We start from the raw sequence: 51,124 nt of genomic DNA, 5'->3' as shown, positions 1-51,124 counted from the left end.
ACACACACCAGAGCTTGCTTTTTTTTTAATTTTTTTTTTATTTATTTTTTAATCTCTGGCTTGTTGAAATCCTAGCCAACTTTCTATTCTATTAAATATTCAAAGGTAGGAAGGATAATAAGGATAATATTTTTAAATTTAAGACAATTCATTTGCTTAATGAAGCTGGAAGTATTTTGTGCAGAGCACTATGCCCATCTCCTAAGGGCATGCATACTCTTTTCACTGGCAGCAATGCATGCCCAAGCTAGGAAGGACGACTTCCCTTCACTGCTCTGTGAGTTGCCCCTTCCCTTCCTAGGAGCCCAGGTGTGCTGCACAGGAAATGTGTGTTAGGAGTGAAAGAGAAGAAGTTTGCTGAATAAAAGCCCATTTTGTCTTTCTCTGTTTATAAAGGAAATTGTGGATTTCTGTGACAGCATCTTAGACAGGAGCTGCCAGGATGTGACTGTGATGAACAGCACTAGCCATCGGTGCAGCATAAACAAACATGACCACTCTGGGAGCTCAGGGTACTTCCCTTGCATGTCAGAATGTGTTTAGACAGCTATGCAACTAGAGAGCTGGGGATAACAGAAAACAATGCCCAGGAGAAAGGAATGCATCGGATTTGGTTCCCTGGGGCCTTGACTTTGTTATTTCTTTGTTAGAACCCAAGGTTATTCCACATGTTGATCATACTTGTCCCTGTGTCCAGACAGGTTTTGCTTATGTGCATTGCTGAGAATTACCAGTGCATCCTGCTTTCCTATTGTGTGCATAATATGGTGTGTGCAATGCCTCTGTGGGGGTCTATTTTGCATGCTTATTCCAAGAATCCAGGAAGACCCATTTGCCTAAGACGTTTTCTCCAGAGAGACCCAAGAGAAAGGATTAGCATGGATGCCTTTCATTCTTTCCTCGAGTCCTTGTCATTCCACAGAGATTGATGAGGCACTAAATCTCAACATCTAGAGAGCAGGTTTTAGGGAACAAGAGTTCCCTAAAGCCTTTGCTGTGCATACATGAGTACTAGAGTTTGGACTAACAGAACCCAGGTAAAAGTCAGGAAGGTATAGCTGCCCACCTATAACTCAAGCACTCAGAAGGCCAAGGAAAAGATTCCCAGAAGGAGACTCCTAGCTAGAGTAGCCTATATAGTGAGCTCCGGGTTCAACTAAGAGACATTGCCTCAATGCATAAGGTACAGAGTAGCTGAGGAATACTTGGGCTTTCACATGTACAAAAACACACACGTACTCACACATATGCAAGCTTGCATACACACGCACGCACGCACAACACACACACACACACACACACCACACACACACACACACACACACACACACACACTAAATTATTCCTCTGAGTTAGGTGATGGTACATGCATAGGAGACAACATTGAGGAGACAGAGATAGAAGAACCACTGTGAGTTGGAGGCCAGTTCAGTTATACTCTGAGATTTGTCTCAGGAAACAGAAACAAAGGGATGAAGATCAGAATATTTCAGCAGAGGCAGGGCCCAGGAACCCTGGCAAATTCTGTCACACAATGCATGTTTTCTAGTGCACATTAACCTCTCCATATTTCTCTAACTCCATTGAAGAATAGAGGCAGATCATTAAAAAGGCAAAAATATTTCCTGATGGAGAAATAGGTACAATATCTGGAAGAGAGAATAGACTTTGTGGGTAAGAACTACAGGGACAGATGTTGCTGTTACAGGTGACAGTCATGGCTTAGGATTGCAGTGTCTATCAGTGAGTCTCTCTACAAGAGAGTGCGAAGGTGAACAGAGTGGTAATCAGTTGGCATCCATGGCAGAACAATTCTTATATCGGGAGCCACATTGAGATTGGGTATCTATGTCACTTCTATAGAGTCATGATGGCCAGAGTAGAGAGGGCTGGTACCTACCTAGCCAGTATGGATGTGGAACCAGGAGCATTTGAAGCTATGGGCAGGATCCACAGGGGAAACAGTGGCCAGGTTTTGCAGAGAGCAGGATAGAGTGCTGATGACAGTGGGGAAGGGACAGATTTAGTGCCTCCCCATAGAAGATGGCTTGGCAAGAGTGCAGGTGGCAGACAAGGCAGAGCCATTTGTGTCAAAGGCAGCATAATGAGCAGCATAGCAAGCAGTGGACCAGCTATCCAGCCTGGGGTGAGGGGAACACTGAAGACTGGTAGAGTAGACTCCAAGCAGTGTAGTAAAGGAGATGCTATGGTCTCAGGACCTCAATTATAGTCAGTCTAACTCCTGTGACCTACACGAAGGAACTGATCAGTCTTTCTCTTAACTCTATTTGTAATCTCATGATAGAAGAGAGTATAATTTAAGAATTCATTGATTTATTTGAGCCCCAGGAGTTTTTGGTTTTTTGTTAGAGATTCATCAAAAGAGACTGCAGCGTCTGATGGCCCTGGATACAAGCTGACATTTCAAGAATATGCTTATTCACAACAAGAAGTAGCCTATACTCATAAAAGCAGCAACAGTGTTCCTTAAAGGCATCATTAAGCCTAACTACATGATGCAAACACCACAGGATATTAGAGTTGAATTATATGTTACCTAATCTATTCACTCATTTTACAGATAAGTCAAGTCCCAGAGAGTATGACAGTTTTACTAAGATTACAGAAGGTTAAGACTTTATGTCTCCCTCAGCATCCTGTCTGCTGTGCATAAAATGAACAGTTATTATAGTGGAATAATTTGAAAAACATGGACATTTGGTTTGTGCTATAGCTAATAGACTTCTCTCCTCACCCTCACATGCACATAAGAAAGCAGCCAGAAGCCCTGGCTTCAAGTGACAGAAAGCTCATAACACCATTACAGAGAACAGACTCAAGGAATACTGAGGGATGGGTTTGGAAGTTAGTGCATGTGGACAGTCTGAGTTTGCTTTATTTCATGATCCATTGGGTGAGAAGAAATCATGTGTGTTCAGGGAGGTAGACTGTGTTGTCATGCTTTGAATGTAAAATGTCCCCCATAGGTTCATGCATTTGAAGTTGATCCTTAGCTGTTTTGTATCTGAGTCTTGAAGTTTGATGACCCGGGGTACTTTGTGCTCATTCTCTGCTTCCTACCTGCAGATACAGTGTGATCAGATGCCTCATGTTCCTGTCACTGTGATTTCTCTGACAATATGGCCTGTATCCCTTCAAACCACACACTCTTCTTGTCAAGAATCTGGTATCAGAGATGAGAAATGTAATGCATATATATGAGTATATATATACTAACTTTGCATGCTTCCCAGTTTCCCTAGGAAGAAGGTGATGAGGATGCATCCTAGCAGCTCCCATTGGGCAGGTCTCAGCTTGCTAATATTCTATAGCAAAGATTTCTGCCTTACAGTCTTCAGATTTAATACTCAAATCAAACTTCTTTCCCTAATGAGATCAGTCCTTACATTGCACCAATGCTCTTCTCCACAGCAATCACTCTTCTAGCTTTCCCTGCATGCATCTTTGGTTTTGCCTCCTCTAGGCTATAGTCTGTGGCATAGTGCTTGAATATGTTTAGTAATCACATTGCTTTCCCCAATATAGGATATCTTTCTCTGAAGTCCTATAGTTGGGGATAAAGAATTATCTACAAAAAAATGGTTTGTGGTTTTTCCTTACACCTGAAGTCCTTATTTGTACTTTTGGAGTCATCGGGCATCTTCTTTTTGATTTCCACCCTCCTGGCAAATGCATTATACAATCAGCTTCTATGCTACCAATAATTCTTTTCCATGTGCATTATCTTATCAAGAATCTACCTTTCAATCCATGAAAAAAGCAGGCAAAGGGCCCAAAGTCCATTACTTCATGAGCACTCAGTAAATATTAGGTCTCCTCCAAATGCATATCAACTCTCTTTCAGGAACATTCTCTGAGTAACCAACTCCCATCCATGAATTTATCCTGCACAGTCGGCGTTTAGTTCAGGTTATTCTGTGTCCTTGTTATCTTTTAACCTTCAGCTGCATTTCAGCCTTTAAGCACATGGTCTCCCAGCTCCATATTTTCTGTTTCTCTATCCAGTGGCCTGGAAGATAAGAGCTTAATAGCTTCCATCAACACTGTTGCTATAGCATGGCTAGAATGTTCTTAGCTCCAAGAACCACTGTATCACTGTCTCACCTTTTAAATCCCACAGTGGAATAGTAAGAATGTAAGCATGTGAGTCAAAGAAAGAAGAGGAAGAAGTTAAATAAGCATGTGCCATCTCCGCTCTTCTCTAGAAATCCTCTCACACTAAAGAAAAAGATAAATAAGGAGGGACAGTAACAAGTGTCGGGCAGTGATATGTGTTAGCATCATCTTTGAGTCTGGTGCCTGTAAACTTCTGACTCTACTGAAAAACAAAGTCAACTTGAATTTATGGACCTTAGTTCTCTTAGCTTGATAATGGTAAAAGGCTTTGGGAATTGAATTGTAACTTTAATGAACACGCAAAGGAGATTTCCCTCTCTTTCATGCATGTAAGCTTCGGGATACTCTAGCTGACTACAGGTTGAGAAATGCAGTATCTTGACACCTCCACACCCAAAGCCAAGATTGGTGTTTCTTTCAGACAGGCCCCCAAAAAGCATTTGACAAAATTTGACTAAATGCTTTATAGACCATCCCTTTTGACTAAGAAAAAACCATTGGTGATTGGTTCTATTCCACAGATGGGAAACCAAGAAACGGAATTATACTTCATGCATCACAGTATAACATTATATCCTTAGTTAGTAGGAGAGTCTCTTGTTCATCCTGAGGTGGTAGGCTGTTCATGGCTAACCCAGTGTATCTGCAGTACAACTAAGATGATTAGATAGTACAAGTGGAAGCTGAGGGAATTTTCCCTAAACTGACATTCAACCCATAAACCACACCACTGTTCATATAGAGCAACTGCCCATGAAGACCAAGATAACACCCAGATCCCACTACTTAAGGGTTAGTTTTTGAAATTTGTTTTTACAGTTTTCTTTTGTGTGTTTGTTGGGGGGCAGAATGGAGGGGTTGGCATACACACATGCTGCAGCATGCAAGTTGAGGTCAGAGGATAACTTGCAAGAATTGATTCTCTCTACCAAGGGGTCTTGGAGACTGAACTCAGTTATCCTGGTTTGGAGACAGTTGTCTTTACCTGTTAAGCCATCTCACTGGCTCTGACCACTATAACCCTATAGCCATAGGGCTAATGAGAGCCTTCCACAGCAGCCCTTGGTGCCTGTGTCATTGATTAGGAAATATAATTGGCTACTTATCTCTGCTCCCTAAGTGTTACATCAGGTGTCATGTGACTTCAAAGAAGAACAAAAAGTAGTGTCAGCTATTGCCATGGAGACTTAAGAACCATCTGAATTGCTATGGCATCATAGAAGCAAGACTCCAATCATAGGTTTATAGGCTGTTGAAATCTATCTCATATTTTTAGAATGTGTGACATTTAACACACTGATGAATATTCCCAGCTTCAGTATATAGACCTTGCTTTCACATTTAGACTGGGTTTTTCAGCTCAACTGTCTGGATTTCCCCCCTTCCTGGTAAATGTTGGGTCTCCTTATGAGTAAGGATAATTTTTCCTCTGCTTTCCTTATTCTCTTAATGATGTTTACCCTTGCTTCCTACTTCCTCTTTACTCCACAGCTACGATCAATTTCTCACTAGGCTGTCTGTGTCTACTTTTACTAGCGTCCTGTCCCGTCTGATAGCCCTGGATACAAGCACACCCAGACCACTGTCTCCACCGCTCTCCACTGGTCTCACGTCATGTGCATTAGCTGGGGACTCACACACAGCTCTGTATCTCTGCTGAAAGTACACAGCTGCTTCCCTCACGCTTTTGTCTCTCAAGTTACCATCCGTTGTCATCCAAGATGATCCCATTCACTGATGTTTCCAAGCTTTGCCTAAAACCACTCCTCTAGATCGGGAAAGAGAGGGTTCTTGTTCTCCATCTTTATGAAAACTGCTATCAGGATTTTCTTTACCTCTGTATAGCACACACATGCACACACACACACACATACACACACACCCAGAGAGACAGACAGAGAGACAGAGAGAGACAAAGAGAAAGAAAAAGAGAGTTTTTACATTTCTTTTTTCTGTGCTAGTGTTAGAACCAAAGTCCTCATATATCCAAGTCAAGCCCTTTACCATATCACTAGCTGCAACTTTTGCAAACAGTGACTTCAACTCTTTTTTTTATTAATTATTTTATTAATTTACCCTCTGTATTAGTCAGGGTTCTCTAGAGTCACAGAACTTATGGTAGTCTCTATGTAGTAAAGGAATTTATTGATGACTTACAGTCTGTAGTCCAACTTCCAACAATCAACTCCCAACAATGGTCGGCAGCAGCTGTGAATGTAAGTCCGAGGATCCAGCAGTTGCTCAGTCCCACAAGGCAAGCAGGTGAAGCAGAGTGAGCTTTCCTTCTTCCAATGTCCTTATATAGGTCTCCAGCAAAAGGTATGGCCCAGGTAAAAGGTGTGTGTCACATCTTTAACCCCAGATGACCCTGCTTGAACTCGTAGATCTTCCAGTCTTAATCTTCTAGGATTCATAGCCACTATGCCACCACACTTTTAATCCCAGATGATCTTGAACTCATAGATCTTTCTATCTTAATCCTCTGGGATTCATAGCCACTATACCTCAAGATCTCCATGCCAAGATTCAGGTCGGAAACTTGTATCTCTCAGCCTCCAGATTAGGGCCAGATGAGCCTTCTAATTCTGGATTGTAGTTCATTTCAGATATAGTCAGTTGACAACCAGGAATAGCCACTATACCCTCCATATTTTATTCCCTGCCTGGTCCACCCTCTGACTTATCCACATCCCATACATCCTCCCCACCCCCATGTCTCTACGTGGATGGCCCCATGCCCCCTACTCCCTGACCTCTAAACTCCCTAGGGCCTCCAGTCTTTTGAGGGTTAGGTGCATCATCTCTGAATGAACACAGACCTGGCAGTGCTCTACTGCATGTGTGTTGGGGGCCTCCTATCAGCTGGTGTATGCTGCCTGGTTGGTGGTCCAGTGTTTGAAAGATCTCAGGTGTTCAGAATAATTGAAACCACTGGTCCTCCTACAGAGTTGCCCTTCTCCTCAGCCTTCTCTAATTCAACAACAGGGGTCAGCTGCTTCTGTCCACTGGTTGGGTGCAAATATCTGCATCTGACTCTTTCAGGTGTTTTCTGGGTCTTCTGTAGTGTGGTCATGATAGGTCCTTTTTTGTGAGTGTTCCATAGCCTCAATAATAGTGTCAGGTCTTGGGGCCTCCCCTTGAGCTGGATCCCACTTTGGGCCTGTTGCTAGACCTTCTTTTCCTCTGGCTCCTCTCTATTTCCATGCCTGTAGTTCTTTCAGACAGGAACAATTATGGGTCAGAGTTGTGACTGTGGGATGGTAACCCCCTCCCTCACTTGATGTCCTGTCTTCCTGCTGGAGGTGGGCTCTATAAGTTCCCTCCCCCTACTCTCTGGCATTTCATCTAAGGTCCTGAGACTCTCTCACCTCCTTTGAGTCCAGAGGGTCTCTCACCTCCCAGGTCTCTAGTGCATTTTGGAGGGTCTCCCCAACCTCCTATCTCCTGTTTCCATTCTTTCTGCTGGCTCTCAGGGCTTCAGTCCTTTTCCCTCACCCAATATCAGATCAAGTTCCCCCACTCCCATCCCTAACCCCATTCCACTTTCCCACTTTCTCTCTCAGATCCCTCCCTCCCCACTTGTGATTGTGTTCTTCTCTCTCCCAAGTGGGACTGAGGTGTCCTACAGATTTCAGCTCTACAGAAAAATCTTCACTAATCCCACATCCAATAGAGGGCTAATATGCAAAACATATAAAGAACTCAAGAAGTTAATCCCTAAAAAACCAAACAACCCAGTCAAAAAATGGGGTATAGAACTGAACTAAGAATTTACAACTGAGGATTCTCCAATGGCTGAGAAGCACCTAAAGATATGTTCAAAGTCCTTAGTGATCAGAGAAATGCAAATCAAAATGACCCTGAGATTCCACCTTACACCAATCAGAATGGCTAAGATCAAAATCTCAGGTAACAACACATGTTGGAGAGGTTGTGGAGAAAGAGGAACACTCCTCCATTGCTGGTAAGATTGCAAACTGGTACAACCACTCTGGAAATTAGTCTGGAGGTTCCTCAGAAAATTGGAAATAGATCTACCTGAAGACCCAGCTATACCACTCTTGGGAATATACCCAAAATATGCCCCACTATGCATAAGGGCACGTGTTCTACTATGTTCATAGCAGCCTTGTTTGTAATAGCTAGAAGCTGGAAATACCTAGATATCCCACAACAGAAGATGGATACAGAAAATGTGGTTCTTTTATACAATAGAATGCTACTCAGCTATTACGAATGAGGACATCCTGAGTTTTGCAGGCAAATGTATGAAACTAGAAAATATCATCCTGAGAAAGGTAACTCAGACCCAAAAGGACGTGCAGGGTATGTACTCACTAATAAGTGGATATTAGCCAAAAAAAAAAAAAAAAAAAAAAGTACAGAATACCCAAGGTACAGTCCACAGAACTCAAACAGGACTTCAACTCTAAACTTTGAATTGTTTTTCTCAGTACTGGCAGTAGAACTCATGGCCTTGTCCATGCTGTTCAAGTAAAGGCTCTGCCACTGACTTCTGTTTCAATCTCCCACATTACCAACTGCATATGACCTGGCCTGGTTAATGCCTTCCTCACAAGTTTCTAGCATGTTGTCTAAACTTACTCAAAAGATATTGATTAGCTGGTTAAAACAGAATTGTGTATAACCTATTTAGTATTGAAGAAAATGAAAGGAAAATTATAAACGCCTTCTAAGGAAATAAAATTCATATAAGAAAGCATTGCTAACAGAAACCCATTATGTTGCTCTGCTGCCATGTGGTAGTCTCCCTTACACTGTTTTCATTCATCCAGTCTCAACCTGGTTCAGAAAGACCCTCTTTTGAACCTCTCTCCTTGAGAGAGTTCTTGAATCCCTCAGACTTTTTCTCTTCTCTTATAACGCTCTCTACAGAAGAGCCTTCATGCTCTTTCCACTGTATTAGGGAAAAGTTCAAGTGCATCCATGAGTGTGATACTACCGATGTGTGACTCTTACTGTGTTTTCAGGAAACTCTGTGTGTCTCTCCTCCAGGTTACTAAGTGTGAAAACATAACAGGTTCCTTGAAAGATGGCAAGTAGTTTTGCATACATTTTTCTTACAGGGGTCAGCAAAGGATGATTTATTCCTATTGCATTTATAATCACCTCAATAGACTGCAGCTGTCAGCACCAGGTACACAGTAATGTGAATTAAATATATTTGCACAGACAGCAATGCCACAAAGAAACAAAGAAAAACAACCTGTATTTGCTGACTCTACATCAAGCACTCCGCTGTTATCCTTGTCAATGCTAGGTCAAGTTAAATACTGTTTTTGGAAATTTCACTCTGGACTAACCATGGCTAATTTTGTTTTCTGTTTGAATAAGATGCCTGGCACTTATGATCTGGGGAAGAATATGAAGAGGATGCTCCTACTGCAGATGACTTTGAAACACATACAGACTGTCTGTAAGTCAATGAAACAGTATGCTGCCTCTCCTCTGATAGGCTGCTTCTTAATTAATCTACCCATCAATCAAGAGTAATGTACCAAGTGATGGGCCTCACTTTGCAACTCTGTCATGGACGCTCCAAATCCTTGTATTGTGTGGTTTTATGTCTGGAGACCTCATTATATCAAACAAAACCCAAACTACAGGAGCCAGCAATGGACTGTGCTACTTTGAAACACTTCTGCTGTCTTCTCATACAGCAAGTGTACAGTAAAAGCTTGTGGAGGAAAAAAGAGTTAGCAGAATGGATGTAGATCATGGGCACAAACCAAGCTTCTGGGAGCTTAAGACTTAGGTGGAGAAGAGACAAAGTCCAGTCGGAGCCTGTGAAAGGCAGTCTGTGGAGCAGGGTGAGGTGATGGCGGAGTGGAAGACCACACAAGCTGTAGTCAGTCGATGGCTGGGTAGAGAGCGAACCATTGAGGAAGGCTTCATGAGTTCTAACATGTGCTGTGAATTTGTGGAAATGGGCATAATCTGTAGCTGTGAGGTCAAGGCAGATTGACGAGAACAGGTATAATTAGCACTGAAGGCTAGATGGTACACAGCAAAGGGAATGCTAGCTAGAATCAGACTCCAATCAGAGGCTTGTCCCATAGCCTCTTTAAAAAAAAAAAAAAAACGCTTCTGCCTTTCTCTTCCATCATAACTAATGGGATTCTTAATATCCAAGACTTTATACAGGCTGGGGGATTCATAAGAAAGAAACAGAATGCCATTTGAATGAACAATGTTAATCTTCTTAATAGGTTATGGTAAACAGGCACATTAGCAAGAAATGGACCAAGACATGTGTACACCTCTATAGTCACAGACTGATATACTCCATCTGCAGTTTGTTGTTGTTGTTGTTTTAAAAGCACATGCTTAGACATACCACTGTGACATTTTAGGGTCAGCACCAGGTCCCCTTATCAGGTTACCGGCTTACTCCTTAGCCTGGTGACACAGAGGGCAATACAGTTTCCTTTCCAATGCTCCAGACTTCTTTTTCTTAATTAGTTCTGTTCTGAGCGGCGACTCCCTCCCTGCCACCTGTGTCTCATCCCTATTGCAAGTCTTCCCATTTTAAAGCTGATATAACTGAGGGAAACTTCCACCGTGTAGTTCTCTGAAGATGGGGTTTTAAGGAACTGAAAGTCTAGGGCTTAGGAGTGTGCAGTTAACTGCAACCCTGAGGCATTTCCCACCTGCTCTGATTCTGACTGCTCTGGAAAGTCACCTACTGGAGGTGTTGCCATGGATACTCAGGATTGACTCTGATCATTATTGCTATGCAGTGTGTGTGTGTGTAAAGGGAGGCCTTGAAAACACTCTGAAAACTGCCAGAGAATGAATGGAAAGTACAGGCCTTCACATAACACCCAGCTCCATTGTTCATGGGGTACTGATAGTTCTTATATCCACTTGATTTTTTCTCAGTCACCAGTGTTTCACCTCCATGCCTCCCCAGTTCCTCTACACCTATGCTGTGTCCCCATGACAATGCCTTGGGTATGTACCCTATGCCATTGGGTACCTCATTTTTTATGATGGTTCCATACCACATGGGTGCCTAAGCTCTCATGTTGATATACTGATGCCATGAGTGTATGCTATATACCCACAAGGTACCTTAGCTCCTACAGGATGAGTCTGAGTTTCACATGAACATCTGGATTTCCTTCCCTTTTAACCAAAGTGAAATCTGTGCCACTTATATTAGCAGTTTCACACATTAACAGTGCACAACTAAGACTTTTATCTAGGTCTAAAATATTTCCATCATCCCAATGGAACCCCGGGACCATTTAGCAGCTCTGAGAGTTATCATATCTTTGTATTGGAAACATTCAAAATTCATGAGCTATTTTAATGGATCACTCATACCTGTTAACTAGTGTCAACCATACTCGCCCTAATGGGCTACAGAATACAAGAATCTATTCCTCTTAGCCAGTCAAACCCCTGAAGCCATTACCAACCTCTCCACCTCCCTTGCTTTTCCCATTGTCCCTGGCTCTAGAAATCACTGTTCTTGACTTCTGGGATAAACTGTCAGTTTCTTCTTTGAAGAGAATGCACAGCCTTTGTCTTTCATGCCTGATATTTCACCGAGCACATCCTTGAATTACATTCATGTTGCAGCAAATGACAGATTTTATTATTTGTATGTCAAATAAGGTTCCATTTCCTTTATCTGCGCATCCACTGATAGAGTTCTAGCTTGGTTTTACATGTTAGCTAGGGCAAAGAGTGCTGCATTAACATGCAAGCATAGATATTTCTAGGACATGTTGGTTTTCTCTCCTTTGGAGAGAAACACCCAGGAATGGGATTGCCAGATCATATGGCAGCTCTATTTTCAATGTTTTGAGGAACCTCCATACTGTTTTCCATAATGGTTGCACTAATTTGCATTTCTATTACCAGCATAGGAGAGTTCCCCTTTCTTCATATCCTTGCTAGTACACACACACACACACACACACACACACACACACACACACAGTATGTATAGGGACTGGGAAAATGGCTCATTTGGCAAAGTGCTTACTATGCAAGCACAAAGACCTAAATTCAATCCTTATAACCCAAATAAAAAGGTGAGCATGGTGATGTGCATTTATTATCATTTATTCGTTCAATGTATACAGTAATGAGAAAGCAATATACTTTAATCCCAGAACTGGGGAGAGAGAAGAGTCAGATTCCTGGGTTTCCTGACCAGCCAGACTGCTTACTCAACAAACCTCAGGCCAGATAGAACCTTTCTGAAGAGTCACACTTAATGTTGAACTCTAGCCTGTATGTGGACACATGTGCAACCATACACATGCACCCAAACAAACATGTACACACACACATAGAGCGGGATGTCTTGTCTCTTCGTGGTTTTAATTTGTACCTCCCTGATGATTAATGATGCTAACAACATCCTCACACTCTTATTGGCTATCTGCATGTGTCTTTTGAGAACTGCCCATTTCTGGTTACTATTCTGATCATGGGTAAGTAGTTTGCAAATATTGTCCCATTCTGTAAGTCGTCTTTTTAACTCTTGATTATTGTACTTGTACAGCTTTTAGACTGTGGCCAGTCTTATTAGTCCATTTCTACTTTTGTAGGCAGCGCTCTCGGTGGACGTGGCTGAAGGAAAACTCTTCACCTAGACAATGTCTCATAGGGTTTCCCATATATGTGCGTCTAGAAAACACAAGAGAAAAAGCTTTTCAATTCTTCTGCATGTCAATAGCCACCCTTGCTTGCATCCTTTATTAAGGAGACTTGTTTTCCTAATGTGTATTTTTGCTAGTTTGTTGTTGTTGCTGGGCACAGATTGGTCATAATTATGTGGATGTTATTCCCCATTCACCTTCCCACTGCACTGCTCTGTGTGCGTCCTTTGCAGTGTGTTTGGGCTGCAATGTTATTCTGCCTCCAGCTTTCTTTGCTTTGCTCAGGAATGTTCTGGCTATTTAGAGTCATGAGTGGTTTTATCTAAGTTTTAGGAGCTTTTTCCTTTTTACCTGTTCCTATTTCAGTGAAAAATGTCATTAGCATTTGATAGTAATTGCATTGCTTCTGTAGATCACGCTGTATAGTGTGGGCATGTTAACAATATTAATTAGTCTGTAAAATGGAATGCATTTCCATTTGGTACGTTATCTTTAGTTTCCTTCATTGGTGTTCTGTAATTTCCATTGTGGAGATAATTCACTTCCTCCGTTAAATTTATTTATACAGGTTATTTGCTGTAACAGCTAGCATTAAGACTGTTTTTTTCCAGCAGTTTTGCTATTGATGTATATAAATACTATCGATTCTTGAAATTGATTTCATATCATGCAAACTTACTAAATTGGCTGGTCAGTTTTAACATTCTTGGTGCAGTCTAGTGTTATTGCTATACAGAATCATGATGTTTGCAAATAGGGATAATTTCTCCTCCTGCCCTCCTATTCAGAAACCCTTGGCTTTCTTCTCTTAACTCGCTGTGCTGGCTCAGACTTGAAATACTGTGTTGATTAATAATATGAGTGAATCAACCTTTACCTTGTTTCTGATCCTAGAATAAATGATAGCAGTGTGTCCTTATTCAGTGTGGTTCTGGCTGTGGGTTGTCATATGTAGACCACCCCACCACACACTGCTGCCTTACACTGGGGATTGAACACAAGACCTTTCTCACACTAGGCAAATGCTCTACTGTGACTTATATCTGAAGATTTTTTCTACTAACAAAAAATTAAACAGACTCTCACCACATTGCCTATACTGGCCTTAGCCTTACTCCATAGCCCAAGATGTCTGGACATGGCAATCTTTCTGACCTTAGCCTCCCACACAATGGTTGTGCCATGAGATCTGGCTGGCACAATGATGGTGATAACGACGATGACAACACGATGACAATGCTATTGATGATCATGCTGCTGCTACTGCTATAGTTAACCTTTATTTTTATTGAATGATTGTGTTGTTTTGCAACTGTCTATATGATTGCATGGTTTCTGCTTTTCTCTCTCCTGGTCTGAGTCATTACATTTGTTGACTTACTCGTCCATATAGCCCTGGGATGATACCCATTTGTATAGTCCCTTTGTGTGTGCAGTCAGAATTGATTAGTGACCTCTTTGTTGAAAACTTCTGCTGCTTTGTTCATCAGGGATGCTGCTCTGTGTCTTCTTTTTACCATGGCTGTGTGTGTAGCCACATCTGTTTTTGGTAAAAGGCCAATACTGTTCTCCTAATGTGAAGTTGCTTTTCTTTATTATATTTTGGTAATAGTTTGAGAATACTTCCTATTTGATTTCTAAAGGTAAACTTCATCAGTGAAGCTATCTTATCCTGGGAGTCTCTTTGTTGAGAGACATTGTGTTCCTGATTCTCTTTATAACTCTCTGTCTGAAAACTTCTGCTGCCTTTCTGATGACCAGGAGATAGAACTGGTTGCTTCTGCATCCTCATTGGACAGGCAAACTTACCCACAGAGAAGCAAACACTCACAGACAAGGGGCACACACAGCGAAAGAAAAAAATGTGAGAAATGAATGAGCATGTGGTGAAAGGAGTCAAGAACTTGAGGACAGTCCTTCCTTATGGGAAATCCGCTTAGAGTTTAAACTCTACCGAGCAGGTATGCCTAGTCTTTTGCCATTGTACACCACACTGTCATCTACAAAGTCTACACTCAAGAAGTGTGTGAGTTATCAAAAAAATAATTGTTAGAAAAAAGAAATCTTATAATGTTTTAGGTAAGCTTATAGTTGTATGTTGGGCTCTACTCATAGCTGTCTTTGACCTCATGCATCTGAATGCAGCCCACAGGCTATAGGCTGGACATACTTGGATATAGGGAAATCATCATAGTCATTTTTTAAAATTAAGATTCAAGCGTCCAAACTCTACAGGAAAATGTTATTATGTCACCACACACCCAGCCTTTGGCATTCTCTACCTGAGAAAATATTCACAGTAGATTATTAATTTTAAAATAGTTAATCATAACTATTTTATGTGACAAAACATTTGTTCTTGATGTATGTACAAACCCTTCACATACATGTGGGCATGCATGTATTTCCATGTCTACACACACAGAAATAAGTCAGTCACAATGTTTACAGTGAGAAGTAATTTTTCTATTTCATAGTCATTATTATTTTATAAATTTACCATGAACTGTTATTGACAATAACAAGCAAAATCCAAACAGGTGGCACCAGACTATTTACTTCTTAACTCACCCACAGTTATATGACATCCTTATTCATCAACCGTATATTGAAACACTCTTCTAGTGGACTATAGAAAGCATAATGGGAAGAATGTAGGACTAAATAATAATTCTTATTTGAGGGGCTTTTACCATCTGGGAAGTCAAAAGATAGAGTTTCTGAAATCTCAGGTTTCAGAAATCTTTTGGTCTAACAGACCTTCTACTTGTCCTTCAAATGTCCTTACTGAAATACTGCCTGATTGTTCAGATACCAGGGGCTGAGAACTGCAAACCCCATGAAGGCTGTGGGGAAGGCCCCTCCCTTTTAGTTGACTGAAGCCTTAAATCATGTCTTCCCCAGCCATGGTTTTCCTCTTTCTTTAAAAGTGAAGGGTGAGTCTATTCTCTAGGCAGGTTTAAAGAAAATAATGAAAACTATTACTACTAGAATACATGTTGTTTCTTTCTTCCATAACATCAAAAATGTCTACCCTGTTCTCTTAACATCCCCTTTTATATAGTCTAGATGCCCTGGTTTTTATTTTTTGCTTTTGTGGAAACAGGTCCATAAGGGGTTAAAACATAACCTATTATAATCCAGTAAATTAGAAATGGAGGGGGAAAAACCAGAAATCATTTTTCAAGAATGTGGCCCAGGATGTCAGTGAAATTTAACAAGGAAACCATACCTGTGAGAGGATCATTTTGACATTAGATAGTAAATCTTTCTGGAAAAAAAAAGATCTCCCTGTCTTCCTTTGCATAAAAAAAAAAAAAAATCAGCTGCTATGAAGAAATAGCAGAGAGACACCACAGCCACTTGAAGCTGAATGTAAAAATTATTTCCCCAAGGCTCCCCATTTATCTAACTCTCTCTTCAGATAATAAATAAACTTGCTCAATTTTGAACATCCAGTCTGACTCTTCATGCAGTGAGATCTCCAGGTGTGCACTGTAGTAGAAGGAGCCATGCTGGGTCCAATCAATTCCTACATGATTGTCAGTGGGAAGGGGTGATATTCATGACCATATCGCCCAGAGTGGCGCCAGCTCTTTTTTGGAGGATGTATTCTATGATAAAAATTAATAGTAGTAACTACATGGATTAGGTGAACCAGAGCCCCCTTCCTTCATGGAGATAGCCCGGGGAAGGTCATTGACAAGGTAGCCAGTCATTGTATCAATTGTCACTGTTTCCTGTGCCTACATGGAGCACATACAAACTAAAAATATGAATGATTCCATTCTTTAGTACTTCTTTGTGAGTACATTTATGTATACATTTGTGTGTGTGCACAAGTGTGTGAGAGCAAGTATGTGCATGAAAGTAGATATCATTGTATGTGTTCCATAATTACTTTCTACATTATTTTTTTGAGATAGGCAGGGTCTCTCACCGAACCTGGAGTTTGCTGATTTGTCTGAACCAGCTGTCCAGCAAGCTGTAGATATTTTCCTGGCTCTACTCCCTAGAATATTGGGAGCATGTATCTCATGCTCCACTATTTGATGTGGGTTCTGGGTCCTCATGCTTGGACAGCAAGCACTTTAGCAGCAAAGCCCATCTTCTCAGCACATTTATTATCACCATTTTACTCTGAAACTTTAAATTCAGAATAACAGTTGGTCTTCAACATGTAATCAATATATTTATGACTTCTTATGATGGTGCAAAAGTATACCTGCCCCAAACCCTATTTCTCATTCAAGTGTTTCATAAATTATGTGAGGTATTCAGCACTATTACTGAACAGAGTATACATTAGATAATTTTGTTCATGTGCAATCTAAGATAACTGTTTTGAGCACAGTTGAAGTCTTCTAGGCTAAGCTTTGGTATGTTCAGTAGGTTTTTGGCTGGTGATAGTTCAACTTGGGATGGGTTAATCATAGCATAAACGCACCGTAAGCTGAGGGACATCTGTATTTCTGTATTAGCTCTTGTGTCTCTTCATCACTTCCCGAGTATCTATGTAGGCATTTCCATCCACGGACTTTCCCAGGGAAAAGCAAGTCAGTACCAATGGCCAGGAACTGTGAAAACCGATTCTGCATTTCATTTTCAAGTTATGGCTCACTGGTGAGACAGTCTAGCCCGATGTGTGCACATACATACCTACCATCACACATACATATTTGCACATGTAGTCATGGAACTATGATTAATGGAAACCTGGGATAGCTAAAACTAAGAGTGGTCACTTTACTAAGATCAATTCAACCTTAAGCTACTCCAAGTAGATAGGTTTATCTACTCCCCACTGCTCAGTCCCATGGTCTCTGGCTATGTTGAGCTTCATGCTTTGGTATCAAGTTTAGTTCCTGATTAAACATTAAAATGTACCTGCTAGCAAATAGATTTGTGGTATGTGAGGAGCCATACTTGCCCAAACATTTCTCAGAGGCTCAGATGAAACTACAATGGGAGCTTTAGTTCTGTGTTTCTAGTGGTATTTAGGCACCACTTGATCTCAACCAGCAGGTCTTTTATTGACAGGGTCCTGATGGTAAGGTACCAGGGGGTGAGAAAGATAGAGAAGATAAAATCTCAGGTATGTATGTTGGTCATAAGCTTTGTCTTATGCCAAGCAAGTTAATTAAGAAATACTAAGTTAAGCAGTGTTGGCAAAGAAAACACAAGATATACCTAAGATAATGCTGCCTTAGGACTGATATAAGCACAGCCCAGAGGGGAAGAGTTGGGTCCCCAGAAGCCACAACCTTGACTCTTCTGAGACACTGGGTCAGACAGGACTTGCCAAGTCCATTCCTGGACAAAGGAACAGAGGACAAAAGCTCCCTTTGTCCTTTCATTGGGACTTCTGAGATAGCCTTGGGCTGGTCTAGTTCCCTACAGGGGTACTTGAAGAATCTGAATGATTTGAATTAAAGACTAATATTGGGCTTAAATCCAGTTTCTATATGCTTATTCCTAGAAGAGAAAGTCCAAAAACCAAATGGTACTTAGGTGTTACTTCATTGTGGGTGGATATTTTTATAGTTTGCATATGAAGTATTCCTCAGAGGAACTCTCTTTGCCAATACTGTTTGACTCAGTACTTTTTTAAATTAGATATTTTCTTTATTTACATTTCAAATGATATCCTCTTTCCTGGTTTCCCCTCTGGAAAAAACAAAAAAACCTGTTCCCTCCCCCCTCCTCCTGCTCACCAACCCATCCTCTACCACTTCCTGGTCCTGGCATTTCCCTACATTGAGGCATAGAGCCTTCACAGGACGAAGGGCCTCCCCTCCCATTGATGACTGACTAGGCTGTCCTCTGCTACATATGCAGCTGGGGCCATGAGTCCCACCATGTGTATTCTTTGGTTGGTGGTTTAGTCCCTGGGAGCTCTGAGGGTACGAGTTAGATCATATTGTGGTTCCTCCTAAGGGGCTGCAAGCCCTTCAGCTCCTTGGGTCCTTTCTCTAGCTCCTTCATTGGGGACCCTGTGCTCAGTCCAACAGATGGCTGTGAGCCTCTACTTCTGTACTAGTCAGGCTGTGTTTGAATACCTGCCCCCAGATGATAGTACTATATTGCAAGGCTATAGAACCTTTTGGATGTGAGGACTAGATGGCAGACACAGGACTGTGATAGGATTGTGACCCACCCCAGTTCTGGCCCCGAGAATGCTGTTTGATCCACAAAGATGGAATGGGTCATGCTGTGAGTTCTTATCATCATGGATGGAACGCCAGGCACCATGGTTTCTGTGCCAGGAAAGTATGTATTCAAACAGCCTCCTTTCCATTAAATTGCTTCTTGTTAGTACTCAGTCGAAGTGAGATGACATGTAACCAATGCAGAGGTCAGCCCCTATGAGCTAATATTAATTACATCATGGTTTAGTGGCTTGCCTTCTTCATTTATCTTGATGTTGGTTCAAAATTCTGTCTCTATAAACTTCTGATCAAGCTGGGCACATGCCTTTAATCCCAGCACTTGGGAGGCAGAGGCAGGTGGATTTCTGAGTTCGAGGTTAGCCTGGTCTACAGAGTGAGTTCCAGGACAGCCAGGGCTACAATAGAGAAACCCTGTCTCGAAACAACCCTCCCCCCCCCAAAAAAAAAAAAACCAAAAAACTTCTGATCAATATAAATCTCTCAATAAGCATCATGTTACTGGGATCCTGGGCCCTATGCAAGAGCAGCAAGCACCTTTTACCACTGACGTCATCTCTCCAGTACTGAGAGCATTGGTTTTGATTCTTGTATGAAGAAAGATATTGGTTTTGACACAAAGTGTATAATTTTTTTCTACCTTCTAAGAAAGATACCAGAGACTGTTATCAACAGGATGATAGGTGCAGATTTGCCAAAAATAGAGTACATAACTTAGTTTCACTTCTGAAGGAGGAGAGAATTATAGAAAGAGGTTTAAAAAAGATACCACTTCCTGGGATGCTTCATGGGGATTTACATAGAGGAGGATGGTCATAAGATGCTGAGCAACAAGCAATGTGCACTTTCCTTATACTCTTTGTCTTAGTCAGGGTTTCTATTCCTGCACAAATATCATGACCAAGAAGCAAGTTAGGGAGAAAAGGGTTTATTCAGCCTGCACTTCAACATTACTGTTCATCACCAAAGGAAGTCAGGACAGGAACTCACACAGGGCAAGAACTTGGAGGCAGGAGCTGATGCAGAGGCCATGGAGAGGTGCTGCTTACTGGATTGCTTCCCCTGGTTTGCTCAGCTTGCTTTCTTACAGAACCCAGGACTATCAGCCCAGAGATGGCACCACCCACAATGGGCTGGGCCCTCCTCCCTTGATCACTAATTGAGAAAATGCTTTAACTCTGGATCTCATGGAGGTATTTCCTCAAAGGAAGCTCCTTTCTCTGTGATAACTCCAGCATTTGTCAAGTTGACACATCAAACCAGCCACTACACTCCTCTATGATGTCTTCAATCAAATCTCTGACTCACTGGGGTTGCAATCAAGTCACTGGTTCTTAGTTTAAAGCCTACCCTTCCAGATGCTTCTTTCTGATGTTGGATGGGGTTTTCAGAAGCATGGTCCCCAGTTTCTCTTTCAAGCCCTGCCTTGAGGCATGGCAGCACCAGAGGCTGAGGCAAGGAGCCTGTTCTTCCCTGTGATCTCTGATTCTTCCCATTCCTGTCCCTTTTAAGACAGCCTGGCTATGGGACCTGACAGGACATTTAACTCTGACAGCCTAATTCTTACCCAGGCTGTCTTCCTGTAATCCATGCAGGATACTTCTGTAATATCACCTGGATGATATGGGATGAGGGCAGAGAGATGCAGGAAGGGGAGTCTGAGATCAGGAGACTGAAGATAACACCACATTCTAGAACATGCCTGGGCATTTGGAAGTAGTTAGAGATGGTGTAACTTCATCAACAATATATCGCTTGGTTTCACCTCTCTCTCATACGGAACAAGGGCAGTGCAGCTGAGTATTCTCTTACTTTCTGATCCCTGCCACTGAGTCATCTTGTTTGGCCTCCAATCACTTGGCTGTTCAATCATGATAGACCCCCACATGCTTGTGATTTAGTGGAATGCAATTACGAGAACGGGACTCCCAGCTGTCTTCTCTTGCCATTGTGTTGGAATTTCCCTTAATTTACATATGTCCCACTTCTAGGATGATTATGACTTTGGTCAAAACGTTTACAGCTCTGCCTGGACATTTCCCTGCAGTGGTTCTCAACCTGTGGGCCATGACTCCTTTGGTAAATCTCTATCTCCAAAACTATTTACATTGCAATTCATAATAACAGTAGCAACATGGCAGTTATGAAGTCACAATGAAAATGGTATTACGGTTGGAGGTCACCACAACATGAGGGATGGTGTTAAAAGGTCACAGCTTTAAGACAGTTGAGAGTCACTTGCATGTCACAGCCTGCAGCTCTCACAAACATCAGTAAAAAGGGGCTCATCAGCATTTGAAGGCTCACAGAGGTAACCCGAACACGTCCATCTTTAGCGAACCTTAGGAAAGCTAGCCAACTTTCTTGTTAAAGTAGGTAATAGTTGCTTTTAAAATTTAGTGAAAGGGGGCTGGTGAGATGGCTCAGCCAGTAAGAGTACAGACTGCACTTCCAAAGAGGTTGTGAGTTCAAATCCCAGCAACCACATGGTGGCTCACAACCATCCATAATGAGATCTGATGCCCTCTTCTGGTGTGTCTGAAGACAGCTACAGTGTACTTATGTATAGTAATAAATAAATCTTAAAAAAAAAAACAGTGAAAGCGAAAGAAGAGAATCAATGACATTTTTCTACCCACTCATAAATACATACTAATTAAGAAGGCTTTTAGTGAGTTAAGGGAAGTTCACTGTGCACTAAGCCATTTAAGTCAATGCTAATCACCATAGCTGGGTTTAATTTCTTTATATGTGTGGGATACTGTGCTTTGAACCCATGGTCTCACATATGCTAGGCAGGTACTATAGCACTGGTTACACCCCTAGCCCTCTTGCTACTTATTTTGGGATGGGGGTCTCATTGAGTTTCTCAGGGTGGACTCTGCAGCCAAGCAGGTACTGAACGTTCAGTCTTCCTGCCTCAGCCTGCTTAGCACAGGATTGCAGGCCTGTGCCACCACGGCCAGCTAAGTCTTTCTTCCTCATTGCAAAATAGTTGAGGACCCACTGGGTCAAAGAACTGCACTTGGGATGATCCGGTGCCTTATGCAGAGCATTGTTTTCCCACCATAAAGTGGCACTTACTTAATTCTATACATGGGATGTCGTTACCAGATCAGCACTGGAAGCGAGCACCTGAGGCATCGTACCTGTGTAGCAGGAAGAAATGGGAATCCGAAGCTGAAGGGGAGGCTTTTCATACCCAGGATAGCCCAGCTGCATGGAGTATCAAGTCTACTGAGACTCTACAATAACTGTTTCATCAGAAGGAGAAGCCCCAGCACCCAGTGACATGCAGAGAGCCACACAGAGGTTGAGGCATTGAAACAAATTCCTTGCCTTGGGCCCCATCTTAAGTTAACTGCCTCCGCTCCAACCCTCCCTAACAAAACTCTGTCTGCTCATTCTTTTTGAATTAAATGCAACACTTGACTTCTTTGAGTCATTAGAGATTAAAACTCTCTATAAAAAATTTTATTTAGTATATAAAAATAATATTAGCCATTGAAATGAGAAAGATTTCTGTCAGCTTATTATCTCCGTGCCATGAAAGATGCTGCTATCAGTTTCAAAATAAAAATTAGCTAGAATAAAATGAAAGTTCCATTGCTCTGTTGTACTGGCCATAGGTCAGCTGAGGACTTTGTGTGGCTGTGGCTACTGTACTGGCTAGTGCTGATGTAAGGATATTTCCCTCTTCATGGAAAGGTCATAAGAGGAGGTCTGAGCAGATAGGGCACTCTGTAAATGCTTGCTTTATAAGCACAAGGACCTGAGTTTGATCCCAGTAATCATGTCAAAACTTGGACTTGGTGGTATAGTGTATGTCTGCAATCTCAGCTCTGGGAGGCAGAGCCAGGATTATTCCTGGAGTTTGCTGTCCAGCTAAACAGCTAAATCAGTAAGTTCAGAGAGATACCCTCTCTCCTCCAAAAAGGCAGAGAGCAATTGAGGTGGATACTTTACATCAATCTACCCCCCTCTCACTCTCTCTCTCCCCCCTCTCTCTCCACATAATACAGTGTATATTCCACTCATACCCCCAGAGCTGTATTCATATGCTCACACATGTACATACACAGACAGGCCACATGGTTACAGAACTCGACATGTATTTGTATTCCCAGAATCTTTCTGGTGCTCCAGTAACATGCCTGACCTGCTTCCCAGGTAACCAGCAATCATTAATAGGGAATAAGAAATCATAGATTCCCCAGAGACCAAGTGATTGTAGCTATTTGGAAGCTGGGTTCAGCTTTGCGAGGGTTCAGCCTCTCTCTGTTCACTGGATGATGCAAAATGAACTTTTCCTAATTTGAAATGGCTTTTCCAAGACCCCCTTCTCACTTTGCTTTCTTTACTGGAAAGAGCATGGAGGAGGTGCATCCATAATCTGATGTGGCCCTTCTGAACTTTTTCTTTTGTTTTGGTTTATCAAGACAGGATTTCTCTGTGTAGCCCTGGCTGTCCTGGAACTCACTCTGTAGACCAGGCCTTCTGAACTTTGTGACCTTCCTGTTTATGCTTTATCTGTAGCTCTCTCTCACACACTCTTACACCAGCAAAAGCTCCACTCTCCTAGTACAAGGACCAGCTGATGCCTTTCATACAGGTGTAGGTTCAAATCCCAACCTTTCAAATGCAATAAAGGCAATGCCAGGGATTCTGCTTGGTTACCCCTGGAGTGGGGAGTGGATGGGGTCCCTCTTGCCTGCTCTGGTCTAGACTTGTATCTGCTGTGTGCTTATCACACAAGGTCAAAGGCTAGACTCAGAACCTATCACTCTGTGAGACTCCCATTCTTTTTGGAATTTACTGTATATTCTGGGTAAATGGATTCAGACACAAAGGCTGGCTTCCTGCTAGCTTTCCCAGGGGCTGCTTCTCTTGTCCATTTGATGTACAACATGGCCTGCTACCGGTGACATAAGCTCAGAAGTTGATTGGTTGCTGGGCTCCTTTCAGAGCTCAACATCCTGATAAACTAATGGATGCTCACATCACCACAAGGGCATCCATGGCTCTCATAACCTTCTCAAAACACGAGTTCACAGGGCTTCTCTCCATCCCAGCAACAAACTGACAGCCAGCCAGCACTTAACTTGTGGGAAATTACAGTTTAAAGGAAATCTCACAACCTCAGCTATCTCACGCTAAAAGTTCACGGTTTGCTAGAAGTTCACGGTTTGAAATTGAGTACAAACCCATCTAATTCCTGACCTGTTGGTCACTGCTGAGCTCCCTGCTTTCCTCTGCCTCTTACTGGCACATGCCATCCCCCTGTTAATCACCTACCTGAAGATCCAAGCTTCAACAAGGGAGGCAAACACATTGTTTTTTGTTTGTTTGCCTTTGCTGCTATTTTAGGTACTGGACTTCAAACTCAGTCCAACTCTTGCAAATGCTCTACCTACAAAGAAAACTCCAACCCCAATGCATGTGTTTAACCAGCAACAACACTAGAGGGTAAAAATCAACAGTCACCCTCACTTTGCATTATTTGATACTAATACAAACTGGAGTTAAATTGTCTGGGAAGCCATTGCTTCCAGACTGAGCCAGTGGCTTTTAAAAACTAATCACTCATTTTATTTTATGATATTAGGCTGAATATCTGTATTCCTACGAAGCCTTATGTACAAGTCAACCCAGTACTTGTAACTTTATTACATATAATGATAAGAATCTAGACAGAAGACCCAAAATGTTCAGAGGAATGAAATGGTTGATAAACAGTTTAGTCATTGTCTGGCTAGAGATGTAAGGGCCAGGAACCATGGTTCCTTCTGGAGAACAAGTAAGAGCAGAAAACATACTTGACATATAAAATATGACTTCAATCCAGACCCCAATCTTTCCATCTGTAAATTTACTACACTCTTCTTCCCTCACTTTAGGTTTTCTGTAGAGATTAAATGAAGTAGACTTCATAAATTGCTTAGCACAATGCAGAACACAGGTAAGAGACTCATAAATGTCAGCTATCGTGATAGCGTAGGTGACAAAACACATATAAATATTAGAAGCTTACAAATGTGCACGCAGAGAGAATACAGATGAGGCAGTAACGTAGCAGGGATCTGAACAGGGAGGTTACTGGTGATTCCTATTTCCTTTTGTTTTTTATTAAAAGATTTATTTATTATGTGTAAGTACATTGTAGCTGTCTTCAGACATATCCGATCTCATTACAGATGGTTGTGAGCCAGCATGTGGGTTTGCTGAGATTTGAACTCAGGACCTCCCGAAGAGCAGTCAGTGCTCTTAACTGCTGAGCCATCTCTCTAGCCCCCTATTTCCTTCTTTTCTAAGAGATTTATCATTATTTATATGTATATACATATATATGTATGGATGTGTGTACATATGTCTGTCTGTCTGTATGTATGTATGTATGTATGTATGTGCCTATGTGGGTTTGTGTGCACTATGTGTGTGTAGGTGTCCATGGAGGCCAGGAGAAGGTATAGTCTCCCTGAATCTCCCTATAGTTGCTGGTGGTTTTATGCTGAGAACTGACCTTCAGTCGTCTGTCAGAGCAGTATGTTCTCTTAACTGTTGGATCATCTCTCCAGCTCCACTCTTCTTCCTGCCTAATGGTTGGATTTTCATTGCCATCCAATGGGAGCACCCCAAGCTACAGACCCAAAGTCCAAAACTCTCTAAGATATGCGAAATTCTGAGTACAATGCAATGCCACAAATGGGCCATTTCCCAAGTGATTCATGAGAAGTTGGATCATAGGCATGCTGAATGCTGAATATTGCCTAAAATAACTGCACCGTCTAGATATAAAGGGTCAACTAATAGAAGTGATGTGAGTGTCCAGGCTTGAGTATCATCTCACTACATGTGTATGCGAATGTTCAGAAATTAGAAACAGTTATGCTTGGGACTAGGGGTACTTACACTACACATTGAACACTTTTGTAATTGTAGAGAGCTGGGACAAACTTCGCCTTAACTAATTAAAATGAAGCTGTGGACCAAATACCCACACTGTCTTGGTGAGTTCTGAATCTGGTAATGGGGTTATGGCTGTTATTGGAGTAATCTGCGTGTATGCTGCTCTCTGCTCCTAGGTGCCCAAGGTTCTTGGTGAGGGGTACCACCCCCGTAACACAGAAAGGACTTCAGTAGCCATCTGGCCCACTTGTTCTCATATCAATATACGCCCTCTTATGTAGACACTGTGAGGGAAGGGCAACCTCTTTTCTAGGTGGTCCTCTAAGTACAATGGGACAAAACTCATTGTGGTCACTGTGTCTAGAGGCAGAAAGGGACACTCTAAGCATCCTGTACAGGGCTCCCAACCGTGGCCTGCTGTATTCTTAGGAGGATCAGTCACCTCTTCCAATAGACTAGAGATGTCAAAGTCTGAATGATCTCTGATCCCTCCTCCATCCAGACTCTTGAGCTTATAAGGAGGTAAGCTGAGTCATACAGAGGCATTGCTGTTTTGCTTTACCAAAGACTTCAAGTGGGAATTAAAATAGTGTCATTCTTCCAGAGCGGATGGAAAAGCTATTGCTCTGAGTGTTCCCAGTTCCTGCTGTAGTCCCTCTTCCAGACCTTGTGGGCACTGGGTGAATGTGTCTGAGGCTGTTGTACTTTTAATTTTAGGACTTTGGGTGAGCCTTGGGTCTCTATTTGTACCCTTGCTTGGCTGTTCTGTTCAAATATAAAGTAGGGATAGTCTCTGTGGAGTTCTTTTCCCAGCATCTGAATGATCCACTTCCCTTTTTATTGGTTCCTAGTTTTATCAGTCAAATAGATTAATTAGTAACATTTCAGGAGAAAATGCTAGGAGAACTGCTAGTAGCTGAGTTTTATTGACAGTTTACCTTATACTAAATCTATTCTCTGCCAACACTGACAGCAGGGACAATTCCCAATCCCAAGCTATGAGGGAGGACACAGAAGATTGGAGAGTTAGGCAGCCCATTCAGGGTTGGAGAGCCAACAAGAGGAAGACCTGTGACCTGAACTGAAGCTGTTTGGCGTGCGACTCGGTTTCTTGATTACTGTGCTTTATTGTACCCCCCCTAAGAATGCATCAGTTACTTCTCTCTTTACCATGGCAGACTACACTTTAAGGAGATTTCACTTTGGCTCATGGTACAGTCTGTCAAGGCAGAGACGGCATGGTGTCTGCAGTCATGTCTGTTTGCTTCATGGTGGCATAAAGGAAGCCAAGAGCTCAGATCTGAATATGTCAGCCAACGTGTTGACTTCATTAGTCAGTTAGGTTCAACAACCTCCCCAACAACACCATCAAGTGGGAATCAAGTTTCCAAGTGAGACAAGTATAGAGTGAAGTCTAACAACCCAGGGCCCATGACAGCACCAGCCACCTCCTCTAGTTTCCCAACAAAGCACTTAGCAACAGTGAACCCATTTGCATGGAGCTACACACAGCCTTCACCAAACAACGCAATCAAGACACTTTACTTTATGGTTCCTTAGCAACCCTTAGTAACTCCTTCTCTGCAGTCAAACACATCCTGAAATATCCTGGATCTAGGGACAGATTGTTTTAAGCATTAAGTTTCTGTTAAGGTAAACTTTTTTCTCAGAGAACTTTTAGGACAAATTTCTTGTTTACTATCTTATGCCTAGGCATGATTGGGTAAGCATATGACTAAAACCAAAAGGATATGCTTAGTGAACAAGACCTTGTATAACCTATGCCTATCAATCAAAACAAAAACACTCATATCCTGCCAATAGCAAAATTCCTCCAGTGGACTCACAAGGGATGCCACAGACAGTAATGTGTCTCGTTCAGGGAGTCTCATTTAGCCTCTTGCTCTCTTGTGGACATATCTAAGTTGTATTTTTGTTTTGCCTTTGAATTAAATGTCTTGCTAATTTGCTTCTTCAACTCTTCTGACAAGATGGCAAAAATCTGAAAGCACAAGGTCTGGACAAAAATGGGGGATCACAGACACCCAAGTCCACAGAGGCTATTTCACATTGAAACCATAATCTTTCATGGGCAGAGAGACAGAAGGTCAGACACGTCTACAGCATTGTGTCTGGAATCAAACATAAGTGTCCATATTTGTAGAGATGCAATTACCATTTCTTTCTGACAAGATCTTAAAGGTAAAGGTTAGATTTCATTATATTGGGGTCTCTTTGAATCTGTACCTTTCTCCCTAGCATAGCAAATGACTACTGTCTACTTGCAGGTAGGCAGGATGATGGGGAATTCCAAATTCTTTTCTTTTTGAATCAGTCAAACCTGCACTCCCTTTCTTCTATGCCTGGTGTGATCTGTGCCACAATGTAAATCAGCCTCAGGCACTGGACCTCACCTCCCACCTTGTTTCTCACTACATACTCCAGGTTCACTGGCGATGAACTTCAGGATAGTCTCCTATCTCCACATCCCACCTTTCCACAGAGATGCTGAGATGACAGGCACTTGCACTACCATTCCAGCTTTACATGGGTCCTGGATGTCCAAACCCAAGTACTCACCCTTACAGGACAAGATCCCAGCCCCTGAGCCATCTCCTCAGCTGGGACTTTATAAAGTTCCAAAGATCAGAAAGTGTTTAGGACTAGGATATAAGAGCTAAGTAAAAAAAAAAATCACAAGAACAGTTCCAATTAAGTGACTTGAAAAACTGTCACCCATTATAACACATTATAAACCAATTTCCTAATGGAAGCTGGAGAGGGGCTGCCAGACAGAGATTTACATCTGAAGGGCTTAAAAGCCTGGAGTCCCCTCACTGGTGCTCCAGCATGGGGAAAAGGTAGTGCTTATAGTCTCTTTATTGCAAAACAGTGACATAATGAGGTGGCATCAAGCTCTAAAATGATGCCTGGGGTGTGACTAGCTGTACCCTTTGATGTTCAAGAACAGTTGTGTCTTTGTCTGGGCTGAAGGAAATGTGCCCCAGGACAGTTCCAAATTGGCCCTCCTCTCCCAGGGGAGGAAGGAATGGCGGCTCCTGAGCACCTCCCCCCTCCTCCCTACAGAATCCTTCATAGCAAGGCACTACTCAGCAATGTCCACAGCATCATCAAAGCTTTCCCATTAGGAGTGCCAGGAGAAAGCCCAGGAAGAGTAGTAATTATTAGAAATGGTACATCATTATCCTTTGGCCTCTTTGGACTTTTTATTTCTAGGAAGAGATATGATGGCTCCAGTCATCTTTGTCTAAATGACATCCGTCCCTACTCAGCTGTATCAAATGTTTCCCCTGAGCTCCTGACACATAGTGATTTTATTTCCACTCAGTGGCAAAGCAGATCTATACTTCTGATAGGGAAAATCATTCTGCTCCTAAAGTGTTGTTTCCAAGCTCAGCTCTGCTGCCCTATAGAAGAGATGCCAGGGGAGATGTGTATACACAGATGCTGCATCACTCATCACAAGGTTACATCTCAAAAACCCTGTATAAACTACAAATGCTGCAAATAGAAAATGCATTTAATGCACGTGACCTCTCCAGCATCAGAGCTTAGTACTAATACCAGCTGCATACACCCCTTGATTGCACAGGAACTTCTGCTCGATGTCACCCACCAGCAGCAGGAGGAAATGATGTAACAATATCATTATTGATAAGCAAGAAAAGACCAAAATTCAGAGTTCAGAGTACAATTCTTACTGAATATACATTTCCCCCACCATTGGAAGGCTGTAAAACCACACATGGATCCTTGTGTATCAGGGACCATTTGCATATTATCCTTAACGTATACAAGAGATGACCAAGAAAGCAACCACCAAAGATTTCTTGACTCAGCATTCTGTCTAAGTTCCACCCCACAGTTACCTGGCAACAACGAGGTAGGCCTGGCCTTCAATAGAAGGGGCTGCTTGCTCCCTCCTCCTCTCTTAATCTCTTGCTTCTCTCTTGCTCTTCCTCTCCCCTTCCCCATTCCTTTCCCTTTCCTCTCTCTCCATGTGCTCATGGCTGGTCTCTACTTCTCTACTGTCCCTCCCTCTCTCCCTCCCTCCCTCCCTCCCTTCCTCCTCCCCTCCCTCTCTCTCTCTCTCTCTCTGCTTCTACTACCCTCTTAATTCCCCTCCTCATACCCTGAATAAACTCTATTCTATACTATATCACTGTGTAGCTGGTCCCTCAGGGGGAAGGGATGCCTTGGCATGGGTCTGCTGAAACATCCTCTTCCCCCATACCTCACCACACCCCCATATAGAACATATTCTATTTCTCTTTATCTTTTTATAAACACATCAGTGACTATTTTTGTTAAGGCAAAGATGGCATGTTGTTTTAAAAGAGATTTCAAAGTTTCAAAGCTGTGCTGTCTTAGAGCTATTGTGTGGATCATTAAGTGTCTCATTATCACCAGGCAGAGCTGCTAGAGGCCTATGCTCATGAGCGTGTATTTTCACTACAGTCCGGGTGTGTGTTTATTGTGTCTTCTTCCTCTTCAACTGTACTGACATGAAGATGAACTAAGGTGTTTTAGTCAATGTTCTACCCTGTGAAGGCCAAGGAAACTTTAAAAAAAAAGCATTTAATTGTGCCCTGCTTATAGTTTCAAAGGTTTAGTCCATTATCATCATGGTAAAGAGCATGGTGTCTTTCAGGCAGACACTCCCTGATAACTAAGTATTTGAATATATGAGTCTATGGGGTCATACTTCTTCACAAAAGGTCTTGCTCAAAGTCTACAGCTTCTCAGAAGTTTCACTCAAGGCAAACCAAGGAACATAGGGTAGAGCTGAAAATTCCTGGTTATAATAGTGAATGCTTATGCCATAGGCACAAATAAGCAGGTGCTTTGAAAATAGTTTAATGATATCATTTAGTGTGTGTATATGTGTGTGTGTGCAGGAGCTCACACTCATGTATGTGTGTCTATGTGGAGGCCAGAGGGTTCTATTCCTTAGGAACTACTCATAATTTTTATTTTTAAATTGAGAAAAGAATCTCTCATTTGCCTTGACTCATCTTTGTGGGTCCTTAGGCTGGACTTGCTGGCTCATCCGCATCTTGGGGATCTGCCTGTCTCTGCCTCCCCAGCACCAAGATTACCAGTGTACACCACCATTTTAAATTTGGTAATGTGGATTTGGGTGCTCAAGTTCAGACCTTCATGCTAGCGCAAGACTTACTGAGCAAGCCATCTTCAAAGCCCTGATCTCATTTTGTTTTGCATAATTACCTTGAAGAGCAAGCAGGTACTACAATTACTTTTGAACCTAGAGAGGGCAAATATCTTAGCTAAGATCATACTCATAGCAGACTGTGGACCTGGTTTCCAAATCTAAGTCAAAATTTTAAACAATACCAATGTCTGGAAGATAGGCATCCTAATACAATGACATAACTCTTTGGGGGATACTCTGGCCTAAGGTGCTCTGTATGGACAAAACCATTCTTTGGAATGGAGAAAGTGAAAGCGCTCTACCATTTTGTCTATATAAATCCTCCTTTCAGCTAATGTGTCCTCCTCCCTAGGTATTGGTCAAAACCCATGGGAGGGGCACCTCCTAAAGATGTCCAGTGCCCAATCTGCATGTTCAGCATGGAGATCCTGAATGTGGTTCTTCAAAGTCCGGCTCAAATGCACATCTGAGTATTAATGGTCCACACAGCACCAGCTTGGCCAGGGCTCCCCTATTAATAAGCCAAATAACTTCAGACAAACATTTCCCTAACATTTCTGGCTTTTGTTTTGTCTTTGGAAAATAAAAAAGTGGGACCAGGTTATTCCTAACGTGCTTGGGATTCTAAAACTCCATAGCATACCGTTTGAACTCAAAGCATGTATGGGGAGTCAGGGTATGTGGTATGGGGAGTCAGGGTATGTGGTATGGGTAGTCAGGGTATGTGGTATGGGGAGTCATGGTATGTAGTATAGGGAGTCAGGGTATGTGGTATGGGGGGTCAGGGTATGTGGTATGGGGAGTCAGGGTATATGGTAGAGGTCTTGGTCTTGTTATAACAGTCTCTTCCATAAGCACTAACTGTATCCCAGGTGAATTATACTCAACTCTTCAGAGGAAGTCCCCAGTGGCCTGAAGGCCTCACCCTAGGCTCTGCCTCTGGAAGGTCTCACCACTTCTTAACATCACCATGTGGGTGACCAAGCTTACAGGCCATGAACCCTTGGGAGCCACTCTACCTTGTATGTGGCATGTTTTCTGTGTGCCTCAAAATATACTGTCATGGTATCGCATGCACACAACAAAACCTATAGCATTCTGACAAGAGGAAGGAAACCAACTGTGATTTTTAAAATGTGCTTTGTGTAATATTTAATCATAAACATAGACCTACAAAGTAATAGCTTCTCTGCTAAGATACTCTTGAATTTAATAATATATAAAAATGAATTATGCCAATAAAGCTAAGAGATATATAAAAAAAAATCACATTTTTTCCATTTTCCAACTTATTGCCAAAAATCTTAGAGCAAGCATGATGGACTGGGCCATTTAGTTTAGATTTCAAACAAAATGTGAAATTTAAAAATGTTAAAGTTGGAGACTGAGGAGATGTCTCAGTGAGTAGGAGTGCTTGCTTGGCAAGCATGAGGACCTGAGTTCAAATCCCCAGTACCCATGTAAAAACCTGTCCATGGTTGAATATGCCTATAACCCCAGCACTGCTGAGCATAGAGACAGGGGGATAGCTGGGATTTACTGGCTGCCAGGCTAGCTCTAAGTTCAGTGATAGATGCTGCCTCAAAGGGAAAAGCCAAGAATGATAGAACAGGACATCTGACATCCTCTCCTCTGGCTTTCCCATAGGTGTGTGTGCACATGAACACACATATGTACTTACACACACACATGTACTCATAACATACACGTGTACTCATAATATACTCATAACACACATGTACTCATAACACACATACTCGTAACCCACACATGAATGCTTACCTCCCCCTTCTCTCTCTCTCTCTCTCTCTCTCTCTCTCTCTCTCTCTCTCACACACACACACACACACACACACACACACAGCAACCAACGTTACCCTATTGAAATGTCATAACAACAGTCAGTTAAACAGAAAGGTAGATTTCATCAACTCCAGGAGCCACTGTCTCAACATTAATGAAAAAGTGAGAAAATAAATGCTTTCTTGGGAGTTCAAAAGTTATTTTAAATTCCATGTGTACACTTTAGTGAAAAACAAGCCAGGCCTTCAATAATTAAAACCATCAATATGTACTGTTCAGGGCTGAAAGGACTCAGAACTTGCAGGGCATTGTTAAGTCAATTTAACTCTAGAATATAACCATTAGACCACAGATACTGAGTCTTTGTGAAAGCATTAAGGAATGACTTTCTCTCTCTCTCTTTTGAACTGTAATTTTTCAGCTTCATAATCTAAAAGAAAGAAAGTGATTTTTTTTTAGTTTGGGATCTTCTCTCTCTGAGAGAGAAAAAGAATGAAGCTAATGAGAGATTAAAAGCATATGCAATACAACTGAGAGTAATCACAGAATTCCCCACAGAATATAATGGCAGGGGGCACAGAGTTTTCTCCCACTTTCGTGGGAAGCTTTTCTTAGGGCTTCTATTTGTAGATCTTGAATAAAGTTTAAAAGAATATTGCAAATATGTGAGTGGAGGTGGGAGTTAACTGTGCAGTCAGGTGACTCAGCAAGTTTTACCCAAGAGCAGTGGAAGCCTGCTGCGGAACGCAGCAGCACACCCTCTAGCTTGGTGTGATGGTTTGAAAAGGAATGGCCCCATAGACTCATGTGTTTGGATGCTTGGCCACAGGGAGTGGCACTATTAGAAAAGATGGCCTTGTTGTGACTGTGGAGGTGGGCTTTGAGGTCTAATGTGTTCAAGCTCCACCCAGTATGGCACACAGTCTTTCCCTACTACCTTCTGATCAAGAAATTAAGAATTGTCTGCTAATCTCCAGCACCATGTCTGCCTGCATGCCCCCATCATGATCCCCTCTGAGACAATAATGGAATGAATTTGTCTTAGTCAGGGTTTCTATTCCTGCGCAAACATCATGACCAAGAAGCAAGTTGGGGAGGAAAGGGTTTATTTAGCTTACATCCACAGTGCTTTTTATCACTAAAGGAAGTCAGAACTGGAACTCAAGCAGGTCAGGAAGCAGGAGCTGACACAGAGGCCATGGAGGGATGTTCCTTACTGGCTTGCTTCCTCTGGCTTGCTCAGCCTGCTCTCTTATAGAACCCAAGACCTCCAGCCCAGGGATGGCACCACCCATAAGGGGCAATTGAGAAAATGCCCCACAGCTAGATCTCATGGAGGAACTTCCCCAACTGAAGCTCCCTTCTCTGTGATAACTCCAGCCTGTGTCAAGTTGACACACAAAACCAGCCAGTACAGAACCTCTGAACCTGTGAGCCAGTCCCAGTTAAATGTTTTCCTTTAGAAGAGTTGCAGTGGTCAGGGTGTCTCCTCAAGGCAATAAGACCCTAAGACAAGGGTCACAATGCTTTGATTTGATTTCCTCTTGAAAAGTCTATGATCTCACATTTCAACCCCATTAGAAAGTTCACAGAAGGTGAGACTGGTGCCTACTCAGGTGTCCACCAGCAGGTAGAAATAGGCTTCCACCTGTATGGAACCACCCAGAAAATGGTGTAAGATATGGGCACAGGAGACACATGTACATACACAGGTTCACAATTGGGAAGCATGAAAGTGAAGCTGACATGTCATCAAACATAGTGCCCTTCAGATGGGAGGTGACTAACCTCTTCTGGACCAAATCAGGACTCTGGGGAGAACTAGAGCTAGGGCTTGTCCTAAACAGGTATGAGAAGACTTCTCCATATATCAGGGTGCAGAGGATGTGGGAGCAGAGCCAAACCCGAGGTTTCAAGTGGAAATAGAAGCCTAATTTCTCTGCCTCGAAGACCATGGAGATGGAAGACTAGGAGTGAGGTAAGACACCTCTTGGCAGATCCTGGGTGGGACAGATACAAAAGCCAGACACTCTTCCCACAGCTTTCTCCAAGCTAACCCTCCATGGTGTGATCTGGGGAAGATACAACCCTGTTCTTTTCCTCTTGGGTCTTATTAGTATACCTTAAGTATTAATATTTTACTAATACATATTAATGGGATGCTGTGTGGTACTTCCATTCATCCATATTATATGTATTGATCATGTCCAGCCATCGTTCTTCTTCCGCATCCTTTCTGGCTCTTAGTAATCAGTGTTCTATTTGCAGGCCAGCTTGTTGTGACTTCATGTGCAAGAGAGGCCGTGTAGCACCTGTTTCTATGTTTCTGGATTATTTTACTTACATAAAGACCCTTAGTTCCATCCAGTGATAGAATATCCTTTATTCCTCTTCATGGATGAATAACACCCCCTGCTCTCTCTGTGTCCCCTCCCCCTTGTGTGTGTTCATGTATGTGAGTGTGTGTTATGTGAGTGTGTGTAAGTGTGTGAGTGTGTTATATGTGTGTGTTATGTGTGAGTGAGTGTGTGTGTGTGCGCGCGTATGAAAGATGCATTCTTTATCCACTCCTCTGAGTCTATAACCAGAAACAGATCCAGAAGTGGAATGGCAGAATCATATGGTACTTCTGTGTTCAGTTTTCTGAGAAAAGCTTATTTTGTTTCCCATTATAACTAACTAATTTCCCTGTTTTCTTTAAAACTGAATTGGTATACTTACAATCCTATCATCTTTTAATAGTACAGAAAAATCAAAGCAAATCTTATTTGTTAATTCAAATTCAAAAGGAATTCTCAAGCCAATGATTTTATGTCCTAACCTATCAGTGTTTCCAAAGGGGCTATGGGTCTGTGTTGAATATTGAAAAAGCGTTATTTGTTTCCTAGATAATAGCCTTATGACTGTTTTCTCTCTTGAAGGATGGTAACTGACTCTGGATGGTTTAGATATCCCTGTCTTCTGTTGAGGGTCACTTGCCCACCAACACCTACATGCCATATGCATCCAATGTCTCAATTCTAGTTCATCAGTGAAGCATGAAATTATTTTAAAATGACATATCTTTCGATACTCAAATAAGACTCAACTGGCAAGGAAAATTTACATGATGTTAATTATTTTAGCGCATATAAATTAGCTGTGAAAGCATTAGAAACTCCTGTGTGTTTGTGTTCTTTATTGGCAGGGAAGAATAATTATCAACTAAGCTCAGTCAGCCTCTCTTAGCAGGTTTCATTATTCCATGTGAGTGCAGCTTTGAATTTGGAAGTAGAGGTGCTGACAAGCATAGCTAAGCATGAGCTCACCACTGAGCAATCATGCACAAGGTAAGGATAGCTATTCGGGAGGCCTTATAGTTAAGATCTTCCTTGGAAGGCAGGAAGGAAAAGAGAGCAAGAGCAGGAGGAAGGGACAGAGAGAGGCAGATAGAAACACCAGGGATAACAGACAGCATAAAGGATATAAGTTAGAAGCTACCTCTAAGCCATTCAAAGTGTGATGTCATTGCATAAGGCTCTTCTCATTTTTCTGGTGCCACACCCTCCTTCCCACATTCTGTCATGAATTTAAATAGATGAGCTCAGAACAGGACCAGAGTGAAGCCTTTGCAAAGAGTAATATTGCTTACATTTTCTTGTGATACTACTATCTTTTGGTGACTCACTGGGCTTTGAAATTAATAAGATATTAGAACCACCAGTAAGGGATCTCCCATGTCCCATGAGATGAAGCCTATTATGGTCTCCATCTCTGATGAAGCACATACAACCTCTTAGCAGGTCAGCATACTGGTCCTTCTGAGTATTGGGTTTTTGTTATGTTTATCACTATCTCTGTAAGAACACTGTAGTAGCCAAGAATTCCCCTCATTTCTTCCCACACACTAGTCAAAGCCAACCTATTTCTAGGAAGAGCTGTCCCATGGAAGGCAATCCCAGTGCCATTGGAGCTTATATATAATCTTTACAGTTAGTGGCTTCCAAGAGTTTCATATCTGCTATTCCAAGAGGCAACTGTGACTAGAGGGAACAGGCCGACCATCAGTCCATTTCCCTGTGGATGACCTCCATTATCGTACAGGTACCTGCAACATGATCCCCCGCCCCTATACCTCCACACTCCTATTAATTCATTGCTGCTAAAAGTCTAGCTGAAATCAATCATCTGCAGAAAGAGGTTTTGCTTGATGTTCCTTCAAATCCCTCCTGTGATAAGATAAATTTGTGCCAGGAGCCCCTCAGAGTCTCCAGCTCTGTGGAGATGAGAAGATTGCCCATTTAACAAAGAGGCTTGGGATGATCTGCTCCTCCAAGGAGAAGAGCTAGCTCTGTGCCTCCTTACTAAAAACAACCAAACAAAAACACTATTAATACATCCCTGTTTCTAAAGAATGTCTTAAAAATCAATGATTTTTGTTTCTAAACATGTAGTAAGCTCCTCTACATGGGCTCCTTCCTTTGAGAGGCTCCTCTGGCAAGTGGTGGTCTCCCGTGACCTTTTGTAGCTCTCGCCTCCCTCCTACCTCTCATTGGTTCTACACCCACAAGTGGCAATGAACAATGTTGCTAAGTATTTGGGGGAAAGAAAGACTTTATAATCATTTATCTGACAAAGCTTTCTGATCAAATCTTATTTTAATCAAACTAATTTATTCTTAAAGCTTCTGATGTTAGGAAAAAAACATTGTTTTGTTGCAATTTTGATGGGCTAGAATTTAAATTTGATCTACTCATAAGCAGTATACAATGACAATATTTTCACAAAAGTGCAGTGACCATATATGCCTGTTTGATTGGACTATCCTGTTTAAGGGTGTTGTTGAGCATAATTGTTATTGATGTTCCTATTGACTTTACAAGTGCTCTGCATGATTAATTGTATATTGTCTTAGTCAGGGTTTCTATTCCTGCACAAACATCATGACCAAGAAGCAAGTTGGGGAGGAAAGAGTTTATACAGCTTACTTATGACTGTTCATCACCAGAGGAAGTCAGAACTGGAACTCAAGCAGGTTAGGAAGCAGGAGCTGATGCAGAGGCCACGGAGAGATGTTTCTTACCGGCTTGCTTCTCCTGGCTTGCTCAGACTGCTCTCTTATAGAACCCAAGACTTCCAGCCCAGGGATGGCACCACCCACAGGGGGCCCTACCCCCTTGATCACTAATTGAAAAAATGACCCACAGCTGAGTCTCATGGAGGCACTTCCCCAACTGAAGCTCCCTTCTCTGTGATAACTCCAGCCTGTGTCACGTTGACACAAAAAACTAGCCAGTACATATATATACCTTTTCATCAGCTGGTTTGCAGAGTGACAAGAGAGAAGATTTGTAAAAAGTCTTTTTTGTTTTGGTTTTTCCCGACAGGGTTTCTCTGTATAGCCCTGGCTGTGGCATTGGTTTTTCCCGACAGGGTTTCTCTGTATAGCCCTGGCTGTCGCATTATTTTAAAGTCTGTGTTTGTGAGTGTCCTTGTTAGTGCAGTACCCAAAAATACCAGAGGAGAGCATCATATCCCCTGAGCTGGAGGAACAGGAGGTTGTAAATGGCCTGGTATTCGTGTTGGGAATTGAACTCTGTTCCTCTAGAAGAGCGGCAAGGGCACTCAACACAGGCACAGATTTTTAATACAGAGCAAACAATAAAAATGAATTTGAGCCAACTTGCAATCAAGCCAACAGGGGAATTCATGTATCTAGAGTAATTGCATTAATGCAGATTAAGTTCTGGATGAAAAAAAATCACCAATTTCCAGTTGTTTATTTTTTTTTTAGTAATTGAAAAATATATCCAATTAATTTCCTTATATTAAGAAAAATTGTGACCAAACCCTCGCTGTTTAAAAGCAGGGAGTAGGGTAGGGGTAGGAGAGAGGTCAATTTAACTTCTAGCCTCTCTCCATAAGTCTTCTCAAGGCTGCTTCAGTAGTTAGCTTCCATGCTAAATACTCCCTCAGTGCCATTTTAACCAGGGTATAATGTAAGCATGAAACTACAGCCCACCGCCTAATGTAAGCACTTCTGGGATCGCTTGTTCATATGGATTTCCCCTTGCCATCCTTTAAGTAGCTGCCCCTCTAAAAGTGAAATCACATATGGAAATGGAACTAAAGAGGGATATATATTATATATAATATTTAATATAATAATATTATATTATATATAATTCAATATATAATCAATTCTATATTCATATACATTCTTATGTTTTATATATATATACATATATATTCTTATATAAATGTACTTGGATCTCTCTCCCCCTATCTCTTGAAGCACTGAGGGCTGAAGGTGGGGCTTCACATGCACATGACAAACACTCTACCACAGAACTACACCCTAGATCTCCTGTTGTTTTCCTTTTATTTTTCAAACTGTCCTAATAAATCACACACAAGCACACACACACACACACACACACACACACACACACACACACACCTTTTTAGCTAAAAAAAAAAACCCCAAGTACTGTAAAGTCAATCAATTCTATACAAAGCAAAGAAAGAAACATGACTCCCTGGAATCAGGATACTGAAACAGCTCAAAGATTTCACAGCCTAGCCAGACTGTGCTCACTCTGTGGGTCATTCTGCTCCACATCAAAACTGGAATTGACCTCTGAACTCTAAAAGTTGAATTCATGCCCTCTGAGAATTGGTGGAAAAATCCAATTTGCTTCATTTTGTCCATGCCCACAGAAGCGAGCTGATTTAATTGTGAGAGGGATGTGTGTGTGTGTGTGTGTGTGTGTGTGTGTGTGTGTGTGTGCACTTCTGGTGTTTGTTACACCTCTTCGCAGACTGTAGATGTTCGCTATTACAGCAGACTTACAAAGTCAGAATCATGCCCACCCCACTTCTCCAGGCAATACTCGTCAAAGACACTGAGTTTGGGGAAGCTTTTATTGGTTGTCACCAAGGGCATGGTTAACATGTGGAGTCTGGATACCACCAAAATGGAAAGAAAGTTGCCTCTGTTCATTATCAGCTATGCGTCATCAGGCAAATATCCTTAGCTACTGTAGGCCTCAGCTTCCCCACCTATAAAATGGAAACAGAAAGTCTCTATATCACAAAATTAATATGAGTGTCACAAAAAATAGGCCACCCCATAGTGCCCGCACCCAGCAGGTGCCTCATAGTAGCAGGTGTCATTATCCCTTGCTTCTGTCCCAGCTGTCATGAGTTCTACTTCTAAGAACTCTCACAGACTCCCCTAAGCACATCAATAACTTCTGTTGTACAGACAGGGTTGTAGAGTAGGAAAAAAATAGTCTTTATTATTTTCATCTACATTGCTGAGCCCAGGCCTTTGATACCAGGCAGCACTTACCACCCAAGCCGCAACCCTAAACCCAAATGTAAATTTATGAGTAGACGGTCTGTATCCCAACTTTTCCCTGGCACAGACCATTTTATAAACCCTTTCAAGACTCGGTATCCTTGTCTCTAAATGGGAATGATATGCACATCACAGGATTATTGTGAGCAACAGGCAATACTCCTAGGGATACTGGGACAGCGTAAGCAATCATTAAATGTTTAACATTTGCAAACCCACAGAATAGGGACGGAGTAGAGGGGAATATAAGCTGGTAATCTGAAAGGCTAATTGCTTTGGGATCTCTACAAAAGAGTGTTGTTAGCAAAGGCAGAAGACAAGAAGCCACTCAGTGTGACAATGGTAGCGCCCGGGCAGCCTAGCTGTCTTCTGTGACATGTATACTGACAACACATGCAGATTTTGCTCCAGTGTTTATGTGTGTGCACATGCATATCTATATTCATGTGCAATGGGTACACACGCATGTGGGGGCCAGAGGTGACCCTAGGTGTCTTCTTCGACTGCTTTCCACCTTCTTTTTTAAATCAGTCTCTTGCTGAACCCAGAGCTTGCTGATCTAGCTAGACTGGCTGGCCAATCAGCTTCAAGAATCTACCTGTCTCTGCATCCCTAGTTCTGGGTTTAAAGTTGTATTCTGGTAGGCCTGGTGTTTTAATAAGATGCTGGGGCTCTAAACTCAAGTTCTCATGCTTGCACAACAATCACTTTTCCCACAGAGCCATCTCCTAGGCCCCTCACCTTGATTGTTGTTTTAACCTAGTTTCTATAAAACCAGAGGGGTGTCATTCCACAACCATACATCTAAGTGACAGAGGGAAGAGATTCTAACGGGGCATTGTTTTGCCATTGATGACTACCCACACATCTTTGCTTGGATGCTGTATGGAGATGAACGGGGCTAAGAAATGTCTGCTTAGCTGATGAATAAGAAATGAGATGTTTCTCCCTAGCTCTCCCAGAACATGTATGTTCTTCCTGTGCTCAGCAGCAGGGAAGCAGATAAACGAAATGCATGGTCCATGACTGAATGCTTGACATCGCAGTTCTGAAGATACTGTTCATGATTCCATTTCCTAGAACTTCTCCTGGAGACAGAAAGGGAAATGTCCAGGGCTATGCATGTCAGCCTCTGATATCCTGCACCAGATCAGGTGGTGTCATATCCTGTGATGCTGCATCTGTGAACACCTGAGATGGCCCACAACACAACTCAAAACATCACATGAAGTTCTTATCTGCAACTTGCTTTCCCTTGTATCTACTGGATGCCTCACAGGGATGGGATTCCTGAGTCAACAAGAAATTAGGCCTGAGGGAGGTTCTTCACAATCAGTAACCAACACACCAAATCCAGGGTGCTGAGTTGCTGCTCTAAAATGCAGTCATGGGGTGCTAAGGTTGAGTTGACAGTCTAAAGCATATCTAATATCAAGGTAGGTCTTGTGATTTTATAATATGGGCAACACATAGTCAGAGGAGCCCTGGCTATAATGTGGAAATAGAACTTGGTAGTCCTGCCTGAGCTTTCTCCTAAAACCAATTCTTTCTTATTAAGATGGCTGTGACTCTGAGCTAAGAGCAACTGGGAAGTGGCTACACTGAGCATTCAGTTTCTTCTCTCTCATCCTTCCTAGACCTGTATCCAATAATAACCCTACAGCTCTCCATTAGATCAATCACTTCAATAAGGATCCACTGTTTATAAAAAATCACAAAAAATGACTCAAAGCACAGACTTTAAGGCATTAATGTTCACTGTATTTTCCTAGTTATTGTTTCTAGTTTGCTGCTACATAAACAAATGATGGAGATAGAAGAGACACCTATCTTCTCATTCCCATTTGTTTCATTCAAAATGAAACAAAAGAATCTATGTAGGCCAGGCTGGCTGTGTACTTTTCCATTTCCAGCTTACTGTGACAAAGTCCACATCTTCTCAGTCTGTGCTGTATCGTTGGGGAAGGGGAACATATCCTCTCTTGGCAGGGCCACACCCCTTTTCTCTTTTCCATAACACCTCTGAATTGCTACAAAGAGTTTTATGCTCTTCCATAAACTATATAGCCATAAAGATATCTATCTCTTACATATCTATCTATATATCCTTCTGTGATCTGTAGTACAACTTTCATATCAGTGTAAGTCATGTCCCGTTTTTCAGTGGGGTGTTGTTACTGAGCATTATGCCTGTTAACATGAGTATCACAGGAGCAGCCATGGTCGCGTGTTCTATTGTTGTGCCTTCTACCAAGATCTCTCCAGTCAGCCCCAGACAGCTGTGCAGTTGCAGAGTTCAAAGGAAGGATTCGAGCGGCCCACGCTATAGCAGACTATTGGGAATACTTACTCATTTTGCCATATGGCAGGCCAAGGAAGTTATTAGAATTGAGCCGCCACAAGTTTCAAATACATAGAATAAATACATACCATAATCCCTATTCCGCATATTTGCCAAGAGTTTTCTAAGATTCCAATCGTTGAGGGGATTGAAGAGATAGCTCAGTGGGAAAAGCATTTTTTAAGCAACCATGAGAACCTGAGTTCAACTCCCCAAATCCACAGCACACACAGGTAATCCCAAGGTGTGGGAGGCAAAGACAGGTGACTCTCGGGAGGCTGCTGGCCAGCAATCCCAGCCTACCTGACAAACTCCAGGTCAGTGAGAGACTATGTCTCAAAAAAAAAAATCCAAGGTGAATGGCATTCAAGGAACAATGTCCAAGCTGCATGGCCTCCACATGCACGTACATACATGTGCACTCACATAAATGTACACATACATACACATAAAAATCCAACCTTTGACATTTAAGAGTACAAGAACACTAGGGACATGGATGAGAAGTAGAGCATCTGTCTAGCATGCACAAACCCTGGGGCTGAATTTCCATCACTTTACAAACAAACCAAGGAACAAAAAGCCTTGTTAAGGGCTAGTAATGTAGTACATTAGAAGAACATGTGTTCACTATGTGGGAGGCATTAGTCTCTCCCTCACTGTAGAAATAATGGATATATAAACAAATGAATAAGTAAGTAAATAAGAGTGAGAGAGCAAGAGAGAGAGAGAGAGAGAGGGGAGGGAGGGAGAGAGAGAGAGGGAGGGAAGAAGGGAGAGAGAGAGAGAGAGAGAGAGAGAGAGAGGTAATATCCCAAGATAAAAGGCTATAACCAGTTCCCATAGCAAGCATTCAGCAGGAAGACTATAAATAGGTAGCTTCGTCTAGCCTCCTCCGTGCTGCTCCTCCATGGAGTCCCCCTGAGGCTTCCATTCACTTTATTGAAGACTTTCTACAAGGGATGGTCTTCTTGGTATCTAAGTTTTCAATCTGAAGCAATAAAATAAAAGAACAAAACCACCCCAGCCTCACCCCAGACCCTTAAGAGGGACATCTTTTCCCAAGTATGATGCTTCTGTCATGAACTGTTGGTTTGGTCTTTTAGCATCATGGATAAAGGCTTTTGGTTGTGATGCAGAAGTGATTTTGGCTGATTCAAGCAAAAGAAAAGTTCTGTGAGGATTACTGAAATGAGGACAGTAGAGTGTAAGAATCATGGGATGAGTGATGTTCGGTTGCAATGGGATGCTGGCCCACAACATTGAACAGTTAACATTCTCACTAAAACTTGTGTGGCCCCTTTTACTCTCTAACTACTACATAGTGTGTGTTTGTGGCAATGCTGAAGTTGGACAGGGACATCCAATTGGCAGGGTTTCAGTCACAAACATGTGTTCAGTCCAGCCTAGGCAAGAGGAGCCTGCCATCCTCAATGCCTGGAAAGTTCTCCTAAGTCAGTCAGCAAGTGCTTCAGAAGATGGTCAGCCAAGTAATAAATGGACAACCAACCCATCAGGCAAACATCAGAACAGAAAATACTCAAAACCTTGGGTGTTTTGAGGAAAATTCACCTCCTTCATTTGTGAATTTGGGCTTTGGGTCTTAGCCTACTTCTGTGCAAAGAACAGGTAAAACCATCTAAAGCTGTCTTAGTTTGGAACCTCTTCAGGGCAGAGTATGAATATTTGATTTGTGAAGAAATCTCAGAACTTGGTGAAGGGAGGGTGAGAGGAGGGTGGGGAAGGAGGGACACCACCACATGAAGTTATCAGGCTTCATGCTGAGATAGCACAGGAGGGAATCAGGATCGCTGGGTATCTGCAGGGGACAGCATACAATCACAGGGACTACCTGCAGTCGGCCAGGATGGAGACATCTCAGAAGCCCATGCCAGCTCTTTGCAAAAAACAGTTGTTCCCATTTCCCCTAACCTTAGCCCTGGACAACGACTGTATAGACTTCATTTGTGCATGACTGTTTTTCAGTTGGCCTTGGTGTTCATAATTATTCTATTATATCTGACTTTCTTACTTCTCCTTCTGCTCTGGTGAATTCTGTGAAACTAGATGTTCCTTGATGTAATGACTCTTAAACAATTAAAAAATTGAGGCATGGGGCACAGCACAGCACAGTCCTAATGGCTCAGGTGCATGCTGTGTGTTCTCATCTTGGAAACAATGTAATAACTGTACAATGGTAGTTCCAGATTAATGCTTGACTTGCAAAAATAGTTTGAAGAAATTATTAGAAAATTAAATAGAGCCAACATTGGCACCCCAAGAAAGAAAAAACTATTGAAGTTGTGAAATAAGTTTTGCACGATATTTGAGAGTGGTTCCTGGATAAGCAAGTACAGAATATGTAAAATCTTGTATTAGTAAAACTAAGTCAAAACACTGGGACTCTTAGGAGAGTCATTGTGTGCAATGTGTAGAAGCAGAAAGCTAGTGGAACTATTGAGTTAAGGGTTAATTTGATTCTTTCTGTCACTGCCTGGCAGCTTTGCCCATGTCATTTATCATTAGAGCTTCACAATAAAATGCAAGTAGCTGGCCTCAGAGCTCTGAGCTCTGAAGTTTAATAAGTTAAAGTTTAAATAATGATGTTTGCAATTATTATTATTTTGGCTATAGGCCCAGGAATAGAGAACCTTAAAATTTTGGGGAACAGTTGTAATTCTTGATTCTTTGTGGGATGTGGTTATTCTTTTGAATTTGATTTGGCAATGATTATACAATGTCTTTTTTAAATCTACTTTTGGAGTATCAATAAAAGATTGGGGAAAATAAAAGGCGAGAGAGCATGTAGAGAACCAATGCAGAGAGTGAGTAGTGAGCATGGAGAGAGCGAGTGAGGAGAGTGAGTAGTGAGCATGGAGAGAGCGAGTGAGGAGTATGTGAAGTGAATGTGGAGAGGGAATGAAGAGTGAGAGAGAGCATGAGAAGAGCATGTGAAGAGTGAGTAAAGAGAGAATGTAAGGTGTGTATGGAGTGTATGTGTGTGAGTGAAAGGAGAGTGCATGTGGTGTGTGTGTGTGAGATGTGTGTGAAGAGAGTAAAAGGGGAACACACAGAGGTGTGTATGAATGTGAGACTTCAAGAAAAGAAAAAGTGCACAGGAGGAAAGTAGAGTGCATAGGAGAATGCAGAGTGTGTGCAACCCCAAGCTGTGAGCAAATGAGCAAGAGAGCAGAGAATGAGAGAGAAGAGAAACTTTCAGCCTTAAAAATTGCCTGTCAACTTGTACCCGAAATGTAGTCTGTATATTTACTATGCGCCTTCCAGATATCCCTGCTTCCAGTTGAGAACTCCTATCCTGTATCAAGGCTGGACCCAAACAGGGATCCCTAAGGGGTCTTGTAGAAAGTATCTCAAAACTGCCTCTTTTGGAATGGGGAACTGAGCAGTCTCCTAGTTTCTATCCCACTGGGTCAAAAACTATTTCCAAGGATCAATTCCAGATTGATCCGTTAGAATTAGGAGGCTGTGAGGAGCTGAGAAAACACCGAGGTTCTGCTCAGGTGAGTGAGCCTCTAGATATTCAAGGGGTGCTGTCTCACAGATGCCCTGAAGACATCCAAAGGGTGCTGTCTCACAGTTGCTCTAAAGCTGGCTGAAGAGCGAGTGACCTGGGGCAGAGTCAATATAGCGAGTCACAGTTCAGGAATGTGGCACTTGGGGTCAGAAGTCACTTACTATGTCATGTTTCCTATACTTCTTGGGCTGACCCACTTCACCAGGGATCAGTCACATATGCTTTGAGCAGTAGCTTTCCTCTTTGTTAGACATAGAAAGAGAAGAGAAGGAAAAAAAGAAAAGAAAGAAGAAGAGAAGGAGGAGGAAGAAGAAGGGAAGGAGGAAAAAAGGAGGAGGAGAAGAGGAAGAGGAGGAAGAAGAGAAGGAAGAGGAGGAGGAGGAGGAGGGAGAGGAAGAGGAAGAGGAGGAGGAGGAGGAGGGAGAGGAAGAGGAAGAGGAGGAGGAGAAAGGACCCCAGGCCTATGGCTTGTGTGTGCTCTTTGGCTGTTGCTGTGACCTAATGGGATAATGTGAGGAATTTCCAAGTGGGAGTTAAGTGCTATTCATTATGTTGACCACTTTATGTTCCTTCTGGGATTCCATTGTTTTTTCTGGGTTAGCTGAAACATTGAGTACTAAGGCTGCTACTTCTATTGGCTGAGGTCATCCTCTGACATTGTCTAGTGGCAAAGTAACACAGCTCTGGTTTCTAACTGGCTTGTAGTAGCATTTGCATCCAGTTCTATCCATGACATTCCAGTGTCCTGGAATAAGTCTGCTCTCTTGAGGCAGCTCTTAATCCCACCTCTCTACACAATGTTCCCCACCTACAATTGGCTAAGCAGCAATGACTGCTCTCGTGGTCAAGTCCACTCTGTTGCCCCCTCTTGGAGTTGTGGCCAAGAACTTTCCCTGCCATTTAACAGTAACAATGAGATACCAGCTATACCACACCAGCGTCTGCTGCCAGCTCCCTTGTGCCAAGCACACTGCAAAGCCCCTTCTTCTCTCAGTCAGCTGATTCTCACACTCACTCTGCCAGGGAACTAAAAATAATTATGCCCACATTTAAAGAAGCAGAGGCTTTTGTAGATGAAATATCTGCCCTGATATGTCTCAGCAATAAGCAGGAGAAACTGCAGGTGAGCTGAGTCGTGATCCCAGAGCCAGGGACTTACCACGTGCTGTTCTGCCAACTAATTGGATCATCAGTCATTTTATTTCTTCCTTCAGAAAATAATTTCATACCTGGCCCCATCATTTCTCTAAAGACCCCTTTGCATGGCTGTTTCCCCTCTTCCGGTTGTTTTTATGAGAAGATGTTCTCTTTTCTCTGCTGACTGATTTCTATTCTTCCTTCCTTGCAACCTGTAAAAGTATCATCTCTGTGTGATTCTAATATGGAGGATGCAGAGTGCAGGCAGTCTGACATTTCACCCCAAGGCTGCTGGCATTTTAATCACCTGGCACTTTTACACAGAATATCCTAGAGACACCTTCCTTCTCTGCTCTTCTGTGGGAATGAGCAGGATCCTTCAGGAGTCTGAAGGTCTGAAACAGAAATGCTGCTTACACTGGGTGACGGACTCTTCGTTGGTTAATACACTCATGAACATCTTAATTTGCTCTAGTTGAATGTGGCTTTATATAATTGTGGGGGTGTTTGGTTTTGGTTTTTCAAGACAGGGTTTATCTGTGTAGCCCTGGCTGTCCTGGAACTCACTCTGTAGACCAGGCTGGCCTCGAACTCAGGAATCCACTTGCCTCTGCCTCCCAAGGCTGAGATTAAAGGCGTGAACCACCACTGCCCAGCATATAATTGTTTTTTACAAAGGCTTTTTGAGAACTGTTCCTTTAGGCCTGGCAAGAATAGAGTGGTGGAATCAAGGTGAGTTTCATTCCAGCTACAATCTAAAGTCTTAAACTGTGTGGATCTCAGCCCAGCTGCTGACACTTCATGTTCTGGCCCAGTGTAAGAGAGAACGGGGGGGGGGGGGGGGGGGGGGAGCCAGTGAGCTCTTCTCAAATAGTGGTTTGACTTATGGAAACACCTGTTTAAGTTCCAATGATGATTAGCCAATTGGCTCAATGAACAATGGGGACACTTTGCTGAGATGGTACATCTTTTAAAAAGTGAATTGCCCTAAAATCTAGGCGTGATAGCACACATTAATAATCCCAGTGCTGGGGAGCCTTGGGGCTTGGCCAGCTAGCCTATTGGGTGAGCATCAGGCCAATGAGAGACAATACTTCAAAGAACAAGGTTGATTTTTAAGAAATGACTCTAGAGGTTGCTCTCTGGCCTGCACACACACACACACACACACACACACACACACACACACTCACACATTCATGTATGCCCTCTCACATTTCTACAGTGAAAGTCAGTCAAGAAATCACACAGGCTGAGATGTGACAACTATTGAAGATAGTCCCTCTTCTAGTGTGCATGTAAAGTTCCCTCCACATAATCCCATACATACGCCAAACATAAACAGTCTAGAGTGGTATCCTTCATACTTCAGAAATGGAACCATACCATGACCTTTAATCTAGATTATATCAGAAAATGGTCTGAAGCACGGTCCTTATATGTATCCCAGGCTGGCTCACAATTCACAGTAGTAGTACTTTGGCCTCAGTCTCCTGAGTCCTGGGATTACTTCACAGGCACCACCACACCTAACTAACTCATATTCCAAACTAGTGTCTATTTGGGGTGAGTGCTGTTTGTGTGTGGAGCGATGTCAGTTGTTGCTACAGCCACAGTCCCACTGCTGACACAGGAATGACATTTTCATTATTTCTCCCCTGCACTCCTCCTTTCCTTCCTGGCCTTCCCTAGAAGAGATGGGATGGACACATTCTAAATCTAGTACAGGCATACAGCTCTTTGTCTACAGTGAAAGTCAGTCAAGAAATCACACAGGTTGAGATGTGACAACTATTGAGATAGTCCCTCTTCTAGTGTGCATGTGATATTTCAGTCATGTGTGTGTCAGGTCCTTCCCTCAGCAAGACTGCTGATGTATGCTGATAAATAGCCATGATCCACAATGTTTCCCGCCCCTCCACACGCTGGCAAAGGTCGCCTAGCAACTGTTGTTATGGGCAACACTAGCATGTTTAGCCTGATTCAGTGGCAACAAGACATCTTTGGTCTCCTGTGGAAGGTTCAAGTTTATGCCCTAGAGGACACGAGTCCTTCACAAAGGCATAGAGGTTATAATCTCACTATGACCTGCTCCAGGTTTAACTATTACTATTAAATATTGCTCATTGAATGAGAATGAAAGACCAGTTCCCAAAACTATTGCGCCTTCTATGCAGGCAGTGGGAAAGGGCTTGTGTCTGATTTTTATTACAAGGTAACAGCTTGGCCTCTTTCCCTTCCCTACTTAATATTCACAACGCTGACTTCAAAAATGATTTCCAAACTATGAAGCTTGTTGCAAGCCTAAAAAGTCAAGGGGTGGGGGTGGGGGGAGCATGAAAGGAAAAAACCCTTTATTAAGCCCCTGCTGGGATTCTCTCCTCTTTAATACACTTGAAAAAAAAATTCTGGACCATTTTGCATTGAGATGCAGCAACAGAACTGTGTGGAAAATGCCTATGTTGGTGGATTACACCACCCCCTACTGATTGATCCTCTTAATGGCCCCACATTTTGCAAAGACAGCAGTTGCCTCTGTTCCATCCTCTATTAATTCAGCCTCTATGCCTCCTGGTAACTGTAATGAGAGCAGAGTATCTCCCACCAGAACTCAGTGCTTTCAAGCTACACAGTAACACAGCTCCGTAAGATAACCCATATTAAAAAATGACCCATAAAGTAACATAATAAAACATCCCAGCTAATGTGACATTTAATTTTACGTCCCCGTATTTATAAAATAGCCACTCAGTCCCCATTCACGACAGAAAGGGAATATAGCGAAGGCCAAGCAAAAAAACAGCTTTGACCCAAGCTCTTTCTGGGAAAACAAAATCAAACAAAACCAAACACAGTCGCAACGTGGCTAGAACTGCTGCCTGATATTTACGTAACACTTGCTACCCCAGTTTCTTTGTATTCTATAGAAATAGAATTTGGTAAAGGGAAATAGAGTCATATGTAGTTTTGCTGAATGGAGAGAAAACAAATTCTAAATTCCTTCCCTATGGTAGCAATGGCCACTTTAGAGTCTATAGGAAGCCTTGAGACAAATAAAGCTATAAAATACACAGATTTACCTGAGACACAGGTTGTCCTTTCCTAGGGGTGAGTGGACCGGGCCTCTATTCTGTTTTGTTTATGTCCTATTGGAAAAAATGGAGTTGTGGGGTGTGAGATCCCTGCTGATGAATCCAACCTCTGCATCCTCAGGCTCATGACAGGTAGAGAGTTGAACCTTCCCTCTGTTTGTTTTGTTTGTTTGTTTTGTTTGTTTGTTTGTGTTTGTTTTTGTTTTTAAGACCTGCAAGTCAGGTTAAACTCAAGTGTGAAAAGTCATATAGTTGAAGATAGGTGACAAGTGTCTCTCTTTAGAATATTGTTTCTCCTGCCAGGACTTCAGCATTGTTATAGAACTATATGAAGTAGCTCTCAGAATCTTCCTGCTAAAGTCAGCTTCTCCCCTGCCAACCTTAGATCCTGAAAAAGCTAATTGTTCAATAATTAGGATTTTTCCTTTGGTATGAGATAGATTTCATCAGAAGTTTCTTTTTGGTTCCTTCCAGTCTGTGCCAGTTTACCTTGGGAGTGAACACTGCAGCCATTTCCACAGCACCCAGAGGAGACTCAAATCCCAGGCCCTCTAACACACCCAGGATCCCTGGATCCCAGGATCCTAAGAGCTTAGTCACACCAGAATCAGGGTCCCAGAAGCAGCTTGGCTCCCAGGAATACTGACACACTCAGAATCTCAGGATCACAAAAGCATCCAAGATCTAAAAATTGAAATAGAGATAATAAAGAAATCACAAAGGGAGTTAGAAAATCTAGGAAAGAGATCAGTAGTCATAGATACAAGCATCACCACCAGAATACAAGAGATAGAAGAGAGAATCTCAGGGGCAGAAGACACCATAGAAAAC

General features: G+C 42.3%; 2 long non-coding RNA genes across 2 annotated transcripts; one reads left to right on the top strand and one right to left on the bottom strand.

Annotated features, from left to right (window-relative positions):
- The first annotated feature begins 5,382 nt into the window (after positions 1-5,382).
- On the top strand, positions 5,383-22,456 carry LOC116082601. Its single transcript, XR_004115363.1, has 3 exons — positions 5,383-5,525; positions 9,493-9,574; positions 22,058-22,456. It is a non-coding gene; the product is annotated as an uncharacterized LOC116082601 (long non-coding RNA).
- LOC116082602 lies at positions 12,221-28,861 on the bottom strand. Its single transcript, XR_004115364.1, has 2 exons — positions 28,430-28,861; positions 12,221-12,804 (listed from the first exon to the last, which is right to left on the bottom strand). It is a non-coding gene; the product is annotated as an uncharacterized LOC116082602 (long non-coding RNA).
- Positions 28,862-51,124: the final 22,263 nt, after the last annotated feature.

The sequence above is a fragment of the Mastomys coucha genome, unplaced genomic scaffold (assembly GCF_008632895.1).
Source record: "Mastomys coucha isolate ucsf_1 unplaced genomic scaffold, UCSF_Mcou_1 pScaffold7, whole genome shotgun sequence".
In the NCBI taxonomy this organism is placed as follows: Eukaryota; Metazoa; Chordata; class Mammalia; order Rodentia; family Muridae; genus Mastomys; species Mastomys coucha.
Note: the sequence above shows the minus strand (reverse complement) of the source record. Positions and strands in the feature narration are given on the sequence as shown.